Source organism: Diorhabda carinulata, chromosome Y (assembly GCF_026250575.1).
Source record: "Diorhabda carinulata isolate Delta chromosome Y, icDioCari1.1, whole genome shotgun sequence".
Classification (NCBI taxonomy): domain Eukaryota; kingdom Metazoa; phylum Arthropoda; class Insecta; order Coleoptera; family Chrysomelidae; genus Diorhabda; species Diorhabda carinulata.
The window spans coordinates 7,805,431-7,868,807 of NC_079473.1; the positions used below are offsets into that span (position 1 = coordinate 7,805,431).

A 63,377-nucleotide genomic window follows, 5' to 3' on the forward strand; every position below is an offset into this window, starting at 1 on the left:
AGTTCATTGGCAAACAGAAACAACGTCTGTAGAGTTTTAGTTTGAAAATAACAAGATATACAAAAATATAACTTCACTTCATTCACAATCCAAAATTCCAATATAATAATACGGATGCCTTTGTGTACTATATTGAGAAAGCAATTTAAACAGATTTGTTCAAGAGAAATGTTTTAGAGTGTTTAGATATTTTGCAAGTAACATATTAGTCTTAGTTTGTTTTTTCCTTCCATAGGTGAGTATAAGTGGCGTAACGCAAACTTATTTGTTAATAAATCGATTAACTTTTTACAATATAAAATTGTAGATTTCGTACGTAGATGGAGCAAAGACATAGCGAGCTGCATTGAAAATACAGGAAAAAGATTTACCGGAAGAAGTTTATATTTGTTGCTCTCATTTCAAAGGAGACGATTTTCAATGGAAGAAAATCGTGAAAAAATATTTTTGAAAAAGAATGTGTAATCGATAAGAGAATTATCTCAATTAACTTATTTACAGAGAATATTGTTTTCAGGCAAAAAGTTATGTTAAATTTGGAGCAATTAAACCGTATACTTCTTGGCAGTGTTTAGACTCTACATCTGAAAGGTATTTATTGTCTTTTGGAAAAATGTCGTTAATACATACTTATTGCATATTTAACTTCTGAAAGTGAGAATAACTCTTTAAAATAAACAAGAAGAATGATCTTATAATGTCATTGGTATTAAGATTCCAAAAAAAACAGGAATTTGCAGGAAATCTCAGCAGTTCTGATTTCGATATACCGAAGAGGCAAAAAAAATATGAGTATTCTGAAAAATACTCATGTGGCTCTCCAAAGAAAAAATATTAAGCATCTCTACCAACCTGATCAAAGACACTATGATCTAAAGTAAATTCATGAAAATCTCTGGTATCTGTTCTAAAAGATATTTAATTATTGAAAATGCCGAAAAAATTTTGTTGGTTAATAACAATTTTCTCATAAATAATAGATTTTCTATAAACAGGTTATCAAGAAATGTATTTTAATAACTATTTTGCTTCATTTTAATCAAACACACTTATTTAGTGATAACGAAAAAGCTAATCTAAAAAAGTGCGCTGAATTTATGCATGAAAGTGGGGTAAAAGTTTTGTCAATTATATTTGATGATGCGATGGCCAATTGACAAAAGGTTAAGTCTTTAGCGGCAGATTTTTCAAATTTAAATTTTTTAAAAACATTTTTTAACTATCCCATCATCCAAGAAAAGCTTTTTATATTTCCCTATGCTTGTCATATGGTTAAATTAGTTCGTAATTGTTTAGCTACTTACAAAACTCTACACATTAGTGTCAATACGTGAAGATATTTAGAGGAGTTAGTAAGACTTCAAGATAATGAAGGACTTAGGCTAGGGACAAAAATTAAAACAAGACAAATTTTTTATGAAAAGGAAAAAATGAAAGTTAAATTGGCAACCCAAATTTTAAGTAAAACTACACTCTTTATTTATCGAGAACAGATATTAATACATATTTCCATAATGCAGGTGCTACAACTGAATTTGTTGTAATTTTTAATGATTTATTGGATATTTTCAACTCTCGTAATAGATTGGCAAAATACATATTTTAAAAACCACTTAGTCCAACAACAAAATATATTATTGAATCAATTTATTATTTTTAAAACTACCCTAATACACATATTTCGAAATATTTAATTTTCTTTGAAACTAGCTATAATATGTTTCTATCAATTTTTTAAAACACAATTTTTACCTTTTTCATTACAACTTCTATGTTCGAATCATGTTTGTTTTCGACTGTGGGAAAACAATAACAAACTGTCGTTAAGTTTGCTTCATCGTTCAGTTTAATGTGTTTTATGATCCATCTTTTTTTATTCCAAAAATCTTCAAAAACCCTCAAAAATAGACAAGATAAATATGAAATTTCAGATGATAGGAAGTATATCGGCTATGGAATAAAATAGAAATACATAGAGAAGTGCAACTTGATGAAGAATATATAGGTAAAATAATTAACCGGAGTTTGAAAGATTATGAAAAACAAGATTATGAAGAAAGCAGAAGTGAAAAACAAGATGAAAGTAATGTGAAGAAGAGTCACGATGAGGAAAATGATGGTGAAAATATGTGAGAATGCTTATCGTTTGAAACGTAAATGATCATGATTTCTTTCAAAGCGACCAACATGGATTTTTATATAGTTATAGAATAGTTGATGTCATTAAATGAGAATATAAGGATAAGCTTTAAGAAAAATTTGTCAGGTTTTGATTTACAAAAGCTTTTGAAAACAGAACTGCATTATTCATAATAACTTGATATTAATGAAGATTCAAAAGTCGAAAAAGTAAGAAAATTTGTTGATTCAAGTCCAAATTCAGAATCAAATAACAAGACTGAAGAGGAATCACAAAGTGAATGTAGTGGAAAAGCAAGTCCTTCATCAAGTGGATTTCTGGATAACTTTGCGAATGAAGAGGTAAGATGAAAATACCTATTTTAAATATAGTAATTTCTTAATTTGCCTGTAGAAAAATGTTGCATCTGGTGGTATAGGTTTATTTTGTAAGTCCTAATAAATTTAATTGATTACCGCTATATATTTGAGATGTGGGAAATGTAGAAATCCAAATGTAGGTTAGAAAAACTTTCACTGCACTACATTTACCTGGTAAGTACTTAAATTTACTGAAACAATAAATCTAGTGAAAAGTTATGCAGAGGAAAAGAATTGTTATTTTTGTTTGTATGTTACGAAAAAGGTGAAAATGATATTTTTTGGGTACAGGAGCAGCAACCATCTTCATTTTCAACTCCAAATAAGCTGATTGGTAGGTATGAATTGTAATATATTATTTCCAAAAAAATCTGAATATTAAAACTTCTAGTCATGTCACTCAACCATTTAGGGCAGTTATAAGAAGGTAGAAATGAATTGATGTGTTTATAGACTCGGAGGTAGCGTTGCAGTTTTTCTAGGAATTTTATACCGAATAAATTGTGTTTCAAATAGTTGTTTAATGGTCAGAAATCGGTAAAGTGAGTGCGAAGTAGATGTATCACATATTAAAAACACAAGACATAGGGAGGAAGTGAAGAAATTAATAAAAAACTACAAACCACTCAAAGTGAAGACAACAAATATTGAGGTGAAAATTGTACTGAACCGATTTATTAGCGACTAAGAAGACTATCGGCATCCGATAGTCTTCTTCTTGTAGACAGATAGAGGAATGGTTAAAAGATGGAGTAATCAAACCAAGTTGTTCGGATTTCGCTAGTCCTATTGTACTAGTGAGAAAAAAGGATGGCCGAACCAGAATTTGATTATCGCAAATTAAACAAAAATATAATACGCGATAAATTTCTACTTGTTGAAGATGTCCTAGACAGCTCACAGAGAGGATATTCGGCACCCTTGATTTGAAAAATGTAACGCCGAATGGTCAGTACGAATTTATGAAATGTCCATTTGGAATGTATAGTAGTCCAGCAGTTTTCCAACGATTCATCGCTCATATCTTCAGGGAGGTGACTGCTGGAATGTACGTTATATACTACATGGACGATGTTATTATCTTGAGTGCGAACGAAGCAGAGGGGATAGAAAGACTAAAACTTGTATTAAAGAGAGCTGCACAATATGGACTAGAAATAAAGAAAAAAGTGCGAACTGTTGAAAACCAAGGTAAAATTTCTGGGATTCATAGTAAGTAACGGAACAATCCAACCAGAGGAAGCCAAAATTCTAGCAATCAAGAAATTTTCAGAGCCGAAGAACCAGAAACAATGGAGCGTTATGGAGCTTTCCTTTTGCAGCGATCTAGTTACGATTGGAAGCTTCACCCGATATACTACATGAGTAGAAAGACGACCCCTACAGAGATGAAGTATACAAGCTATGAGCTCGAAGTACTCGCTATTATTAAAAGTGTGTAATGCATTCATAAAAACCATGGAGAAAAGGGACCCTACAACAGGAGTTGCACGATGGGCCCTGATGCTAGAAGAATTTCAGTATGAAATTGAGTATAGACGAGGTACACAGATGGCTCACGTCAATGCTCTTAGTAGGAATCTCGTAGTACTGACAATTGCTACAGAATGCGGAATCATAAAAAGGAAGGAAAGAAAGAATGAATGCTTCATCCTATACAAAAGCTAGAAGGTTCGTTAGAGACGTATCACGTCGACCAATTAGGACCAATGAAGTGAACAAAAAAAATATCAGCACATTTTTGTGGTAGTTGATGACTTTTCTAAATTTGTGTGGTTTTACCCAACAAAATAAACCACGACGAAAGAAGTGACATGTTGTCTTGAAAAATAGCGTAAAATATATCACCTCGTCCTGTACGAAAGAAAGGAGGAATGCTTCATCCTAAAATCAACAAAATCAACCACGACGAAAGAAGTGATATGTTGTCTTAGCGTAAAATATTTGGAAACCCCTCAAGGATAATATCTGACAGAGAGGATCAGCGTTCCGTTCTGAAGAATTCGAATCATATTGCCGAGAAGAAAATATTAAACATGCGTTAACAACTTGTGGGGTCCCACGAGGTAATGGACAAGTGGAAAGGGTAAATAGGACCGAAACAAAACTCAGTTTGGTAGAGCCAGGAAAGTGGTACAAATACGTTGACAAAGTACAGACTGCCTCGAATACGGCCTATCAGCGAAGCATAAGTACCACACCCTTTGAAGTATATACATCTAATCCAAAATTGAAGAGAAAATTTTTAGATCCTCACGAAATTGTTGAGGTTAAAGAAAATGATAGATATGACGTTGTTAAAATCGGAGATCACGAGGGACCCAATCCAACGACAACATGAATATATAAATCCATGGGTCAGCTATGAAAGAGACGAATCCGAGGCGGATTCTGAGCAGGATGGCCCAATGTAGGATCGAGATTATTGCTCTACTCCATCCTACGGCGAGGCATAAATTCTGTAATAACAGTATTTTCTTTCTAACTGGCGTTTTAAGCAGAAAAGAACCCTAGACAACCAAGAAATTCCTTTAGTTATTTATTGCGTTATGCAGTTCTGTGGTGATACGAGGATGTATTGAAAAATTCTTAGTCTACTATAGAACCAAACAAAATTTCAATGTCAAAATTATTTCTTACGCAACCAGACCTCCACACCTTTTATTACCTCCTCGTTGGGAAAAAATTTATGACCTATTGAACTTTTTTTCAGTTGAGTGGTCAGTAATGTCGAATAGTAATCTCCAGTTATTGTTCTACCCTTATTAAAAAAATCAATCATGATTACTCCATGGCAATCCCAAAAAACTGGAGCAAGAACTTTTCCAGCACATTTCTGGACACGAAACTTCTTAGGTCTGGGAAAATCAGAGTGTCGCAATTCCATCCATTATTGCTTTGTTTCTGGAACGTAGAAATGTACCCATTTCTCATCCATAGCAACAATGGGTTTTAGCCCAATTCGACGGTCTGAAAAAATCCTGTCATAAACTGCATCGATATTTTCGAGGACTGACCGGGACCGGGAGCTGGCCTTCCCGATCGGTCATTTATATATACATTCAGTATACATTCAGATGTATTAATATATCAAAAGGTCTAATAAACAAGAAATTGAAGAAGAGTATTGTTTAATGGAAGTACCGTTAAGGAATCAAAACAAATAATAGCATATGCTGATGATTTAACTTTGATGATTTTATGAAATAACCATCACTTTTCCCCTTTTGTTTTCTATCATCATCTTCATTAGCCATTCGAAGTATTATCTGATTTGGAATTGTCACTATTGATGTTGTCATTCGTTTTCTTAATGCTTATTCGACACTTTTCAATTTGTCACTATGCAATCCAATCAACCGTTTACTCCATAATTATATCCATTTAGATTTAAGATCATTATTCGAAATTATGTATGATTGTACCTTCAAGATTCAGAGAGAAATCATGCTCAGATACGTTTCAAACGATAAGCATTCTTACTTCTTTTCAGCATCATTCTCCCCATCATGGCTCTTCACATTACTACAAATATTTTGAAATATATGTTTTAAGGTAGTTTTAAAAATAATAAATTGATGCAATTATATATTTTGTTCTTGAGCTAAGTGGTTTTTAAAATATTTATTTTGCCAATCTATTACGAGATTTACAAATATCAAATAAATCATTAAAAATTAGAACAAATTCAGCTGTAGCACCTGCATTATGGTAATATGTATTAATATCTGTTCTCGATAAATAAAGAAGAACATCTGTTGTACATAAAATTTGGGTGCCATTTCAACTTTCATAGCTATTATGGTTGAGCGAGAATGAAAGGAAAAATAACTGCTCAGTAATCATCTCAATAATCCGTTACATTGTTTTCACCTTTGCATTGATAAATTTCGCAAATCATGCATCTTGGAATTTCGTCGAAATGGTCTGAATTTAGTTTCTAGCAATAATTTGCGACCAATATTAATTTTTATTGGTCATGTCCTTCACCGAGATTCTAATAAAGAAAGACCTGGATTTTTTTATTACCTGAATAGATAGAAAATGCCTTTATATATATATATATATATATATATATATATATATATATATATATATATATATATATATATATATATGGATCCAAATGTTTTTGATTTTAGGTTTCTTCTGTTTCAAAATTAGTTTTTTTTTGATAGTTTTTCAAAAAAAGATAGATGTTGACGTTTCGACTTCTCTTTAAGTCTATCAAAATATGTAATTGACACTGACAATCTGCTTATTTATATTGATATAAATTATAATTTTGAAACAGAATAGATCTAAAATCAACAACATTCAGATGTATTAATATATCAAAAGGTCTAAGAAACAAGAAATTGAAGAAGAGTAAGATAAGGTGAAGGACCCTCAGAGTTATTGTTTAATGGAAGTACCGTTAATGAATCAAAACAAATAATAGCATATGCTGATGATTTAACTTTAATAGAAAATCAAGAAAAGTATAGAATAGCTAACACTATATATCACGGAAGAAGTAATTAGAAGAAATCAATAGCGGTATTCCAGCAGAGCTAATACAGTCACATACATGTCTTTCTACAGCAATATTTCACTCACTCCTGATACAAATCCGGAATAATGAGAGTATTACAAAAGACTCACTCACTTCAGAAATAGTGAATTGGGACAACAGATATTTTAGAATCGTAAATTGTGGCTTTGAACACTTTAAAATCAGTACGTTGTGGCAATAGATTTTGGAATTCTGAAATTTGGCAACGAGCGCTTTAGAAATACGGAATTGAGCCAATAAGTGACTAGATATAAGACCAACTCTGTCTAAGGCTTCAGTTCTAATTTGGGTGTTTTATCCCTTCGCCACACCCCTTTCCATACGTTTTTTACATTTACCAAGTCTTCTTCAGTAAGTACCTTTAGAAGTTTTGTTATTTTTTGATTTACCATCGACTCAAATCGGATCCCTTTCAAAGCAGATAGTTTTTCTAAGCTTTCAAGGAAATCTGAGAAGACCCGTTGACGCCAGCGCTTTTGATCAGGAGTCAGATTTTTGTTTCTTTATTCATAACACCATAAGGATGTTCATCCGACGATCTGCAAGTACAATTTGATTGATTGTTTCCGGAGTTGAAACAGTCACAGGACGATCTGGGTGCCGGTCATCTTCAGCACTCTATCTAAAGCGCTTACACTACTCAGAAACAGACGCACGAGATAGAGAATTGTCCATATAAGCCTCTTTTAGCGATTTATAACACTCAGTCAAAGTTTTTCTTTTTTAATTTGACTAAAAATTTGAGATTGATACGTTTAATAACCAGACCTCGTATATCACGAGCTACTAATGAATTCTGGTTTTTTTCAATGGTCGTGCGCGAGAACACACCTTGTCTCTATTACACCATGATTTTTATGATAAACCATTTTAATTTGATAGCAATATGGTGCGTGTTGTAGAATTTAGTTAATTTCGCGTATAGTACAGGAAAATAAATTGACAAAATTCAATTAAAATAATTTTCCTTCGAATCTACATGTACAGGATGTTTCAACAAAAATAATCAATCTTCATATTGAAAACATAAATTTGATAACGTTCATTGCTATAATAGCTAACTGATGGGGTTTATATTTGTAATATTAGGGTATAAAAAGTAGAACGAAATTGTGGCAAAAATTTTATTTAAAAAAATCATGGAAAAGCATTCATAAATTCATTGCAAAATAACAAAACGTACTCACGAAAAAGACATCCTTCCGTATTTTCGTTATATAAATACTATCAACGCGGATTAAAATAATAAATATGACATAATATGAAGGCTGTAAAGCTTTTAGGAGGAAAATCCGTTGAAAGTTTTCCTAATTGAACAGATTTTTATGAAACACGAGAGATATTATTTGGTCCAAGTCTTTTTTCTTACATTCAGATTCAATATATAAGGATCGTTTGGGGTGTGTTTTGACACGATCTAGTGGGAAACAAAACTTTAAACTAGTAAATTATGAAAAAAATTCGATTTTCATCATAATTCCTCATGAAGATTTGACAAAACTCCAAACGTCTCTCCGAATCAATTCTTAAGAGCTCGCGATGAAGTTGAAGCTTGATGGAGGAGTTTGTCCGAGTTGTCCAAGGATAAAAAACCTTTTGAAGAAATCCCAAAAATATGTAACCAGTGAAGGTGAAAAACCGTTTATCTCGATTTCTGGCAGTCTTATAGAAGTCTTATAGAAAAAAGTTAGATGACAAAGTTGTAAAAATTTCTATATCTATATTTATAACTTTTATTTCAAAATTTTTTTCCATAAACTCAAAATTTAATCGAAATTTGTGTTTGCTTTTTACGTAAAAAAAACCACATTCGAATATCTAGTTCTACAACAATAATTGACAGTTTATATATCAAAATTGACAGATCTGTTTTGACATCTGTCATAATTACTGAATTGTTTACCATAATAATGAATATAAATATATTGAGAAGAAGGACCAGCGATAATTCCACGCAAACGGAATGTACATTCTCCATAGTATTTTTGGAGAAATTACCTCGAGTACCACCAAGGCATTCTTAACGTAGAAGAAGTCTTAGTACCAACGATTCGATCGTTGTAACTAAAAGTAAATCTTGCGTAATCCGTAAATTACCTTCACATTATAGTAATTTCACTAAATCTATAAAGAAGGATCAATCAATTCCACGTTGACCGACATCGATAAACCGATAATAACTAAATCGAAGAAAACCGTTATATTCGTGAGTCCAGTTGAAAGAAGCGTTGAAGATTTGAAGGTACCTATTATGTTAAGCGAACCTTCTAGTTCTAAACAAGAAGATCTCAAACTGGGTACTATTATTGAATACGATAACGAAGATACGACAATACCTCAACTAGAAGTAGCTTTCGATGAAGACGCTGTCAATACTTCTAATCGTGAAGAAAAACCAGACAATGATTCCGAAAATTTAGATGATGTTGGAATAGTTACTATTAGAGCTCATACTGTTATTATTAACAATAATTTTTTCAAATAAATAACTTTAATTTGTTAAATTGTATGAATAAATTTATTTAAATATATATATAAGTTGTTTTTTTTTAACATTATACAAAATTATAGTTTTTGAACATCGTCGTTACTTTAACAGCTTCATTCTACCACCGTCTGCAACTTTTATTACGAATTTCCATGTTTTATATAAAAGTACTTCAACTTTTTAATTGTTAATATTACGAAAAAAAATTATTCTTTATAAAATGTTTTGCATGGTTTAAAACCTGAAATGCAATTAACAGATTTAGAAAATTTTCATTCATATACGAGATATGATCAAAATATGAATTTTATTCAACTTAAACTAACAAAACGCTGCAATTTGATAAAAAATCGCTTAAATTTTTATTTGTTTTGACTATTATTTGTTCTTTTTCTATTTCTTGGTGTAGTTTTTAAACGTAGAATTCAGCAATATATGATTCTATTTAATATCGGGGGTCGTAAAAAGCACTTTTACGTCCCGTTGTAAAATGAACGAAATTTCATTTTACGAAGGATATTGACTATAAGACTGTCTGAAATCTCGTGGATCGTTCAGTTTATTCATAGCAAACATACTCGACATGTACATCGTGATTTAACTGAAAATTTTGACATTAGAAAGTTGTGTACAAGATGGATGCCGCGTTTGCGCACATTGAAACAAAACCATCGACGCGAAAATGTTTCCATCTAGCGTTTAACAATGTTTCACAGAAATAAAACCGTTTTATATGTTACAGATGAAACGTTGGTTCATAACAACGTCCTCGAGATTGGGTTTCATCGTTTTGGATTTTTTTTTGTTGATAAAATGTGAACGAGTTTTGTTATTACATTTTTAATTATTCAAAATTACGATGACCAATTTGCAAAAAATGTATATTTATTCCTCTCGCTATAAAAAGATGGATTCATAAACACGAACCAATCAACTCTAATTGAAAAAGTGTCGTGAAAAATAAATGCAAATAAGCGCGCGTGAACCATAAAAAATATTTCACGACAACAAAAACAAACATACAAAGCAAATTGATGTGAATCGGGGCGCGACTATTTAACCGATAAACGTGTTTGGTTTTCTATATTTTTCTAAAAATTTGTTCTATCCATTATGAGCAATTGTTTTTGATTTTTTTATCGTTTTCAACATATACAAGGTGATGAATTTTAGGTTGGAACTCAACAACAACGAAACTACCATTTTTTAAAATAAATATTACACTGTTAAATATTTTTCTTTGACTCCGTTTAATGTAAGACTTACACGTTACTTTTATTTTTGTTTTTGTATATTTTTGTACGTTTTTTGAAGTTCTTTTATCAAATTTTCACTACTAACTACATATTTAGTATCATTTTTGTCTATTTTTCGACATTATTTCATTGAATTTTCTTCTTCTTCTTGATTCTAGGCATATTCCGTTTTTTTTTTCGTAATTTTTGAAATACAAATAAAAATTTGACGTTTTATAAGACGAAAGACTCCAGAAATCAAGAAAATTTAGAAGTATAAACATATTAAAAGGTCTAAAAAATAAGAAATTAAATAAACATACACAACAGTCAGACAAAGCTTTCAAAAAATCAGATATCTATGCGAGAGGTTTCGAGGGCCTAAATGCTCTTAGAATAAACAGTTTATTTTCAGTTTCTGAAGATTATGTAACTTGGTTATCGAAACGCGCGTCAATCTATATCGGCGTGAACAATGTATTCAGTCTGTTTGGTTATATAGCCACTGCTTTTTATAAATAAATCCCAATTCAGTAGGCTTAATCACAAAATAAACTTCTACAATTCGTATAAACAGTATGTAATGATTAAAAAACCGAAATTGCACGAAATGTTGTGATGTCTGCTAGTCAAAAACGGATATTTTAAATTTCAAAAAGTCATAGAAAAAACATCACGTATTCCTAATAAAACAAACAATATCCAATAAAAAGTTTGAGTATTAAATTTTATACCACAAATATTGAAACATAATAATTCATTCAGTTTTACGAATTGAGAAACGTAATTGGGTAAAAATCGATTAGTTACGATTAAATGATAATCGATTATGATCGACTATTCAAGTGGTAATCGTTTTGATTGTCAAAGCGTTTCATTGCGCAATGAAATTCGAATTTCCAGAAAATGTGGCTTAAAATATAAGGACTAGACAGTGCCGGATTGACAGTTGTATTATGGCATTAAAAAAGTTTTTCCTAATCAATTATTCACATCTTTCTTCCGGTTAAGTGTGAAATAAGGACGTGAGGACTCAAAAATCCCAACCGTTCGAAAGTTATACCAATTAAGTCCAAAATTTAATCCCTTCTGGCGTTTAGATTAATGATTAAATTTATAATGTTCGTTAGTCTTACCGGTTTAGTAGAAATTACTCCGCAAAGAAATCTGTCGGCTTTATATTTATCTTTCGGATTTTAACTAAATTAAAAATTAAAGTAAATCAATCTACTAACTAAAATCTACAGTAAAATATCAATACAAGCACGATCGAGTCTTCAATATTGAAACATTTGGTCTTCGAAGGTCGTACGGTCTCGTCTAAACTTTGCTACACAAAGCTGTTTATAACAAATTAGCAATCTCGATCTGCGTAGAATTCAGTTCAGCTTTCATATTATTTAGGCTAATGCCTTTCAAATAAAAGTTTTGTATAGATTGTGTACTTTCTAATATTTTTCAAATAACAACCACCATCTCTAGGTCAGGCTAGGTACTTGTGGGAGCACCCATTACACTGAAAATTTTTCTAAAACGGCCTCGTTGAGAATTTTTTTATTCGGAATATTTTTCGCAACGTATTTTATTTTGGGGGATATTTTATGTCTTTTTTTTCCAGGACGTAAATGAAGTTCTAACGGCGTGTAAAACTTGTATACGTTGTATACGTTTTTATTAATTCGTCCTCCCAAATAAATAAAAGCTTGGAGAGAAAAAGTTGGAAATGGAAAACAAAAGGTTTACCTCGTCGTCGAGTTTATAAACTGTGTTACAGAGAAATTTTGTTGTAACTGTTCATTAAATTAGATCGTTGATAACACAATTATTGTTTGATTGAATAGTCGAAAGTATTCTATTTTGAAAATGGACGTTCACATGTATTGTTTGATATATAAAATAATCTCGGATCTTATTTTCCTTATAGGTTATGTATCTCTCGCTAAGTCTACTTATTTCTGGTTCCTAGAAATTTTTCTTTTTACAAACTTTATTTAATCAATCCGTTGGTTTGTCTGTCTATTTAAATAAAACATCCACCAACATTTTATTATGATAACTGACAATTTATTTTTTGAAAAAACGGTTTCTATAAACATATTTCGTTTGTTTTTTCAAAAATGACAGTTCTGAAAAACGTTGGTTTATTTTTGAAAAATAGAGTTTCTAAATATGGTTTCTAATTGCAAAAGAGAGTCACTCGTGACAATATTTTTTTTTATTTTCGAAAAACAAAGTTTCTAAAGACGAATTTTGTTTTTTATCGAAATGGCAATTCCCAAAGGCAAATTTTGATTTTCTTTTCGAAAAACAAAGTTTCTAAAGACGAATCTCATCTTATTTTTGGAAACATGAAGTTTGTATAAACAAATATTGGTTTCTAATTGAAACAGAAAGTTTCTTGACAAATGTCTATTTTTTCTTAAATAAAGTTTCTAAAGACAAATTTTGGTTTGTTGTTCCATAAACGGAAGTTTCTAAATAAGAATTTTGTTTTTTATCGAAATGGCGATTCCCGAAGGCAAATTTTGGTTTGCTTTTCGAAAAACAAATTTCTTAAGACGAATCTCATCTTATTTTTGGAAAAATGAGGTTTGTTTAAACAAATTTTGGTTTCTAATGAAACAGAAAGTCTCTTAAGACAAATGTCTATGTTTTTTAAAAATTAAGTTTCTAAAGACACATTTTGGTTTGTGTTTCCAAAAACGGAAGTTTCTAAATACGAATTTTGTTTTCTGTTGAAATGGCAATTCCGGAATGCAAATTTTGGTTTGGGTTTTGAAAAACAAAGTTTCTAAAGACGAATCTCATCTTATTTTTTGAAAAATAAAGTTTCTAAAAACAACTAGGGTTTTGTTTTTGAACATAGTTTCTGTTTTTCGTGATTTGTAACATTAACTGATGATAAAGACAGAGAGTAGGTACCGCTAACAAATGATCGCTTGAACTTTAATTCACAATTACTTTATGAACCCACCGTGAACAATATTTATTTTACATAAAATCCATGTGCTGTCGAAATTGATAACTGGGAAAGTAAGGAAGTTTTGTCGAAACAGACATTGATGGATTATGGAATGTGTTTATACAAATTTAGTGAATAATTATTTAACGACGTCCATGTTTATTAGTTATATCTATGGGGGGGGACGTTATCTATGCATAGCAACTACCGGAGCCCACAGGGCTGGAAAGCATTAAAATGAACCGCAGCTTTGCGGCGGACGTGTTCTTCTATCCTTTATTACTATGTATATATTTATTTATTATTATGTATGAATAATCAACGATATGTAATTTGTATTTGGGCATATCTACACGATTCTATTTGTTAATTCAGTTGGTTATTGCCCTACGTAGATATTTATTTGGTTTTCTTTCAATAGATAGTTCAATGTTTTGTTAAAGAAAAAATAGGAAAAAAAGGATAATATCTGACAGAGGATCCGCGTTCCGTTCTGAAGAATTCGAATTATATTGCCGAGAAGAAAATATTAAACATGCGTTAACAACTTGTGGAGTCCCACGAGGTAATGGACAAGTGGAAAGGGTAAATAGGATCCTTATACCAGTCTTAACAAAACTCAGTTTGGTAGAGCCAGGAAAGTGGTACAAATACGTTGACAAAGTACAGACTGCCTCGAATACGACCTATCAGCGAAGCATAAGTACCACACCCTTTGAAGTATATACATCCAATCCAAAATTGAAGAGAAAATTTTTAGATCCTCACGAAATTGTTAAGGTTAAAGAAAATGATAGATATGACGTTGTTAAAATCGGAGATCACGAGGGACCCAATCCAACGACAACATGAATATATAAATCCATGGGTCAGCTATGAAAGAGACGAATCCGAGGCGGATTCTGAGCAGGATGGCCCAATGTAGGATCGAGATTATTGCTCTACTCCATCCTACGGCGAGGCATAAATTCTGTAATAACATTATTTTCTTTCTAACTGGCGTTTTAAGCAGAAAAGAACCCTAGACAACCAAGAAATTCCTTTAGTTATTTATTGCGTTATGCAGTTCTGTGGTGATACGAGGATGTATTGAAAAATTCTTAGTCTACTATAGAACCAAACAAAATTTCAATGTCAAAATTATTTCTTACGCAACCAGACCTCCACACCTTTTATTACCTCCTCGTTGGGAGAAAATTTGTGACCTATTGAACTTTTTTTCAGTTGAGTGGTCAGTAATGTCGAATAGTAATCTCCAGTTATTGTTCTACCCTTATTAAAAAAATCAATCATGATTACTCCATGGCAATCCCAAAAAACTGGAGCAAGAACTTTTCCATCACATTTTTGGACACGAAACTCCTTAGGTCTGGGAAAACCAGAGTGTTGCCATTCCATCCATTGTTGCTTTGTTGTCATAAACTGTATCGATATTTTCGAGGACTGACACAGGGCTGGCCTTCCCGATCGGTCATCATCTTCAATGGAAAATTTACCTCGTAAATCTGCTCAACTCTTAACGCTTCTAAATACAGGTACTTGATAATGGCTCGATACTCCAATTTTTCAATTTTCACAATTTCGGTGGACATATGTTTTCTTTCAATTTATTGCGTAACTCTGGTTTACGTTTTTGACGTAAAACTTAACACTGACACTTTTAATAAGTTATTGTTCGGTATGCTCTGGTAACGCAATATTTTGTTTATGCATGGAACTGGTCTAGACTACCAACTTATCAATACATCGTCGTATAGTTCAAATTGGGGAAGACAATAACCCCCCACTTTGGGATTCTCAAATATTTGAGGTTAATAAACACAATACCAATTTGTTGGGGTTTATATATGAGATACAAAAATTTTAAATTGTTCACAATATTCAATACAAAATGAGTAATTACTGAACTTACCACTGAATTTGAAAATTGTTCTAAGTCAGTCTGAGTAATTATAAATAGTATTTTCTTCAAGAAATAATCCATTGATGATTTGCAGTTATTACAAATACCAAAAACAGTTGAATCACCTCTTCCTGTAGTTTTTTGTATCTTTCGACCAAATGGATCAAATTCCATATTTTTTTCAATGCCTTTAGTGAGTTACTAATTCAATTAACTAACCATCTGAAATCAAATTATACGCGGTAATATCTTTTGTTTTGTACAAAACACATAGAAACTAGAGAACATCGAAAAAGGCGTCATACAGTGTAATAGTGAGTGTTCGTGGTAGTAGTAGTAAATGCAGCACACACTCACTTTTCCCCTTTTGTTTTCTATCATCATCTTTATTAGCCATTCGAAGTATTATCTGATCTGGAATTGTCAGTATTGATATTGTCATTCGTTTTCTTAATGCTAATTTGACACTTATCAATTTGTCACTATGCAATCCAATCAACCGTTTATTCCATAATTATATATATATTCAGATTTGACATCATTATTGAAGGTATCTAAGGCTCCATTTTCCGATTCTTTTTCATACTTATACAATTCGAAATTATGTATGATTGTACCATTCAAGTCTAGAAAGAAATCATGCTCATTTACGTTTCAAACGATAAGCATTTTTACTTCTTTTCAACATCATTTTCCTCATCATGGCTCTTCACATTATAATAATGTGAATTATTCACAATAATAAATTGATGCAATTAAATATTTTGTTTTTGAGCTAAGTGGTTTTTAAAATATTTATTTTGCCAATCTATTACGAGATTTAAGAATATCAAATAAATCATTAAAAATTAGTAGAATTGCACCTGTATTGTACTTAAAATTACAACTTAACTCTCATAGCTATTATGGTTGAGACAGAATGAAAAAAAAAAATCTAGCTGCTCAGTAACCATCACAAAAAGCCGTTACATTGTTTTCACCTTTGCATTGATAAATTTCGCAAATCATGCAACTTGGAATTTCGTCGAAATGGTCCAATTACAACTCTGGTTAGCAAAAAGATATCGAAACAAATTATATATCGTTGAAAAATCTACACTCTAACGATGTTTATAAAAAAACAAAAGCTTCCTATCACCTTTACTTTTTTTTAAACGCATAAATTGTTATAATAATATGAATATTTAAGATACATTACATACTGTGAAAGTTATGAAGTTATAACTTCTTGCATAAGTTAAAATAAGAAGAGACATGAAAATCAGGAAAATGGAAGAAAATAAAGTGAATTATTAATGAAATAAGTCGTTTTAGAGAATATCTTGTTTAACAATTCAAAAATTTTCAAAGTAAAATTGGATTGGATGTCAGTAATTTACAAAAAGTTTTTGTCATAATAGTATAGCAAGTCAGCAATGTAAAAAATGAGATCGGGAGTTTTTATGACAGCTATATATGTTATTAAGGAATCAATCCGATGAGTTTTAAACACGAAAAAAAAAGGATTATGATGCAATGACGTGATAAACTCCACTTTAGTAATGAAAATTATGAATTTTGATCTTCTGCAATAGAAGATAATCTATAAAAAATACATCGAGGGAAAAAGAAGACATGTACTAACAAAATTAAAAGGAGTAACAGAAAGAGGCATACTCAAAATTATACTTATCTACAATTATTCTTTATATCTCATAACAGTAAAGGGTGACACAGAGTTGAAAAGCTAAGAACAAATGTGCGAAAACATTTAGAAATACGGTCCCCTCAAAATTCTTTATACATATAATTAATATCAAATAGATACCTTCCATTTGACAGCTGTAAGCCTACATTTTGGTGTTTAGGACTTTTTTTGAAAAGAATACTGTTCCCTTTTCGTTCTCTCAACGTTTTTTGCTTCAATTAGAATGATTTGATAACAATATACTTTCAACTGGTTGTTGAGGAGCTAAAAAAATAAAACAAAAATTCAAACAAAAATGTTTCTTGAATATTCAACAACTCTAAAATACCATTAAGTTGCATTACAATGTATTCGAACATTTGATTCGATAAATAGAAGCAAAGAGAAAAATTCTAAAAGTGTACGGAGTGTTAGATAAGTACACCAGAATATATATTTTTTATAACAATAACATAGGCAAATGCCAGCTTGCACTTCAACATTTCAGCAAATCAGAATTGAAAATTAAGTGCGACGGGGATATGTGCTGTCGCCAGCTGCCATTACATATGTTTATGTTACATTACATATTGAAAATAAAAACAAAAAAATTTGAAATTTGAATTTAGTATAATAGTTACAATGTATATTCATAATAAATCCATTGAGCTGAAAATAATGAGTCGATTAATCATTGTATTTTTTTTTCTTGGAAATAAAAACCAAAAAATTTTATAATTTCCACGCTTTTATAATTGAGGCGTTTTATTATTATTGAAACGGAAGAATATCGGAGGTACTGTCATAGGAAAAATATATCTGCCCATATACCGATTATACAAGGCGAGTTATGACGCTCTGAATTTGTGTTTTAGAAACGGAAATTGCATTTTCGGAAGAAACCACATGATCCGACTCAAAAACTGATATGTTTTTGAGAATCTCCGACAACGAATACATGGTATACGATTATTTCCTATACATACTTTTGATGCGAAACCATATTTTCTAGATTTTGGGACGAAACCGAGAAATATTCGGAATATTATTGTCGTCCTTGTGTATAAAATTTGAATTCATGGCATCAATCGATTAAGAAAATCTTCATTTCACTCATTGGTCTCATTGCAATTCTTTATTCGCATACATACGCGTATTATACAGGGTGAAAGTCGAGACAAATTTTTTGCTCAAAAAAATCCACATAAAAATTCATATTATCCACAGATTAGCAGCTGAAACGTGGTAATGAAGAAAAATCGAAAGAAGACCATAGGTACTATCATAGGAAAAATATACCTCCTTTCCCTTGATTACGCAAGGCAAGTTATAGAGCTTTGAATTTGAGCTTTTGCAACGGAATTCGACATTTCAAAGGGTACCCCCGTGGAATGAAAATGAAGAAAAAATCTTTTGACTTCGATTTCAACCAAATTTTGTACATGGGGGTTAAATGATATAGGGATTCGACAAGAGTTGTCAGTTTCCGGAGAAAAAAAATTTGACAAGAGAATCAAATTTGAAGAAAAAAATTTAGTCCCAAAAATTTCCCCCCGCTCCCCCTTCTTCCCCCCAAGTGATTTGGATTGCTCAGAGCTGGAGAGAGCTACGATCACGGGATGTTCGGAATGCCTCTATTCGAGTATTTCGGCTAACGAAAAAAATTATGTCCCCCCGATGGTCCCCCCCCCAAAAAGTTCTTGGACGCAGCTGAAACCCACTTTTTTATTATTCGAGCTAGAGAAAAATTGAAAACTGATTCGGATAGAGAAAAATCTGTACAATGTAGCAATACATAAACCGATTTTTTCATTTGAAAAAATCTACGGGGAAAAATTGAAAAGTAAATTCACAAAAAATTTTTCTCCGAATTTCGGAAAAATTTTTGCCTAGCGCCTGATATTTCTCAATCCAAAAATATCCGAATTTTTGAAATTGCCCTCTTCTTTGGGGGGTCTAGATGGAGCCAAAAGTCGGAATTTTCGGAGAACCTCAATTGGGGGTGTGCAACTTTTTTACGATACACGACAGTGAAAAAATGGAAAGTACGTTTTGGGAAACAAAAATATCCATAATCCCACGAACAAAATCTTGGGGGGTCCTGGGGGGAAAATTCGTGGAAAAAATTCCGAAGTGGATTTGAAAATTTGGTTTTTCCGGAATTTTGACATTTGAATATACCAGCGGGAAGCGCCTTGACATACCCTAGTCATTGGTATATATTATTACCGAATTCCCCCCACTTGAGGGTGCCAGGAATCGCTAAATATTGAACCTGGAGATGCGATTTTCGCAGGATCTTCCGGATTTTGAGCGCCCATAATTGAAATAGGCTCGAAATATTTTTAGCAAAACAACTTTTATATATTACACCCCGAACGGCTTCTACATCCGAAACATCTCCATTCAATTTTCACAAATGATCTTTTTCGACAAGTTCCTATATCGAGCGGAATTTAATTTCATAATACTTGTTTTTCATTATTATTTCTATTTTCATACAACTTTTATATTTCTTGATTATTCTGATCTAATTTGTTGTCAATAGCCATTATTTTTTCATTTAAAGCTATAAACATTGCTTTTATTTCCTCCATGTCTTCATTCCTTTTTTCCATTTTTTGTCCGCTAACCACAGTTTAACAAATCAAGCGTACCGGAGGCGCTATTAGTCAAAAGCCTACTCGGTTCAACTTTCAACACGCCAGCGATCTGACCCAGTTTGCCAAACCGTCGTTAAATTCTTAATCCGCCTCTGTATTTTTATTTCTATTGGAATAGTAGATGCGATAGCAGCTGGTTTTCGCTTATCTTTTGGTTCTTTTTTTCTGATGTTAACAATTATTACTTGCTGAATTTTAATGGATTATAAATTTACTTTACTTTTATTATTTTATCGGTCAATCCACTGATAAATAACTACTTAAAACTGACTTACCGTTATGATGTATCAATCCTCAAAGGTTGTACACTATTTTTATAATTTATTTTTCACTTTTCACTAGTTTTTCTTGGGTTTTATGTAGACCGATCTAACACACTTCTGTTCACTAGCGAGCCAGGGCAAAACGTAATGAAATATATCCTTTCAAAAATATATTCTACTGCAAAAAACTTGTGCTATGGTAGACCCATGATAAAACAAATTTCTTTTGCAAAGGAAAATCTCCACCCAAACCAAATACGCAGTTTAGTCATCCGACCCGGGAGACATTTTCAAAAATTTCATCATGGCCGTACTTAAAAGTATTTGCCCACCTTTGCCCTGCTCCATTAGTGGAACGCCCTGTTTCTCGCCCCGCGATCGCAGCCATTACATTGGAGGCGTGCTCTGACCATCTAAATGAGCTGTTGCAATCATTTATTGGTCGTCTGTGGTAGCCTATGAATAAACATTTTAATACAGCCATTTTGTTTATTTGAAATTAAAATTTCAGTAAGTGATCATTGTATTCAAATAGACAACAAATATTTTTAACGAGTAGAATAGATAGATGCTTATCAAGATTTCGTTCGAGTCAATTTTAAAGACAGATTCCAGTTTAACAGAAATTTTGTTAAACCAACGGAAAACTTACCTACAGTATCGTATGTGCTGTAGAACTTCAGAGCTTAAGCGTATAAACATTGGATATAGAAGAGAAAATGTAAACTGATTACACAGACAGCGAATGTCTGTGATGGAAAAGAATTAATGAGAACGAATTGGAAGTCACTGAAGAAATAAAAAAAATAAACTAAAGATACCCAGATAACGATCTGGTATATAAAAGGCAACGATAATAAAGAAGAGAAAGTAACAAAACGAAGGAATCAATTAGTAATTATAACAGAATCCACGAAAAAAGACGAGACGTTATCAAAATAGGTACTTACTAAGTACAATATCTGAAAAGGTATAGATATATAATTTGCTTCAGATGTCAAAAACTAACAGAAGTAACTAAGTATACCTAATGAACAAGAGATGAAATTGTACCAACTACAGAAACTTTGAAAAGGGAAGTTAAAAGAACAAAAGAGGAGAATTGTGTGGATATAAATAATCGAAGTAATATATTTAAAATAAAACAAGAAAAAGAATCGAACATAACGTCGTATTCTAGTTATTTTCTTATTAGGAGAATGCTGTATTTTAGTCAAATCAATCAAAGAATATTGAATGTTTGACCGCAATTTGGAAAAACTTACAAAGCTATTTGCCTCCATGAGATATTCAAATAATTGGATGTGAGGGTCTATCACGTTTTTCTTCAAATACATTTTTTTATATTCGAAGATGCTATACAACAAAATAGGATCTAAAAAGAAAGAGCAGTTTGGGCAGTAAATTTTAGCTAAGAAGGATAGGAGGAGCAAGAATATATGGGCGCTATAGTTTTAGGGTTGAGCACATTCAAAATATCGTGTTAGCAAGGAAATGCTATAACACAAGAGGATTTATGTTCATGTCAACAAAAAAATTAAAGGGTTATGAACTTGCTTGCTTTATAAAAAATGAGCCAAAGCTCTGCCACAAATAGCAAGCATCCAGTTCTTTTTTTCCCCGTTGCACAGTTCTAATATAGATACTAATTAGACTATTCTCCAGAAAGATCGAGGTCAATTCTTGGCCCTGCTTTATAAGAAAACTTGAACCAAATGAACGACTTCTACTCAATTATCTCGAACCACCCTCACACACACATACACACACACACACACACACACACTCAGGCAGAGTCACCTTCTCTGACGGGGAGCATACTCCAATCGAGCGCCTCCCAGGTGGCGGATAGGGAAGGCTCGCCAGCAATGGAGGGTGCTGAGGAAATAAAATACTCAGGGCGGACCAAAGCCAAGAGAAGATATCGTTGTTAAACTAAACCTTTTTTTCCAAGATGAGTGATATTTCAAAACATCAAGTATTACCCCAGGTGAGTCCCAATCTCACCGTTGGTTCCGATCGAGTGAAAGCCTCAGTGGCCAGCGTAAGCTCCCAGGATTCTGGGGGGAGCAAAATATCACAATTGTGGCAAACAACAAAAACCAAGCGGCGAAAGCTGGTAGTTGCGCGTTAACAGCGTCGAAACTCACAGCGTCTGGTAAGGGCTTGACACCAAGCCTTAACACGCAGAAGAGCTGCAGTGAAGGTGACGTGACCAGCGTAGGTCTCCAACCACCGCAGTACGAGAAGATTGGCCATCTGCTTAAAAAACTGATGGAGTTCATTGGGCCGAAACACAATGTGAACAAGGAGATAAAGACCTTGGTGGCCGGGATACAAACCGCCTACGATAGACTAGGCACAGATCTGGAGCTCGCTTCCCATGAAACGCAGACCACTCCAAGTTTAGAGAAGAGGTAGCCACGAGAATCGGCGACGAAGATGACACCAGTGCCGATTCAAGTACAGCCCCAGGGGATGCAGAATGGTCCCAAAACGAAGAAGAGGCCACCTGGCGTCGAACTATCGCCTACACCCCGAAGGAATACTGTCCGTGAAACCGGGCCGTGCGACGGGGAAACCTAGCGATGTAGACACCAGAATGAAGACAGAGGACATAATCCCGTCACCATCTTCGCTTGACACGGAGCGCAACCAGCGCAAACCGCGCTGGAAAGATGGACACCACGAATGGGTGAAGGTTGACAACAAGAAGAGGACCAATAAGAAGGCCATCAAAAGGCAAAATAAGGGTCTACCGCCAAACGCATTGGTACTCCACAAGTTGGAAGATACGTTGAGTTACGCGGAGATAATCCAAACCTCAAACAAGTGGGGGAAAAATCTGAGAAGATTCGGCGCACAGCAGCTGGAAACCTACTGATCTTGTTCGGTAAAACGAAGGAGACGGAGATAGAAGGCTACCGGGCGACCATCATGGAAACGCTGAAGGATGATGCGACAGTAGAGATGAGGATTCCAGAGACGGAAATAGAAGTCATGGGCCTTGACGAATGGGCAAACAAAGATGAGGTAATCAAACTTCTGAAAGACCCCATCCCAGATCTGAAGAATCTCACCACCGACGCAGTGAAATCCCTGAGAAAAAGCTGGTCCTCGTCGCAAATTGCGGTGGTCTGCCTGCCGGCCGTCCACGTGAGGAAAGCGGCGATGCTTGGTAAGATCAGAGTAGGTTGGGGCACAGTCCGCATCCGTGAAAAAGTGTCACCGAGCAGATGCTTCAAGTGCTGGCATTTCGGCCATAAAGCCCTTGACTGCAGAAAGAAAGTGGACCGCAGTAAGATCTGCTTTAAGTGCGGGCAAGACGGGCATAACGCAACAGTGTGCAAAAATCCTCCTAGCTGCATTCTCTGCAGGGAGAAAGATCTACAGAGTGACGGTGGGCATACGGCCGGGGGATGGAGCTGTCCTATCTTCCAAAACGCCAGAAGAGCTGTGTTGAGTATGGAAAATGAGAGTGCTCCAACTTAACCTCAACCACTGCAGGGCAGCCCAGGACTTACTCACACAGCGAGTTAGAGAACTGGGCGTTGATGTAGCAATAATGTGTGAACAACACACTGACCTTGAGACTCAACCTTGGGTCTCAGGCACCACCAAAACGGCAGCAATTTGGGCATGTGGTAGACTGCCGTTCGAACAGCTATCTACTGACCCCATCCGATGGTTCGTCAGGGCCAAGATAAGGGGGTTCACCTATACATCTGCTATGCGCCACCGAGTGCATCATTCGAAGAGTTCGAAAATTCCACGGCATCTTAGCAGAGGACGTGAGAAGACACGAGCCAGCCGCCATCTCCGGAGATTTTAATGCCTGGTCCATCAAATGGGGCAGCCGCGAGATGGACAGGAGAGGGGAAGCCCTACAAGAAGTTTTCTCGACACTGAACCTCATTTTGATGAATGAGGGGACTACGAGTAACTTTGTGAGGGCGCCGCGAGCTCCATCATCGACCTGACGTTCATTATCAGCGCCCTCGCGAGAGGGGGCTGTGAATGGAAGGTGGATGAGGAGTTCACAAATAGCGACCATCAGGCTATAATCTGGGAAATCAACATCAACTCCAGAAACGGGCGGCGCCGAAGAGGTATAAGGAGGCAGACAGTGGGCTGGAATAGCAAACACTTGGACGTAGAGACCTTCAACCTCGTGATGAGGGAATCTGCAACGCCTCAGTCGACAACTGCTGAAGGCATCACAGAGGAGGTAGCAGCGGCCATTGAGGCAGCTAGCGACGCGTCAAGGTGTCGCCCAAGTAACGGCCGAACACCAGTATACTAGTGGAACTCGACCATCGCACAACATCGGCGAGAATGCCTCAAGGCAAGAAGGCAACACCAGAGGGCCCGTAAGAGAGACCGGTAAACGACCGAGGAACTGAGACGAAACTATGAAGAGAAGAGGCGCCTCCTTAAAAACGCCATCAACTCGAGTAAACGAGATTACTGGAAGGAACTCTGCGCGGAAGTTGATCGGAACCCTTGGGGCAGACCGTACAAAACGGTCATGCATATCCCAGGAGTGAACATGGAAGAACTCATGAAGGCCTGCAGCAGATTGCAGAACGGCAAGGCACCAGGTCCAAGCGGCATGCCCAACATCGCATTCAAGAGTTCAATTGCCGCGAGACCAAACATATTCATAGACATGTACAACGCCTGCCTCCGACAAGGTGTATTCCCATCCCGATGGAAGCAGCAATGGTTGGTTCTTCTCCCAAAAGGACGACCCATCATCGTTTCGTCCACTCTGCATGCTGTACTCAGAAGGAAAGAACATGGAGGGATGGTGGCTGACAGATTGCAGCAGTATATCGACCCTCAACTCTCCGAATTCCAATTCGGATTTAGGAAGGGCAAATCCACCATCGACGCACTGGAACTCGTCACGAACACTGCGAAGGAATCCATTTCTTCCAAAAAGTATTGTCTCATCGTCACCCTCGACATCAAGAACACGTTCAATTCGGCCCGCTGGGATCGAGTCTTGGAGGCTCTTGATAAAATGGGCGTACCCTACTATCTACAAAGGATGGTCAAATCGTACTTTAGCGATCGACTACTACACTACGAGACGGAACAGGGACCAGCGGTGCATCGGGTCACGGGAGGGGTACCTCAGGGTCTCAGGGTCGTACTCGTGGAGAAACATCTGGAGGAGCTACAAGCAGCATTCTCCACAACTATCAAGAGGATAAGACAGTGGATGCGTTCAGCTGACCTGTCTTTGGCGGAGCACAAGACGGAGGCACTTCTCGTGAGTAGCCGGAAGAAAATGGAGACCATCACCATTAGAGTAGGCGACCACGACATCCAGTCCCAATATTAGGTACCTTGGAGTAGTCTTGGATGCCTGACTAAAATACAAGGAGCATATAGCTAGCGTCAGCAAGAAGGCATCAGCAGTCCAGGGCGCGCTTTCACGGATGCCCTTCATCGGAGGCCCCAGGCAAACCCAGGCAAACCCGGAGACTGACTGTAGTCAGCTCCGTCCTGCTGTATGGAGCACCAGTGTGGGCAAAATCGCTGGAGATTACATCATACCGCAAGACAAAGTCATCAGTCCGGCTTTTCTCATCGATCAGAGTGGCGTCAGCATACCGAACGGTATCACACGACGCGGTCAATGTCGTAGGAGGAGGATATCATCAAATGGGTCAATCGCCAGCACGGGGAAGTCGGGTACTACATCAGCCAGCTCTTGACAGGACATGGGTGCTTCCAGGCATACCTACACAGATTCAAGAGAAGTGACTCCCCAAACTGTCATCATTGCGGTGATGCGACCGAGGATGCGGAGCACGTGTTCTTCCAGTGCCCCTCTTATGAAGAGACACGGGAGGAACTAGAAAGGAACCTGGACCACACCATCAGTTCAGAAAATATAGTGGAGAACATGCCGAAGAGCCAAGTAGCATGGAACAAGGTAGCGGAGTACGCGGAGACCATCATTAAGGACCTCCGCACCACGTACGAAAAGTATCAGTAACATCATATAAGAACGCCCCGGCGCAGTAGTATTTACAAAGAGTGCCGCCGAGGAACCACCGTTCCAGGAGCAGGGTCAGAGGTGTTAGGGAAGGTTTAGTGCGGTAAGAATCCCACATAATTCGCCTGGCAGGTAGAAGGTTCATCCAAGCGAGTACCTTTTGAAGGTTCTCCCCTGCACCTCATCAATCTAAACACAAAAACACACACACACTGAAAGAATAAACAAAAAAATTGTTAAAAACTATCGATTGCATGCATTTAGTAACAAAATTTCAATTTCAAGAACGAGGAAAAATATGTAATATTAAACAGAAATGCCTATAATATAAAAAAAATCGAAACATGGAACACAAAAACTTAAAGAGAGAGTCGACAAACCAGAAGAATTATTGAAATAAGTAGAAAGAGGCACAAAATAAGTATATTAAATCAAATAATTGACATAAAAAAACTAAACAATAAATGATACACACAGACACGCGCGCAAATCGATATCAGATTTGTAATATTTTCTGGCTCTACTCACTATTGGAGAAGGGAGACCAGAAAATAGTGATATGAGTTTTATGACAAAAAAAGTATTAAAAAAATGAACTAGATCCTATTTGGAGAAGACATCATTCAATTACAATTTGATATGAATTAAGAGCTACACTGGTCAAAATTATACCTATAACACAAACGTTCAATACTCTTTTTATCACAATATTTAGAAATATATAATTGAAAATATTTTTAATTATTGAGATTATCTTTTACACAAGAATATTTTCCAAACTCTACAGGATGAGTACGTATTCTCACTGATATGCTATACTGATCTTTATATTATAAATTTTTCTTATTTTGACCAGTGTTACTTTCAATATTGAAAAATCTTAACTTCAAAATTCGAATGTTTTCATCAATAAAATTTACTCGACAACAAATGGAAAGTTTCCAATTACTCGAAGACATTTGATTACTTGAATTTGTCAATAAATTGGAGTGGTTGTGAGAAAGACCGGAAGAATCTTGATCCGTATTTTGGTTACTGGGCGTTATCGATCTCACCATATACTGCTTATTAGATTCCACTTTAAGAAGAGTAACATGAATTTGTCTTTTAATTACTTTTTCATTCAAAGTTGTTGAAGTTTCAGTTTTTTTGATATCTGATTATTATCCGGACTCCTCTTCCTCTTCAGATAAATTTCCTGAAATTAAAATAGAATTATAACAGAAAAAAGCAATCTCAATTTCTTATATCTTCTTTTTCTTATTCCAATGACTTGTGTTTACTGGGTGATGTTTAATCTTATTTGTGATTCTGATGACCAGCTATCTTGCCATCTTTTTTGTGGTCTTCCTCTTAATCTTTTCCCTTCGGGTTTTCCATCTCTTATGATCTTTGCTAGTCTGTGCTCCTCCATTCTCGTTACTCGTTGATTCCTATTTCTTCTTCTCTCTATCTTACTATATCCTGAATATTACATTGTTGCCGGATATCTTCGTTTCTTATATGGTTTTGTCTAGTCTTTCCTATTATGCATCTTAATGTTTTCATCTCAGTTGTTCTTAGTGTTTGTTTTGTTTTCTTTGTATCAACTCTGGTTTCTATGGCATACCTACGTCATTTTGTCCATAATCAGGTTAAATAGAAATGGACTTAAGCTGTCTCCTTGTCTTATACCTGTGTTCACCTTTATTTCTTCAGATAGCTTTTATTTTAGTGGAGTAGTTGTAATTGAGTTCTTCTAATAATTTTTATTATTTTAGGAGATACATTTTTTTCTTTAAGTAAGTATACTATGTCATTGAGTCTCATTTTATCGAATGCTTTTGTTAGGTCCACGAAACACATGAAGATAGGGTTGTTGTATTCTCTTGACTTTTCCACTAATTGGCAAATTATAAAGATGGCATCTGTCGTTGATCTGTTCTTTCTAAGACCTTGCTGTTCTTCGCATATTGGGATTGTTGCTCTTAGTTCTTTGGCTATGATTTTGGTGAAAATTTTCGATATTGTATCTAGCAGTGATATTCCCCTATAGTTTTATGACTTGTTCTAATCTCCTTTTTTAAATATTAATGTAGTCAAACTTTTATTCCACTCTAGAGGTATCTTTTCTTCTTCAATGATTTTATTGAAAATTTTTGTTATTTCCTTTATTAGCTTTGGTCCTCCATATTTAATTTGTTCGTTTATGATCGTGTTTTCTCCTGGTACTTTTCGATTTTTCAGTTACGTATTGCTTTTTTCACGCGATTTTCTGCTATTACCCAATTTGAGCCTATTGTTTCTGTTTTGTCTTGAGCATTATTTTCTTTGAATTGTATAGTATCTTGTGCATTCTCCCATTTTTATTGAGTTAATCTTTATGTATTCATTTAGTCTTCTTTTAGTTGATCGTAATAGTTTCCACACTCTTTTTTGACTATGATAAAAATCGTGCTCGATGTCTTTCGTGAATCTTTCCCAATATTCCTCTTTGATGGTTTTTATCCTTGCATTCACCCTGTTTCTTGTTGCTATATAATTTGCGTGTTCTTCTGCTATTTTGTTGATTCTATATTTCAAGTATGCGTCTCTTTTTTCTTTGCATATGATTTTTACCTCTTCTGTAAACCAGGGTTTGTTGCCTTTCCTTGTTATTTACATTTATCTTTCTTGTTCCAAGTGCTTCTCTTGAAGCTGTTATTATGTTGTTGGGTATTCTTTCTCGGCATTGCTCTACATCATCGTTGTGTGTTATTTCGTTTTCTTCTATTTTTAATTCTAAATAGTCTATTTTGATACAGGATTTTTGTACTTTCGATTTCTAGTGATTCTATATTAGTTTTCTCTATGCATTCTGGTTGGATTTTCATCAAAGGTGGTCTCTGTAGTCTTATATTGCTTAACACTAATTGATGGTCTGATCCTATCTTGGCTGAGGATAGTACTCGAACATCCAGTATGTTCTAGGGCTGTGTTTTTATTAATTATTATGTAATCTATTACGGATTTCTTTCCTCTTGTATCTGCCCAAGCATATGTGTGTTGAGGTTTGTGTTGGTAGAGCGTGCTGTTAATTCTTAGTTCGTTGTGTGCACATTATTCTATTAGCATTTCACCTCGGTCATTTACTACATCTTCATTAAATTTTCCTTTAACTCTATCTAGTATTTCGTTTCCCACTCTTGCGTTCAGGTCTCCCATGATAATTATTCTGTCTTTAGAAGGTATGTTATTGAGTTCGTCTTGTAATTGGTCGCAGAAGGCTATATATTCTTCCGCTGGTTTCGCGGCATCTGGTGCATAGGTCGATATAATGTGCGTTGATGTTCTTTCGATATTCAATGTTGCTATTATTTACGTACTTAACGTCAGTTATGTGTGTTATAAATTTTTCATCCCTTTGAGAACTGTCGGTAAGTTTTTATTTTAGTAGGAAATTTTTTTTCTGATGATGAATTATTTATAGCATATAAATTTGTCGATGACTTTTGAGGGCATGACTGGGAAAAATCACTTTTTTTTATCCGTTTCTTCAAGTTCCGTTGTAATATTTTTCGAATGTTGCTCATAATTAAGTCCCGAATCGGATAATATGCCGCACACAGTTGTTTTGTCTTCATAAATAGCCTGTTTTGATATAGAGTCTAATTCCACATTTATTGAATCCAGAAAATTACAAAAGAAAATTAAATCTCATGTTAACAGTATAATAGCATAATATAATATCAATTTCGATAAGTAATACTTACACTACGGTTCCAAAAATTTCAACTCAATTTTGAGAAGTACATGCATTTATGAGAATTATATATACCCACATTAAAACTGAATAAAACTTACCAGAATGCTCCACAGCCGCTACGGCAACAAGCGGATTGATATTGATTACTTCCTGTTTATGAGAATCTCCTAAGGTTGATATTTTTTGATATTTTTTCGTCCAATTTCTTGGACAAATCTTTTTATATCGTCTGACTGGAATTTCGTAGTTGTTCTCTTCTTTTGGACTAGTTGGTTTTTCTTTATTTTCTTCTATAATACCACTTTCTCTGTTATCTTTTTTGATTTGATAGTCTTAAATCAATATTTCCATTTTCATAAATGAATTTGTCTACGTTGCCGTGATTAAATCATTTACTCGAAATATACAGTTGAACATGATATTCATAAATTCTTTGTATCTCTCTAGTGGAATCTCCATTTTGTGAAAAATTTGTTTTAGACTTATTGGAGAATTTTAAAAGAGGCCTGAGCATGTCAGTGATGGTATCCGAAGACTCGGTGACCTTGAATGCTTCCCACATGAATCCCTTGTCTTTTCCACTCACTTCATTACCTCTTTCACTACAAGATCTATTTACTTCGACATCTAAATCCATAAGAGAATTTAGAAACTCGTTTTCTTCCGCAGTTAATGTCATTGTTATTGATGATGGATTACCTAGGCAAACGAAATTCGAATTGAAATTTGTCAAATGTGGTTCATTTCGAGTTTTGGAAATAAGATTGATAAGTTAATGAGTCAATTTTGTTGATCTAATATTTTAATGAAGTAAACTCATAGAAAGTGAATAACTATACAGTACGACACAATTATATACGAATACACACTATATAGACAATAAAAATAAATAAAATTATTGATATTTAAAATAATTAAAAATGAAATAGAAAAATCAGAAATAAAGTTAAGATTTAACGCAATATATTGACAAAATAATCACGAATTAAACTGAAATGGAAATCTTGTACAACTCCAAATTAGTACATTGAATAATAAAAATGATATGAAGTTTAATGAAGCGAAATATTAAGAAAGATTTGAAACAGGAGTATTTGGAAAATAAAGGAGTTTAGTTGAGATTAGACTATTCCATAAATCTTGTCATAATTCCGAAAAATTGTCTTTAGATAGACATTAACAATAAATACATAAATTGAATCAAAAATCTAGAAGCGGCGAAATGTTTGTGATTGAATGGAGAAAAATTAGTAATTCCAAACAGTAAAAATATTCATATTGAAATATTGAAGAGAAAAACAAAGATTTCAAAATCTTTACAACTATTCAAACTTGTTTATTGTTGGAAATAAGAATAGACTAAATGGACACTTAATTAGAATTCAATTGAAAAGATGTAAAGCTATGCCCCACAAGATTATCGATAATATTCATTCAAATGTTTGTCTCCTAACGAAATTAATCAGAAGTGTTATTAATTATAGAAAATAAATTTGCTTAATATGGATGTTTTATCAGGATGCCTTTTCCTTTAATGTGAAGCTTTTCACATGCACAAAAAAATTATATATGAATATATTTGTTTCAGCTTTGAAAATAATTTAAATTTAAAAAATTTGTTATTTAAAAAACTAATAAATACTAAAATAACGACTCATACTTTATTAAGTTATTTGAACAACTAAGACATATTTTTATAGTAAGAGTGGGGTAAGAGCAGGTAATTGAAAGCAAAAGGATTATATTGACAATTTATTCTTCACTTTTATAACAAATATCTGCAATCTATACATAGTTGATACCAACCGTCATTAAAAATCAATTATGAAACAGAGAGATCAAGTTTTGTAAATATTTATTATATAAACCGGCTACCTGCTAATTGAATCATACTTACCCCATTTTACCAACGTAGGTAATTTTTCTTTGTTGTTGTCAGGAAAGAAAACTGTTAAAATGATTGGTATTCAAGTTCAATAGTTTCTCTTTTTGATGGTTATTGGCATCATAGGGTTTTGAAAAGGTTTAAAAATTTTAACAGATTCATAGTGTTTTAATATCAATAATAATCAAAATCATTCGTAGTGACTTGAACTAACTTTCTATTGAATTCATTTGAATTTCAAAGAAACAGTGGTGGCTAACGAAATTCTATAATGGCATTATAAGGTTTTGAATGGGTTTTCCATTTCCTATCTCTTATAGTACTTCGACTGTCTAATTATATATTTTGTTGAATTTATTTTTTCAAAACCTGAAATATGTGCATGATTAGGTTATTTAAACCAGTTTTCTTATTAATGCATTGATCATTTTGAGCAATATACGTCTCCATCGTCAAAAATTTTGATGGAAGGCGAGCTAGTGCTTTAATATCGATAATATTCAAAATCATTCGTAGTGACTTGAATTAACTTTCTATTGAATTAACTCGAATTTCAAAAAAAATGTAGTGGCTATCGAAATTCGGAAATATTACTCAAATGAACTATGCTATTACTATGTTAATACGTTTTGGACGAATACGATATGGACGAACTTGTCCACAACTATTCCGACACCCCTATCTCTTACATGTCAAACACAAGCTTTTGCCAAAGGATTATTTACACTATCACGCTCAAATCCATAAAAATAAAAACCATAATTTCCCAAACAGAGGATGTCATCTCTGAACTTCCTCCCAACCAAACCGAAATTATTAGGAAAATATTTGCCAAGGTTCTCCGAACATCAAAAACTCCTCCTTCCAACCTGAACTCCAAGGAGCGACAGGCTCTCAAAGATATTTATAACAATCCTGATATTGTTGTCCTTTCAGTCGACAAGGGCGATTCCACAGTCGTCCTCATTACCTCTCCTTATCTAGATAAGATGAATAATGTTTTTAATACATTATAAACGACCCCACCTCATAAAAGCAAAATACAACGGAAATTCGTATTAACAAATCCAAACTTCTTTACGACATCAAAACCTAACTCATACCTCGAGAAAAATAATCCCGTCTTCCTCGAATATACGGTCTTCCGAAAATTCACAAACCCGATCTTCCACTGCGTCCCAATTTAGTGCATTTAATTGCCTCACCGAACTCACGGCCAGACATCTTGTTGAAATTCTTGACTTGACTTACTCAAAGGTTCCGATATTTCTCCTACTGATATTCTTTTCAGCTTTGATATTATTTCCTTATTTACCAACATCCTCATCGATGACACATTGTCTATCTTGGAAAATAGTCACCACATCGCCCCAGATTACCATTCGCTCATCAAACATTGTTTGTCCAATACCTCCTCCATATTCCAAAGAAATTATTTTGAAAATAAAGCACTATCCTCCTCGCCTCTCCACTCAAGCTGTTGGCTACGGTATGTTGATGACGCTTTTGTCATTTGGCCTCATGGAAGAGTTCCAGCTCCATCTGAATGGCGAACATCCTTGTATACGGTACACGAAGGAGGTGTAGATCCTCAGATGCGAAAAAAAAAATAAATTAATACCTACAGTTCTAAATTTAAAATTATCCTATATAAAATTTACGAATAGTCGTCTGCAGCATGAATATCAAAAACAAGTTTGATCTAAGTTTATTTTCCAAATCATACAACTATCTATTACAGTATCAATAACTCTTATAAGAAAATAAGAAAATGACTTAAAAAACATAATAAATAATTAAAATAAATGAAGTAATTTCTATCAATATTTTCCAGAAATTTCAAGGAAAAATTCGAGAAAGAACTGAATCACTTTTTAATAAATGCAAAGAGAGAAATATTGAGAAAATTGATAACCTAATATCAAAACAACAACCTATTGCTAGGAATAGAAATGAAATAAAATCAAAATGGATCGAAAATTTAACTGATACTATCATACCAGATGAAGTGAAAGAAGTTTTATCTTTACGTCCCAATTTTGCACAAAATATTTCTAGAGATAGTGACAAATATCTTATGTAATATGGAATGCAGCACCAGTCATCTAAAAAACGAAATTCAAAATAAAATAAGGTCTGATACTTGTAATATTATCACTAATCTCAAAAATAAATTGAAAAACAAACAACAACAGACTAATATCAAGCAAGTCCCAAAATATAGCTGAAACCAAAGAATTTATCAATCAAAACAGTCATCTCAAAATTTTGAAAGCAGATAAATCTAATAAAACTGTTATTATGAAATCAGAAGATTATAGTAATAAAATGAAGAAATTATCAAACGATGAGACAACTTACAAGAAAATTAAACAAGATCCGAGAACCTACGAATTCATATCAAAAACAGAATAATGATCTAATTCGTAATTAATAATGGAAAATCTCGAGGAAAGTGTTCTAAGTAAACTTGATATAAATATTCCATTCTTTTTCCGATATGTGGATCATTGTATTACTGCCGAACCAAAGAATCAAATTGAGAACATAAATAAAAAATTCAATTCTTATCGCAATCGAGATCGAGCAAAATAATAAAACAATTTTCTTGATGTCACATTATATAAAATTAACAATAACATAAAAACAGATAGAACAGATTGGTAATCGAAACCAACTTGGTTATCAAGATATTTGAACTTCAATTCGTCTCATCCTATGTCACAAAAAAGTTTAGCGATAATAAGTTTAGCTGATAGATCTATCCAACTATCAGATCCTGAATTTATATGTTTAGCTATTCAAAAAGCAAACACTGCATTGAAAGAAAATCGTTATCAGGAAAAAATGATTAACAACATATTTAAAAAAATGATAAACAGATACTACAATCAATTTAAAAACAAAACAGAAACGAAGCATAAAACATTTTTCCTACCATATTTACAAGGACTTTCCCAGTAACTATCAATTTATTTTGATAAATATGATATTATTATGAATCATAGAGGACGTAATACATTATACATATATTTCATTGAATTAAAATCTAAAACACCAAAAAACAAAAGAAGTAATATTATATATCAAGTGCCTTGTACTAATTGTGACGCTGTCTACATAAGGCAGACATCTCAGTATTTAGACAATAGACTAAAAGATCATCAATACGAAAAAGAATATTTTTAGAAATGGTTTCACATTCATAAGAACGAAAAAGATAAAGACTTAAAAAAAAGCAAAAACGTCAATTTTAATCCATCTTTTGAAAATTATTAAAAAAACTAATTTTGAAACAGAAGAGACCTAAAATCAAGAACATTTAGTAACATATTCATATCGGGCGGCCCATTAGTGTGTGGAAGTGCAATAACTTATCTACTTAACATAAAATATACAAAAAAAATTCAATTAAAAATACAGATACACATTTCTAAAATATTTTGAGGTATACATGGTGTTCAGCGTAAGCGTGAAAACATGAAGTTTTTTTAAATAGGACACCCTGTATATTTGTTTACCATCAAAGACAGCCACGAAAGGAGACATTAGAGAATTTACTTCAACAATTTACCTAAACTGGTGGTGCAGCTTACGAAAAAAGCGAAAGTTTGAAGAATTCCATAGCATAGGACAACGATATGACCATAATGTTGAAAGTTGCGGAAGATCTTCATATCTAGACTAGGGAAATAACAAAACAAATCGACATAAGTCGTATTGTCGTCCAAAAAAGTATATCTAAGAACAAAATGCATCCTTACCGTATACAGCGAATACAGAAACTATTTATTTTATTACAATTTTTAAAGGTGCTGTGAAATTACTGGTTTGATTTTGTCACAAAAACTAGAAATATTTTAAACATCACATTCAGTGTTTACTTGTTAAAAAGGCGAATGAATATTTTTAAATCATAAACTAAAAATGCAATTTTCTTAAAAACGGCCAATTTTAGAGTTTACAGTATTAAACATAATTTGAAGGGATCAAGTAATTTTATAAGATGGTAAAATAATATACTGGATGTTCCATTTAAAAAAATGGAGCTTTTGCTAATTGAAATCTCCTGAATTAATGTTTATCTAAGAAACATCTCGAACCCCAAACGAAACTTCTACTCTATTCAGACATTTCAGCCATCTTTTACCCTTGTACTTACCAAACAAGTTTAATTAATTCTCACTAATAACGTTTACTAGACAGCATTTATAGTGCACCAATTTTCGTCAAATCTTCATATTTTTGGCTCCAACTTGGCAACGTTACAATTTATGGGAAAAGAAAAGACACTGGAGCTTTGTTCGAATATACACATTGTTTTTTTCACGTAAATTCACGTAAATATAGGAAAACTAATTCTTAATTAATTATATTTTGTAAAATTATAATCTTATTTCTATGAACCTTGTCCTCAATCTGAGTTCATTTCAGTTCGTAAGAGTATTTCTGAATTTCGTTAGCCATCACAGTTTCTTTGAAATTCAAATTAGTTCAATAGAAAGTTAGTTCAAGTCGCTACGAATGATTTTGAATATTATCGATATTAAAGCACTATAAGCTCGCCTTCCACGTTCTCTATGAAAGTGTTTCCATTAATTATGAACCTATCAAAATTTTGACGATGGAGACGTATATTTCTCAAAATGATCAATGCATTAATAAGAAAACTGGTTTAAATAACCTAATCATGCACATATTTCAGGTTTTGAAAAAATGAATTCAACAAAATTATACAGCCCAAGTACTATAAGGTACTTATAAGAAAAACCACTTCAAAACCCAATAATGCCATTTGCCACCAAAAAGAGAAACTATTAAATTTGAATACCAATAATGTTATCAATTTACCTATCTGACAACAAGAAGGTAAAATGGGGTAAGTATGATTCATTTAACGGGTAGCCGGTTTATATAATAAATATTTACAAAACTTGATCTCTCTGTTTCATAATTGATTTTTAATGACGGTTGGTATTAACTATGTAGGTATAGATTGCAGATATTTGTAATAAAAGTAAAGAATAAATTGTGAATATATAATCCTTTTGCTTTCAATTACCTGCTCTTACCTCACTAGTATAAAAATATATTTTGAGCAACATTAGTTTTAGTTGTTCAAGTTACTTGATCAAGTATCAGTGGATATTTCAGTGTTTATTGGTTTTTTAAATTAACTTGAAATTTTTAAAGCTAAAACGTATATATTTATATAAATTTTGTTTGCATGTGAAAAGCTTTACGTTCAAGGAAAACGAAACATCCGTATTAAGAAAATATAAGGTAAGCCAATCATCTCCTTGGGCATAGCTTTACATCTTTGGAATTGAATTCTAATTAAGTGAGATTAGTTAAAAATTTTTGCGACTTGTCCATTCACTCCATTGTTATTTCCAACAATAAACAATATTCAATAGCTATGAAGATCTTGAAATATTTTTTCTTCTCATCAATATTTTAATATGAATCCTTCTTTTATTTGGAATTACTCATTCACACAAATTCTCATATTCATAATGTATTGTCGATGAATCTAAAGACACTTTTTCGGAATTTTTCATAATTCAATTATTGCAATATTTATAGAATAGTCTAATCTCAACTCGGAATAGTCTAAACTCAACTCAAACTACTTTTTTTTCTCCAAACACTTCTGTTTCGAACCTTTCTTAATATATTCAATGTTCTAATTTGGAGATGTACAAGGTTTCAATTTAAGTTCAATTCGTGATTATTCTGTCAATATATTACGTCAATTTTTAGCTTTATTTCTAATTTTTCTATTTCATTTTGAATTATTTTAAATATCAATAATTTTATTTTATTTTTATTGTCTATATAGTGTGTATTTGTATATAATTGTGTCATACTGTATAGTTATTCACTTTCTATGAGTTCACTTCATTAAAATATTAGATCAACAAATGAACCACATCTGACAAATTTCAATTCGAATTTCGTTTGCCTAGGTAATCCATCATCAATAACAATGACATTAACTGCGGAAGAAAACGAGTTTCTAAATTCTCTTATGGATTTAGAGCTCGAAGTAAATAGATCTTGCAGTGAAAGAGGTGATGAAGTGAGTGGAAAAGACAAGGGACTCAGGTGGAAAGGATTCACGGTCGCCGAGTCTTCGGATACCATTATTGATATGCTGAGTCCATTTTTAAAATTTTCCAATGAGCCTGTCACGAATTTATTATATAATATAGATTCCACTAGGGAGATACAAAGAATTTGTGAATATCAGGTACAACTGGATATTCCGGGTGCGAGATTCAATCAAGAAGATATTAATTCAAGTGAATTCAATGGTAAATCTAAAAAAATATCGGAGAAGTTGGTTTTATACAAAAGAATTAAAGAAAAACAAACTTGTCCAATAGAAGAGATTAACTACGAAATTCCAGTCAGACGATATAACAAAATTTGTCCAAGAAATTTGACGAAAAAATATCTTCCTTCGCAAAAAAATGTTGTAGAAAAACTCCAAGAAGTTTGTCATAAACAGGAAGTAACCAATATCAATCCGCTTGCTGCCTTAGCTGATATACAGCATTTTGGTAAGTTTTATTCAGTTGTAATGTGGGTATACATAATTCTCATAAATGCATATAATTCTCAAAATTGAGCTGAAATTTTTGCAACTGTTGATGATATTCATACCAAACTCACTACTCACACTACCACTACACCAACACTCACAACACTCACTGTACGACGCGCTTTTCCATAAGTTATCGTCTTCAGAGACTGTAGGTCAACCAGTTTACAGTCAATCATAGTAATTGTGAGTGTTGGTATAAAAGTAGTGTAAACAGTATCTACTTCTCGAAATTTATGCAATTTTTCCAAAATTTAAACTTAAAATTATCAATTCGTTCTACCGTATTGTTAACATTAGTTTTGATTTTCTTTTGTAATTTTCTAGATTCAAGAAATGTGGAATTAGACTCTATATCAAAACAAGCTAGTTACAAAGACAAAACAACTGTGTGCGACATATTATCCAATTCGAGACTTAATTATGAGCAATATTCGAAAAATATTACAACGGAACTTGAAGATACGAATATAAAAAGCGACTTTTCCCAGTCAGGCCCTCAAAAATCATCGTCAAATTTTTATGCTATAAATAATTCATCATCAGAAAAAGAATTTCCTACAAAAATAAAACTTACCGACAGTACTCAAAGAGAAATCAAAAACGATCTTGAATATTCTGAAAAGATAACGATCCCTGTAGTACTACCAAAAATTAGAAAACCATCTAAAGAACTAATAGAATCCGTCATTAATCGAATCGCCTCTAAAACTACAACGCTCGGTTACCAACAGCAAAAATCAACCGGTAAAACAAATTCGTACACCAATAATACTGAAATCTCCTTAATGGATGGAAGTCCCTGTGCATCGTCATCAGTTCAACAATGTAGAACTCAAGAAGTATTTCGAAATTATGAAAGGCTTCCAATAAATGGTTCTGAAACTCCTTCACATAGTTACGATCGTTGCAAGGTCAGAAATAAAAATTGTTTTATTGCGTAAATGATTTATTCTTGAAATAAGTAGTTTTAACTCTATCTTTAAATATTTCATAATATATTTCAATAAGTATAATGTCTTATCTAGAAAAAAAACATGTATATCCTACAGCGTGTTACTATTTAATGACTTTTCATAAAAAACTTGGGTACCTACTTCTTTTATTTTATTGGAAAATTATTATTGATATCCATAATTTCAGATCAACACTAAAAATTTGCTTCAGTGACTTAACACTATATTTTCTTTATTTTCAAAATCCTGTCAAATTGAACTAAGTATTGAAGAAATATGTTGCTCAATTATCCGACAGTTACCTTGATCATAAAATATAAATTTCCACCATTATGTAAAAAATTTAGTTTGTATTTTCTTATTATTTTTCCCTTTTAATTTCAGGGAATTTATCTTAAGAGGAAGAGGAGTCCGGATAATAATCAGATATCAAAAAAGACTAAAATTTCGACGACTTCGAATGAAAAAGTAATTGAAAGACAAATTCCTGTTACTGTTCTCAAAGTGGAACCTAATAAGCAGTATATGATGATATCGATAACGCCCAGTAACCAAAATACGGATCAAGATTCTTCCGGTCTTTCTCACAACCACCCCAATTTATTGACTAATTCAAGTAATCAAATGTCTTCGAGTAAGTGGAAACTTTCCATTTGTTGTCGAGTAAATTTTATTGATGAAAACATTTGAATTTTGAAGTTGAGGGAAATTTTTTAAGATTTTTCAATATTGAAAGTAACACTGGTCAAAATAAGAAAAATTTATAATATAAAGATCAGTATAGCATATCAGTGAGAATACGTCAAGGTATTTGTTTGTAACATAAATTCCTACTGTTTTTTACTCATCCTGTAGAGTTTGAAAATATTCTTGTGTAAAAGTTAATCCCAATCATCAAATATATTTTCAATTATATATTTTTAAATATTGTGAGAAAAAGAGTATTGAACGTGAAAAGTGTTATAGGTATAATTTTGACCAGTGTAGCTCTTAATTCATATCAATTTGTAATAAAATGATGTCTTCTCCAAATAGGATATTCGACACCTACGATTTCTAAGGAGAGACAATTACAGCATTTCCCCAGTAGTCGTTCGAGGTATGTTAATTTTTACGTATCAGTTTTCTTTGGATAATTATGAATATTACATTACATTCCCTTAGATATTATGTCTTCCACTGCTATATTTAACAATACCGAGTCCATCACCGCCTCACTATACTCCAAAGTTTATTCCAAATTTTATTTTTCCTTTTGATTTTTTCATCATTTTAACCATTATTATTTTTTGTCTGGTTGTTTCATGACCTTTCTAATTGGCCTTCCTTTCAAACAGTTTATTTAGTGTTTGAAAATGATATTCATGGCTAATTTACAAATTCAATACTGATATTGAGCTTTTCACTAATACACTTACGAGACTTTTTGAAATCATACTTGATAAAGCTTCAAAAGTGCTCTAAAAAGTGAAAAATAACGTAATGATAGAGGATGACAAGGTTGGTACGTATGCCGTCTAAAGGTGGTAATAATTCAGTTTAATAGAAAAATTTATTATAACAAAGCCAAAAGATTGGATGGTATATGAGAGGATATAAAATGTACTATTCTGGAGCAAGACAAAATTTGAACGTGCATACTTTTGGTTTTGTTATAATAAATTGTTGATATTTTTTTAAAATTCTATTATTACCAAATTCTGACGGCAAACGTACCAACTTCATCCACCGCGACCTATATACTGTCCTAATTTTTCACTATCACACTATCCTGTTGAATTTTACTAAATCTGCATCCCGCACTATTTGTCTTGTTGTTATTATTAATGTTTTCATCATTTATTGTTCAGTTTTTCCCCCTTATGTCAATTATTTGAATTGATATACTCATTTTCTGCCTCCTAAATATTTCAATAATTGGTTGTCGAGTATTTGAGTTCCATGTTTCGATTTTTTCTGTTTTTTACTACATATTTTTCCATGTTCCTGGAATTGAAATTTTGTTACTAACTGCATGTAATCGATAGGTTTCAACACATTTTTTTAATTGTACTTTCCGTAAAACGAATTTGTATCCGTATAGCGACGATGACCAGCATCATCAGAAGTCCGATTCTTCACCGATATGTACAACTGAAAACAATCTACTGCCCGAAGAAAAGAAAAATAAAATAATGGAAGATCTGAGGATTTTCGTCCGAATGCAAGTGAGTAGGGCCAGAAAATATTACAAATCTAATATCGATTGGTTCCAGAAAATGGAACCATACGTTTCTGACGAAAACTTATTTTGAAATAGAAATGACCAGAGATTATAATCGTATAATTATAAAAAATGAATCGAACTTCAATTTACGGCAGATATCACCAAGAAGATTCATTCGAATTTTTAGAACTCTGTTCTTTGGAGGGACAAGGCGGGAGTATAATTGTTTAATTCGTTTTAATGTCATTTATTATTCAATTTGACGCAGTTATTATTTTGTCTTATTTGAATAATTAAAAGATTTTAATGGGTACTTTTTATAAATTTATCAATTATCAATCAACATTATATTTGGTACTTATTTAGTATATATATAAGATCAAAACATAAAAACCGTATTCGATTTATTACATATTTATTTATTTATTATATTATTATTTAAAGTTAATATGATACTTAGGATATTAAGTTTCTTAAAGCTCTGAAATAATGATAAAAGAGTACCTATAATTTAATTAGCATGCAGTAAAATACAGTCGTGAAAATACATGTCGTAGTACTAGAAAAATCGTCATACCTACCACGTAGAAAAGTGATAATTAAAAGAAAATCACCTGATAATGATTATTCTTAGAATAATTTAAATTAAGTATGTCCAATTGTGTTTATTTTATATTATTTTCTTGTTGGCAATAAAATATTTAATATACATCGACTTTATTTTGATCCTTTCCTTTCTTAGTCCTTACATTTTCTCACTGTTCTTTGTACCTATATAGGTAGTATTTGTTTTGATATAAATTTTTTTCAAAATATCTTTCAAATAATTAGATAATGGCGGGAGTGGAGTTTGTTTACTTGGAACAATCGGTCAAAGGGGAATGTTAGGCTTGTGCAGCTTTGATAAACTATAAACCATTTATAATTATTTGAAATTTCTACATTTTAAATTCAATTTCTATTCTCTATATTTTTAAATCAAAATTATACCATATAAAATGGAAAAACAACTTTTTATTTCGCCATCAGGTGCAAAAAAAAATGAAAATTCACAAAGCCTTCCCCCTGAAATATATGGTTTACCAAAGCTGCACAAGCCTGACATTCCCCTTCGACCGATTTTTTCAAGTATTCAAATTCCTCTTACCTCATTATCTAATTATTTTAATAATATATTGAAAAAAATATAAATAGGTATATAAAATACCATATCGAAAGCACATGGGATTCCAAAGAGGAAATTAAAATTATAAAAATTCCTAATGAATATGTATTTATTTCGTTAGATATGGTTTCTTCATAAACAAATATTCCTATTTCTATTTTGAAAGATATATTAATAAAAAAATGGGACAGCATTAAAGAATATACAGAAATAACTCAAAAAGAATTTATAGAAGCTATAGAACTCACACTTACAACCACATATTTCAAATATGAAAATGAAATATACAAACAAATTAATGGTTGTGCTATGGGGGCTTACATTTCAAGTGTTATAGCACAATTGGTAAAAACTGTCCTAAGCAAACTTCATATAGATATTTCATTATTTTTCCGATATATACATGATTGCATTACTGTTGTACCAAAGAATCAAATTGAAAATAAATGAAATTCTTATCATAAAAAATTTCAAATCACAATCGAAATCGAATAAAAAAATAAAATCAATTTTTTTCATGTCACATTATATAAAATTGACAATAACATAAGAACAGAGTGTGGCTGACAGATCTACCTACATCCTAACCATAAGTATGAGGACTCTCCCCACAATTATCTATATTTCAATAAATATGATATTAGTAGGTACAAGTCTTAAAGAACGAATTACTTCATGCAAATACTTATTTCACTTAATCGAAATCTAAAACACCAAAAACCAAAAGAAATAATATTATATATCAAGTGACTTGTACTAATTTGGACGCTGTCTACATAGGACAGACATCACAGTATCAAGAAAATTCTTGAAACGGAATCTAATACACAAAAAAGGAATTTTTAGAAATAGTGCAAATTCATAAGAACGAAAAAGCTATAAATGATAAAAAAGACCTGAATAATTTAAATAAATTATATAGCTAGCTCTATTATGAATGTAGCTGAATATTTATTGGTTAGAATATGAATGACAATAAATTTTATAGATTAGGTTATACTTAGGTGAAGTTGAAATTTATAGGTTAGGTGAGGTTAGTTGCAAGAATTAATACAATTCAAACCCACCGAAAATTTCGTTTGACATGATTCAAAATTATATTGTTTGATTTTCAAAATACAGGTAGAATTAATTGAACTTTTATTTGCAATCAGTTTTATTTTATTTTTCAACTTAAATAAACACCAAACGTGCTTTTTATTATCGGCCTTATTTAGAACCTCTAGCCTTGATAAGGCCAATGTGCAAAAAAAGTAAAAAAAGACTGAAAATCAATTTCACAATATTTTTTCTGTAAAATTGCAGGGCGTATTGATTGTTAATAATTTAACTATCATTTTCAACTACTTTATTTTTTTCAGTCAACAGTCACCTGTTGATGTGGCCATTAGTTTGTGTCGCTTACCTTATATATTTTAATGGGTACAAATTGTGTGCTGGTAGAGCCAAGATAAGCCATTTTATTATTAGGTACTAGGTATTATCTATTATTAACTGTCGAAATTCTTTAAAGTGTTTTATTAAAAAATTTCTTGGGCAAAGCTAAAACTCCAACCAAAACATTTACGTACGTATAGCCTACGCGGTATAGACCTCCGATCCGGAAGACATCTTCAAAAATTTCATCATGGCCGTACTTAGAAGTATTTGCTCCCTCTGCCCTGCACCATTAAAGGCACGCCCTGTTTTACACCCCGCCATCGTCGCCATTACAATGAAGGCGTGCTCTGACGATCTAAACGAGCTGCTGCATTCATTTATTGTTTTTCAGTGGTAGCCTATGAAAAAAAATTTAAAATAAGTTCTTTTCCAGATTTTCACTCTATAACATGGGATGAAAAACCTGTTTCTCAATTGAAATTGGTTGAATTTGAGTTTTCTAAGATTAACTCAGAAGAATGGAAAAAAAGTGTAAGTAATCATTTCATTGAAATAGACAACGAATAGTTTACTGTAAGATTTTGAGGAAACAGAACATAGGAAACATCATGCTGCCATTTAAGCTTTATGTTGAATTTGGGTCAGCTACCCCTACTGGTGAATCCAGTAGTCCCCCAACGCCCGACCCTTTTCGGACCTTCGGTGTACCTGCTTTTAACTACTGTTGCAGTTACAAACAAGGTCCGAAAGGGTCGAAAGTCGGCAGTGCTCAATAGCTGACCCAAATTTAACATAGAGTTTAAATGGCAGCACTGTATTTCCTATGTTCGGTTTCCTCAAAATCTTAGGGTTGATCGACGCTTGTCAAGACATTCAATCAGTTCTTATTAATTCAAAAAACTACTCAAACAACAGTTATTTCCGCATTAATGATCTATTGATTATATTAAACAATTCCACCGCGGACCAAAGTGGAGCAAACTTGCTGTGACTTTAAAATTGGCGATTTCGTTCAAGTCAACTTTGAAGATAGACCTTCGTTTAATTGAAATTTGGTTAGACTAACGAAAAACTTACCGACAGTATCGTATATGCTGTAGAACTTGAGAAATTAAGTGAATAAAAATTGGATATAAAATGAAAATTATAAATTGATTACACAGATAGCAAAAATTGAAGTGATATGGGGAAGATAAAGTTAACGTCGTTGTAACATGCAAAAGACCTGTGTGATGAAAGAGAAAAAATGAGAACAAATTGGGAAGTTACTGAGGAGACAATAAAGTTAAAATACAAGTAGATACCTAGTTTTGAAAATGGCATATAAAAGGCATTGAAAATGAAGAAGAGAAAATAACAGGATTAAATAAACTAGATGAATCTGTACCAACGACAGAAACGTTGAAAAGGGAAGTTAACAAAATAGAATAGAACATTTTGTTAATATTAGATAATAAATTATGTAACATATTTGAAATAAAACAAGGACAAAGATCAAACAAAACGCCTCATTCTAGTTATTTATTTGTTAGGGAGACGCAGTTCTACTAAGAATACTGAAAGTTTGGCCGCAGTTTAGAAAAATTCATAAAGCTTCTTGCTTCCGTGAGATATTCAAAAAATTGGATGAGAGTGTCTATCATGTTTTTCTTCAAATACATTTTTTTATATTCGAAGATGCTATACAACAAAATGGGATCTAAAAACAAAAAAAGATCAGTTTGGGCAGTAACTTCTAACTAGGAAGGATAGGAGGAGAGAAGAACATATGGGCGCTATAGTCTTAGGGTCGAGGACGACGAAAACAACTAATATCAAACTAAGATCATACGCCTGCGCGAGCCTAACGAGATCTGTTAACATTGCTATTCCGAAGAGGAAGAGTGATCTCTATTCGATCCAAAACATCTTCTCCGGGTTGGTGTTTGCAAGGAATAGAAGAGGGTGCCATAAAGCAATGTAGAAGGTTCATTTTCACGTAAAAACAATTTCAGAGAGCTGCTTTATAAAGAATGGGCCGAAACTCTCCCACAAACAGCAAAAGTACATTCCTTGCATGATGTGCAAAGTTACATAACTCTAGATTAATTAGATCATCCTCTAGATCCAGAACAATTCTTCACCCTACTTTAAAAAAAACTGATATACAACAACTTCTACTCAATTATCTACCCGAAACCACCCTATAAGCCGCCACTACTCTCTTAATTTTTATGTTATTTTTCTATGTTTGTATTTTTATATTTGTTTAATTTCAATCAGAATCCACATAGTTTTTTAGAACATTTATTCTTCCATTTCTCAACTCGCTAAGGTTACGAAAAATATTCTTTTGCTCCTTTTTTTTACAATATCATTTTTATTATACTAAAATACTAAATGAGGCCACTGATAAAATAGGTACAAATTAATTTTTTTTATAAAGTATTACCTTTCTCAACATACTCAACATCTCAAAACTACAACCGAACAATTCCGATTCTCTCCCATTGAACCCCGGTTTTTCTACATTCACCATTTCTCTAAGAGATCACTAGTTCTTTTCCCAGATAATTCAGTTGTACAACTGGAATTCGAAAAACCACAGATCAAATTATTTTTGACATGGATTTAGAAGAAATCTTCAAACTGTTCCTCCTCAAATCCCGAAAGATAAATAACTGTCCCCTTCTCACAACGTTCTTTTTGAAAAATATTCCGATGTTCCCATTCCACTTATCAACATGATTGTCCTAGAAAATTTAAAACTTCCAAAATTCCCAACATCCATGTTGTATTTCACGTATCAAGTATATACATAGTGGGAAAATGTAAGGACTAAGGAAGGAAAGGATCAAAATAAAATCGTTGTATATTGAATATTTTATTGCCAACAAGAAAATAATATAAAATAAAAATAATTGGACCTAATACAAATGATTCTAAGTAAAATCATTTTCAGGTGATTTTCGCAAAATGTATCAAAGGAATTTTCGGTTCAATTATCACTTTTCTACGTGGTATGAGGATTTTTCTGATACTTCGACATGAATTTTCACCGACTGTATTTTGCTGCATGCTAATTAAGGTGGTAATGTACGGCCGACGAATATTTTCATCGACTGCACAACGAAAGTTCGGAAAGAGTTACCGCTCTATAGTGTAAATGAGCGTTGTGTAGCTAAAGACATGAGACGACGTAGAGACACTTTTAACTGAAATACAGATGTTCGACTCACTTTTGTTGCGCGCGACTGTCCCTTACACTGTTATTTAGTAATTTAGAAATGCTGAAGATTACTCCTTAAATATACTTGAAATATCAGGGTGGTGTCTGAACAGACTGGACAGAAAACAAAAATTAATATTTACTTAGTTTAAAAATATTATATTTCTAATTATCTAGGTACATATAGTTTCTCAATAATATGTTTAACGTTTAAAATTTTCTGTTATACACCTTTTGGTAAATTTAATACTATTAAACAGTTTTTTATTTCCCATCGGTGTCCGTTATAATCTTTGTATCATTGTTTCGGAGCTTTCAGGAGCTCAATTTATCATATTAACTTTAAATAATAATAAGTATAATAAATAAATATGTGATAAACCAATTACTGCTTTTATGCATTTATCTCAAACATACTAAATATACATCAAGAGTATGGTGTCGTGACTTACATTTATATCGATTATAACTGAGTGACAATATTCTTGTCGATCAAATATAATGACTGATAATTGGTACATTTATAAAAAGTATTACAATTTTTCAAATATTTTCAAATGTTCAAATTGTCAGCATTATGTATCTTTCACAGAGCTTCGTCAAATTAAATAATAAATAACATAAAAACGAATTATAAAATTATACTCCCGCCTTCTCACTGCCAGGTACAGGGTTCTAAAAATTCGAATGAATCTTCTTGGTGATATCTTCCGTAAATTGAAGTTCGATTCATTTTTTATAATTATACGATTATAACCTCTGGTCATTTCTATTTCGTCAGAAACGTATGGTTCCATTTTCTGGAAGCAATCGATATCAGATTTGTAATATTTTCTGGCCCTACTCACTTGCAATCGGACGAAAATCCTCAAATCTTCCATTAATTTATTTTTCTTTTCTTCGGGCAGTAGATTGTTTTCAGTTGTACATGGTTGGATATCTTGATTGAAAATGTTTAAAGTGGACTGTATACAATGTGAGAAGCACAATAAAACGATTTGTTTCGATTTTCACTTTATTGTACAAATGCTTTGTGAGCCTGAACAAAAAACGCTGTTGGCCTCGTGGCTCCTTGATGATTGATGTCTGTCTTCTTCTGCGCAAGCCCGGTTACTCTAGGTAGGCGCATGTGCCAAGTTCAGTAGCGCACTCAACATAATTTAAATATATACATTAAATGGTTAAACATACCGGCCTCCTTGAAAGGCTCGACTTTCAAACGACAAATAATATAAAAAATTATGAAATTTATATGTGTTTTCAAATAACTTAAAAGTAAAATGTCAAAATAAATGTCAATCACTAAGAAACACTTTTTAAACGTCTATGGGTAGGACGCAAATTTCTGACACCGCCCTCTTCAGGATTCCATTCTTCGCACGGAGGGTAACTACTCTAGTGATGCCATCGCTGCCTGGATGCAGCTTAACAATGCGAGCTAAAGCCCAACACAATGGCGGCGAATTCTTATCCTTCAATAAGGCGAGAGCTCCTATATTCAGAAGTTCTTTACTTGCAGTTTTCCACTTTACACGTTGCTGCAAAGTTGAGACGTATTCGGAAGACCAACGTCGCCAATAATGTTGATACATTTGCTGCAGTGCATGATACGTTGATAGCCTGTTAACTGGTATTTGCTGAACGTTTGATTGAGGTATGGCCTTCAACACGTCGCCAATTAAAAAGTGACTGGGAGTTAAAGGACAAAGGTCGTTGGGATCATCGGTTAATGGGATGAGAGGTCTAGAATTAAGAGTGGCCTCCACCTGAATGCATAGGGTGGTAAAATCTTCCAAAGACAAGCAGTTTTGACCCATCACTCTTTTTAGATGATATTTGGCCGATTTCACAGCCGATTCCCACAAACCACCCATATGCGGGCTGTTCGCAGGGTTAAAATGCCACCGAATTCCTTGTGTGTCACAAAATGTAGAAAATGAATTGTCTTGTTCTAATGTTTTTAGGAACAATCGCAAATCATTGTTTGCTCCAACGAAACATCCCCCATTGTCAGAATATATATCACTGCATAGACCGCGCCGTGAAACAAATCTTTTGAGGACGTTTAGAAACGAATTTGCAGTTAAATCAGTTGCTACCTCTACATGCACAGCCTTGGTAGTCATGCAAATAAAAATACACAAATATGCCTTTATAAATTTTCTATTTCTGTGCTTAACTTCCTTGACCGAAAATGGCCCCGCGTAATCGACGCCACTGCTTAAAAACGGTCTAGCTTGTGCGAAGCGTACGCTAGGTAAGTTTCCCATTTTTTCATTGTAAGAGCGAGGCTTTACTTGAAAGCAAGTTATACATTGATGCAAAATCTTTTTGACAATTTGTTTACCCCGCAATAGCCAAAAGTTGTTTCAGAAAGAGGCCAAAGTTGCTTGAGCACCAGCGTGTAATAATAATGTATGCTCTCTTTCGATTAGAAGGCGCGTGACGTGATCATTATGAGGTAGGACGTAAGGGAATTTTTTGTCAAATGAAAAGTTTGAATTGACAATTCTCCCCCCTACCCGCAATAAATGATCGCTATCTAAAAATGGGTTTAAAGATAACAATTTTGAATGAGCGTTTAGCGGTTTATTTTTAATTAAACATTTTATTTCTTCCGTAAAATGCACTGATTGCGTTGCCCTTATAATACTTTGTTTTGCCAGTTTTAATTCGTGCACTGTGAGTTTTGTACCGTATATTCTATCATGTTTTGCACGTAATGTGTTACCTTTAAATCGTAAAATCCACGCTATGATTCTGTTTAATTTGTCGAAATTAGAATATCTCTCGAATATCGTACTATCAGCTATAATTAAATTTTGTGTTAACGCGGAATTTTTTACCTCTGGTAATTCATTGAGTGGTAAAAAATTATTATTCGTGACCGGTTGATTAGGATTGCTTAGAAAGAATGGCCCGTTCCACCACATGTCGCATTCGAGCAGCTGACTGGGTAGTGATCCTCTCGAGATGATGTCAGCCGCGTTATGTTCGGATTTTACATGTTGCCAATTTTCGATTTTGGATTTTCCTTGTATGTCCGCTACGCGGTTTGCTACAAATGTTTTTAAAAGTGCGGGTTCCGTATTTAACCACGATAAAACGATGGTTGAATCAGTATAATAAAAAATGTTAGATATACGACAAGTAAAAGCCTCCATGAGCTTAGCTGTCAGATTCGTTGCTAATAAAGCTGCGTTTAGCTCCAAGCGTGGCAACGTGACAACCTTTAAAGGTGCTACTCTTGATTTAGCACAAATTAAACGTACAGAGCATTGTCCGGAGTTATCTACAGTTCGTAGGTATGAACACGCACCATACGCGATAGTAGATGCATCGCTGAAAGTGTGAATTTCAATAACATTGGCTTTGGGAACTGTTATTTGTCTAGGAATTTTAATTGTAGCCAAAATAGGTAATTCCTTTTGTAAATGAATAAACTCTGAAATTATTGGTGAAGGAGCAATTTGATCCCAATCTACTTTGTGCTGCCAAAGTTTTTGCATGATAACTTTGGTTTTAACAATTACTGGACCGACCAAGCCCAATGGATCGAATAACTGAGCAATTACGGAGAGTATTTCGCGTTTTGTGAAATTGTTATTTTCAATTTGTATTGAATCTGTGCTGAAATGTAGCGTGTCTGATTGAGAGTTCTAGACAAGCCCTAAAGTTTTTGATTGGTCATCGGTTGATAGATAATGATCTGGTAGATCTGAAATGTTGTTAATATCGTTGAAAATGTTTGGTTTGTTAGTTTTCCACTTCCGAAGAGGAAAGGATCCACTTTCTAAAATGTTGGTGATGTTTTGCCTCAAAATTTGTGCATTTTCAATGGTGTCTGTACCAGTGATGAGGTCATCAACATGAAAATCGCGAGTTATTACTTGTGATGCTACTGGGTACTTTTTACTGTTTTCTAAAGCGAGTTGGTGCAAGCATCATATAGCAATGAATGAAGCTGGAGCTGTGCCGTATGTTACGGTGTTTAATCTGTAGACTTCTAGAGGCAGGTTTGGATCCGAACGCCACATAATTCGCTGTAAATCACGTTGCTCTTCTACAATTTCCACCTGTCGGTACATCTTCTCTATGTCCGCTACCATTGCTACATTGTGTTGTCTAAAACGAATGATGATAGCAAAAAGATCTTCCTGTATTGTAGGACCCACCATGAGCGTATTATTCAACGAAATACCGTTTCCTGTTTTGGCGGATGCATCGAACACCACTCGTAGTTTAGTGGTTGCACTATCCTTCACGACACCATGATGTGGTAGGTAAAAAACTCCCTTTCCATCCACTTCCATTGCCCACGTCGGCACCTTGGTCATGTGCCCGAGTTTTTCATATTCCCTCATGAACTCCGAATATTGTTGACGTATGACTGTGTCATTGATCAGTTTACTTTCTAATTTGTGAAACCTTTTAATCGCATTCATCTTCGAATTCCCCAAATCGCCTACACCTTCGCGAACTGGCAACGTCGCACAAAATCTGCCAGTTTCGGTCCGCTGAATTGTTTTTAGGAAATGTTCTTCGCATTGTTTTTCTTCAATCGTCCGTTTGGTTTTGTTATCGTCGTGGTATTCCTCGATTTTCCAAAATTTCTCAATTGCGTTTTCAAGCGTAGTTGTGATTAAATTACATGATATGGTATTACTACCGTTATTTTGAATTGAATAATTTTGATATATGGGTCCCGATATGACCCATCCAAATAATGTTTTCTGAAGTATCGGTTTACCGTCGCCGAGCTTAAATTGCCCATCCGCTAAAATATCCCAAAAGACACCTGCGCCTAAGAGAATATCCAGTTTGGCGGATTTATCGAATTCAGGATCCGCAAGAGTAATGTGTTTCGTTTCGGAATATTTAAATGTTGACAATCGATTTTGAAGTTTGGAATATTACCCGCTATTTGGTTTATAACTAAAAATGTAACATTTTGTTGAAAAGAATTGTTTTCTCTTGAAATTATATCAATATTTAATTGCTCTGTGATATTAGTAGTAACCTGATTAACACCGATCACTGGTAAGTTTATTTTGGTAGTACCGATATTTAATTTTCGCGCAAGGTCAGAGGTTATTAGATTTGATTGAGAGCCCGAGTCTAACAATGCACGTGCTTTGATTAAATTGCCTGATTTGTCTTTGAGGAATACAGCCGCTGTGCTAAGAAGAACATTTTGTTTTTTATTATTTAGATGATGTGTGATTGATGAGAGTTGGATAGTTTCTTGAGGTTCGTCTGTGTTTTGTTTATTTTCAATTGCCAAATGTGTGTTTGTGGCTAATGAAGGATTGCTGTGATTTTGTGTTTGAATGTTGTCATGTTTAGCTAGTTGGTTTTGTGTATCATGATGTTGAATATTGTCTCGATGAATTAGTGTGTTATGTTTCTTTTGACAAACCTTGCAGGTTCCACGAGTGCAAGAATCTGACCTATGATCACCTCTGAGACAATTAAAGCATAATTTTAGTTTAATTACCTCGTTTTGTCGCGTTGAACTTGGTAACTTAAGGAATTTTTTACATGAATAAATGTAATGATCTTGATCTTTGCAATAAGCGCATTGCGCCTGCGTGACGGCACATGTGATTGTTTGACCTTCACCCCGTGAGGGATATTTAGAATTATACTGTTATTTGCATTTTTGTGCGTGTGATTATAATAGTTAGATTTTAACATGGTTTGCTGATTATCAGTTTTCTAAATATTCACAACGATTTACTAAAAAGTCGAGAAATTCTGACAATGGTGGAGGTTCTCTTTTATTTTGTAAATGTAAATGTTCATGCCAACGTTAATTTTTAATAGTTGAATTAATAGGCGATCCCACGAATCAGTTGGTTCACCTAGAGCTTTGAGTGAAGTAATTAGTTGTTTGAACGTGTCAGTTAAATTTCTTAAAAAAGGAGCTGATTCCTTAGTAATTACTGGCATGTTAAATAATTCTTCTACATGTTTGTCTATGATAATTTTTTTGTTTTCAAATCGTTCTCGCAATATATGCGCAAAACAGAAATGCCTATATTATAAAAAAACGGAACATGGAACTCAAATACTCCACAAACAATTATTGAAATAAGTAGAAGGAGGCACAAAATGAGTATATCAATTCAAATAATTGACATAAGGAGGAAAAGACTAAACAATAAATGATGAAAACATTAATAATAACAACAAGACAAATAGTGTTGGAAGCAAATTTCATAAAATTTTTTTTCAAAATCACCCTATATAAAAATAGTATAAGTACACTAAAAAGTGGAAAATAAGGACATTTATGGGTCGTAGTCGATAAATTTGGTACATTTGCCGTCAAAATTTGGTAATAATAGAATTTAAAAAATATCAACAATTTATTATAACAAAACCAAAAGTATGCACGTTCAAATTTTGTCTTTTTCATGAATAGCATATATTATATCCTCTCATAAACATTTTTCTATTCAACTGAACGTATCAACCTTGTCCGCTACCACCCCTATCCTTAAATTCTTTTTCACTTTTTGAGCACTTTTGAAGCTTTATCAAGTATGATTTCAAAAAGTCTCGTAAGTGTATTAGTGAAAAGCTCAATATCAGTATTGAATTTGTAAATTAGCCATGAATATCATTTTCAAACACTAAATAAACTGTTTGAAAGGAAGGCCAATTAGAAAGGTCATGAAACAACCAGACAAAAAATAATAATGGTTAAAATGATGAAAAAATCAAAAGGAAAAATAAAATTTGGAATAAACTTTGGAGTATAGTGAGGCGGTGATGGACTCGGTATTGTTAAATATAGCAGTGGAAGACATAATATCTAAGGGAATGTAATGTAATATTCATAATTATCCAAAGAAAACTGATACGTAAAAATTAACATACCTCGAACGACTACTGGGGAAATGCTGTAATTGTCTCTCCTTAGAAATCGTAGGTGTCGAATATCCTATTTGGAGAAGACATCATTTTATTACAAATTGATATGAATTAAGAGCTACACTGGTCAAAATTATACCTATAACACTTTTCACGTTCAATACTCTTTTTCTCACAATATTTAAAAATATATAATTGAAAATATATTTGATGATTGGGATTAACTTTTACACAAGAATATTTTCAAACTCTACAGGATGAGTAAAAAACAGTAGGAATTTATGTTACAAACAAATACCTTGACGTATTCTCACTGATATGCTATACTGATCTTTATATTATAAATTTTTCTTATTTTGACCAGTGTTACTTTCAATATTGAAAAATCTTAAAAAATTTCCCTCAACTTCAAAATTCAAATGTTTTCATCAATAAAATTTACTCGACAACAAATGGAAAGTTTCCACTTACTCGAAGACATTTGATTACTTGAATTTGTCAATAAATTGGTCTTTGGTTACTGGGCGTTATCGATCTCAATTGTCAGCGCCCCTCACGATTTGGATGTTGTATGGTACGGGCAACAATCGGCGGTACATAAATATTAATAAAATTTATGACACATTGGGAAGCGTCAAATGATCTAGTTTACCAGCGTTCCACGCATTAACGGGATGTGATTACGACCCAGCTTTTCATCAAAAGGGGAAAAGAAAACCGTGGGCGCTGTACTCAGAAAATGAACAATATCAAAAAGCATTTACAGCTTTACAAGATCCACGAAACGGCAATTATGAAAATGCTTTTGACACGCTCGAAGATTTTGTCTGCAAAATGTACGCTACAGTAAAAAATGGGGTGAAAAATTGCTCGAATGTCGATTAAAAATATTCTCCTCGACATATCTACTAACATCGAGCCCACGGACGAGTTCAAACAAAAATTAAAAGACTTTGACGCTTGCACATTACCACCTTGTAAGCGTGAACTCAAGCAACAATTACTTCGAGCTTCATACATTGGACACATGTGGAAAAATACCTTTTCTCCAGTGCCCAATGAAACTCTAAATATTCTGGAATTCGGCTGGAAACTCGAAGATGACATGTATTCCTTCCAGTGGTTCGAGGGCGAGGACGTACCTTCAAATATTCAAGAAATAACTGAAGGTATTTCATTTTTTTATTCATACTTTCATAACAAATAGGGGGAAAATACGTCAACTCTCCTAGCGCGGCGCGCGAGCGCTAAATTCTGTTGTTTTCAACTCGCGCTGATGGTATGAAAATATTCGTAGAAAAATTCCGTGAGTTGAAAATAATAGAATTTAGGACTCGCGAGCCGTGCTAGAGAACTTGAGGTATTTCTCCCATTGATAAAATTGTTCAAATTGATAATTGAAAATCAAATGTTTATTTAATTTTGATAGATCCAGAAGAAACAGATACGGATAATGAATTAGTAAGAACAACTAATTTTGAAGATTTCGAGGATGAAACTGATGACGATGACAGTGATTGTGAATCCGACATTGGAGAAACTACGGAAGATGAATCAGTATTATTACACACTGATTCATCTTCCGTTTTAATACAAGTGTACAGTTTTGCAAATAAAAAGTTTTTGGAAGAAAGCCACGTACCAATGTGTTAGCAGCGGCTTTTTTGTTTATTTAAGTAATTTTTCATCAATAAACATGCATGCCATTTGTTATTGAAGTTCAAAATAATATTTACAGACAATGTACAAAAAGGCATGCAAAAAAAAACAGGGAAATGTTCCTTATTTTTAAATTTGTTGAAAAAATTTTTTTAATTTTATTTTTGCACAAGTTTTTTATGCCAGGCTTGTATAATACGCATGCCATTTTTTTATCAACTTAAAATAATGTTTTTTAATGAAATATTGAATGGCATGCAGAATAAAGTCACGGAAGTTACAACAGCGTTTTTTACAATTTCCTGTTGTGCATGCCAAATTTGCTAACGTCAATAAATTATAAAAATCAAGTATTGTTCAAATGGCATGCAGTTTAAAAATCATGGAAAAGTCGTATTGAATTTTCACAACATTTTCCTAATATTTCCCACCCTTGGTCATACGAGAGGTGCTATTTGAGCCCGTCGGCTGTTGCGAATTGCATGCCATCGATGATTATAGCTTAAATTTGTTCCAACTACGTTTTATTATAAATGCATGCAATATAATGTCACGGAATAATACTAAAATTCGTTACACAAAGAGAAGCCATTTTCTTTACGACGTGCAAGCGCGCAAGGGCTCGTAACCCCTCTATCTTTTATATTTTAGGGTTAGTTATCAATTCATAAAAAGGCATGCAGGAGAAAATGGGAGACCATTTTCTGTCACCATCTCCTGGTCTAAAACTGGTAGAGATAATAATAGAAGAATTGCTGTAATAACTACTAACAACTACTCAAACAAATAAAGGTATACGGTCTAATGTCATATCTTTAGGTCGTATATTAATTACTGTATTAATAAAATTAATTGCTCCTAAAATAATTGAAGATATACCAGCTAAATGTAAACTAAAAATAGTTAAGTCTACTGAAGATCCACCATGTGCGATATTAGATGAAAGAAGGGGATAAACCGTTCATCCTGTACCTGCACCTCAAAAACTTATATAATTTATTCGGGGATATGCTATATATGGAGCACCAATTATTAAGGGAACTAATCAGTTTCCAAATCCACCAATTATAATTGGTATTACTATAAAAAAATTATGATAAATGCATGAGCAGCTACGATAACATTGTAAATTTGATCATTTCCAATTAAAGTTCCGGGATTTCCTAATTCTGTAAGTACTAGTACTCTAAGAGAGGTACCAACTATTCCAGCTCAAATCTCAAAAATAAAATATAATGTTCCAATATCTTAATGATTTGTTGAAAACAACCATTTATTCAGTAAAATGACTGAGTTCGGGCGATAAATTGTAAATTTATTTATTAATATTAATATTCTTTTACCAAGCCTTATATGTATATGTAAGTATGATATTAAATTGCAAATATAAAGGTATATAATTTTTAAGGCTTAGATCAAATATAATATCAACTTTGAAGGTTGATAATTTAACTTAACTAAAATCCTTATAAGATATTTAAGATCCTAGTACAAAGGCATAAGCTAAGTGGAGTAAACACATTTAAAAACAAAAAGACAAAATTATTGAATTTTGTGCTTAATCAAGTTTTCTACTATTAAAATTGTGAGACATGAGAATGTTAATCGTATATAAAAGTATAAAGTAATTAAGATTGTAATAATTAAAATTACCCTCAAAGTATATATTTGGCTTAAAATCAAATTGTCAATTACAATTCATTTCGGTAAAAATCCTAAAACTGAGGGTAAGCCCCCTAAAGATAAGAAATTTAAAATAAAGAATAATTTAATTAATTTGTTCGCATTTAATGAACTAAAAAGTTGGTTTAAGTTGATAAGTTCAATTTTATAAAAAATAACAATATTTAAAGTAAAAAAAAAAAATTTAATAATGAAATATACTAATCAAATTAATTTGGAATTTAATATTCCTGCCAGCATTCAACCGATATGGTTAATTGAAGAATATGCTATAATTTTTCGTAATCTTGTTTGATTTAACCGTTAAATTCCTCTTACGATAGAAGAAGTAATAATTACGAATGTTGAAAATTATTATTCTTAAATTATATATAATTGAAATTATTGGGGCTAGTTTTTGTCATGTTAATAAGATAAGGTTATTTATTCAATTTAAACCTTTTATTACTTCTGGGAACCAAGTATCAGAATTATTGGGGACATAATTGGGAAGAAATTAATGAAATAATTACGCTTCTGCGAGAAAAATATTTTTTTTTGTTATTAAGGGCATGATTCTTAAAAGGTTAATTTCTAGACCAATTCATATATTAAATCAGGAATAAACTGAAATTGAAATTAAAGTTCCAATTATTATTGAAGTAAAAAATATGATTTTATTATTAAAAAGGAAAGAAACCTTTATAAATGGGGTATGAGCCTCGTAGCTTGAGCTTAGCTTACCTTTTTTACACTTTAATATAAGATGTATATTAACTTTTGATGTTAAAATAAATAGTTTTATCTATTAAGTGTAATTTTTTGGGGGACAGGGGTGGGGGTTAATGAAGGTGGATTATATATAATTAATTCTATCAAAATTACCCTTTTTTCAGGCACATCATTTTTTTAATAAAAGAGTTTCTAATTAAACATGGAATTTAAAATTACCTAAGATATTAATAAGAGAAAGAAAAATTTTTTATTAAAAAAATGTTCATTTTTGTGCAATTTTGCCGCATTTTCTGCACACTTTTTGCAACAGAATTTTGTGCAATTTTTCGTAAATTTTTTTACACTAACAGTAAATGCTAATCAATCATGGAAATTTTAAACATATGGGTTTTTCCGATATAAACATTTAATAGATTAAAATAATAGAAATGTGTATATCACCCAAGAATATTATCTTTAATATGAAATTTTCAATAATGTTAATAGTTTCTAGTAACTATATATATATATATATATATATATATATATATATATATATATATATATATATATATATATATATATATATATATATATATTGTTATGGTATTATAGTGTGTAATGTTTATTTTTATAAATTTTATTTTAAATAAAATCAGATTTTAATTTGGGCGCCATTAATAATTATTTGAATTTCTTTATTTTATTATGTTATTATTATTTTTTTTATTCTCAGGGTATTATATTGTGAGGTCAAATTAAAAAATTTTATTGCGATAAATTGTTATGGTTATAAGGTCAGATTATAATAGTTTTAAGACCGGGTCTGTTTTTTATAATAAATAAAATATTCAAAATATACAATTTCTTAACTAGCTATTACAATTATCTTATTTTACAAACATTCATTCATTCATTCATACTCATAATTACACTCATAAAACTAAATTATATGGAAATGTGAACTCAAATATTATATACTAAAAGAAATACTTAAACTTAATAGAACAGTACCTTAAGTGTTTTTTTTTAAATTGGAAATTGTTACGGCCTTGCAAAATAAACAGATACTCCGCTGTAGTTCCACTCCTGTTCTTTTCCTTTTCACAACTTCTTTATCTTGGAAATTGTCCCTTTGTGAGTATTCTCACTTATTTCACTTTATTCAATTGTTTTCACTAATTTCTTATTACTACACTTATACAATTATTAATTATCAATCCTTTGAATCTTTTATGCCTTTTTTATCAAGATTTTAATTTTTTTTTAAATTTCAATTAAAATTATTTTACTCTTTTTTCTCTTGCAAAAAAAAAATTTTTTTCGTTGTTGATTTTCTTCTTCCTTCTTTTTTTTTTTTAACCAATGATATTTATTTTAAAAGTTAGTTACTAAATTGTCATTTCTAAATTTTTAAATTATTGTGACTTTATTCAAATGATATTATTCTATAATTTCTTTGTTGTATTTATTTCATTCCTATGTTATTAATTTTATCATTGCAGTTGTCAAAATTTTTATATTTTATCATTTATAACCTTAAAATTTATGTTGGTATGTCACACAAATTTTTGAAGTTGGTGCTCCTGTTTTTATCTGTCAATTTATGGATTAAATTCTTTGATTATACAGGATTTGTCAAAATTAAATAATAATTTAGAATATAGTGTTGGCCAAAACTTAATATAAAGAATGTTATTTATTTTTTTGTGATAAACTGCTTTAAGTAACCGAATAACAGAACTGAACTTATTGCTTTATTTATATCTTATTATTATTTAATAATTTATTTTGGATATATTTATACCATAACAACATTCCCAAAATTTGTTTTCTTGATTTATTTTATTTATAAAAGAAATAAGAAAACCAAATTTTAATTCTTCTTTATAAGTTGTTCTCAGTTATTGTCTTTTATTCCAATAATTATTTTGTGATAAATTCCCAGTTATAATTTTTTATTTAGTGCCCTTACTAATGAACTACATGCACTTTGTACACCAAATGGCACAACACAAAATCTATAGATTTCTCCGTCTATGGAAAAAGCTGTAAAATCCCGACTATCCTCATGTAAAGGAATCAACCAAAAACTATGTTTTAAGTCTAGTCTTGAAAATATAGATGTTCTTGTTATACGTCCCAAAATAGATTCAACTGACATAGGTGCTTCATATTGAGGTTTTGAAAATTTATTTATATTTCTTGCATCTAAACAAAGTCTCAATTCTCCATTCTTTTTTAATACCACAACAATAGGATTAATGTATTGTGAGTTGCTTCTTTCTATTATTTTATTTTCCAATAGTTCTTTTATGCATTTTCTCACTTGATCTTTATACTTGTATGGAATAGGATAAGTTTTAGCTTTGAAATTCTTAATATCTTCATTGACTTCTATTTTATATACATAATCTTTCGCAATTCTATTTTCCTTTGAAAATAAATTATTATATTTATTCATTAACATTTTTATTTCTTCTTTTCTGTCCTCTGGACAATCCATTATAACTTCATCTTCCCCTTCTTCTTCATCATCATAATTTTTATTCAATTCTTCCTTGTACATATTATTAACTACTTTACCTTCTTCCTTCAAAGCTATTATTTCAAAGTTAATCCATGTTCCATCCAATTTTAATCTTCTTTCTTCAATATCTATTATGGCTTTATGTTTTTCTAGCTCATCATATCCTATTATTATTTCTGTCTCAATATCTGGAGCAATTAATACTTGTAAATTAAATTCTTTTCCCTTAATATTAGCGTTTATATTTATTAATCTATTAATTTCACATATTTTCTTTGAATTAGCACCTATTAAATTTATTTTTGGGATTTTAATAATTTTATTTATAGGAATATTTAATTTATCAACAAAATTTTTATTAATCATTGATGCTTCTGATCCAGTATCAATAAGTAATTTAGCTTCTAAATTGTTAATTAGTCCATTTATAATAATTAAACTATTATTTCCATCTGTGTCTATATTTTCATTTATTTTTATAAATTCATTTGGATTTTCATACTTACAAATATATAGATTTTGTTTATTTGATGTGTGCGTATTTAAAAATTTTCATTGTCATTTATTTGTTCAGTTGTCTGTCTTGTATTTTCCCTATATATTTGTGCTGTATGTAATCTTGTCTCATTTATATTTGTTACATCATCATCTCTGCTTTCTGATCTATTTCTTCTATCTTGATTGATTCTTTGAAAATTTACTCTTCTTGTCTCTTGATCTCCATTTCCTCTTTGCATATTTCCTTCAGAAATACTAATCTCCAGTCCTCTATATTGTCTATTGTTCCTGTCATTATAATTATTTTGTCTGTATGAATCATTGTTGTTTCTATTGTTAGTATTAGTATTGTAGTTTCTGTTATTGTAATTATTGTTATTATAATTATTGTTATTATTAATTTGTGCATTATTATTATAATTTCTATTATTATTAAATCTATTATTTGTCCAATTGTTATTTTGATTGTTGTTTCTCTGATTATTTTCATTGTTTCTATAATTTGTTCTTATATTTTGTTGTGAATTTTCATGTCTGATCAAATTTCTCTCTACTCTTTGTAGATACATAGATAATTGATCCAATTTTCTTATATTTTGTATTGCAATGGTCTCAGCCAATTCTGCCTTGAAATGCCTTGCTATGAACATAACGATTTCCTCCTCAGGGATTGGTGGTTCCAGATATTGTGTCATCGCATGTAGTTGGATTGCATAATTGTTTAAACTATGGCTTCTATTTTCATCAAACTTTCCGAAATATAATTGTTCCCTGATGGTTGATTGAGTATTTTCCCCCCAGAAATATTGTAAAAATGCCGTTTCAAAATCTTGAAATTCCGACATATCTTTTTCCCTGGCAAAAAACCATATTAACGCATGATTTTCTAAATGATCTCTTATTATTTCCTTTATGTCTTCAATATTATTTATTCCTCTTATTCGATTTTTCAAAATTCTTATGAATATTTTTGGATGCAGTTTTTTAATATTTCCGTCAAATTTTTGACTAGTTGCTCCATAAATTGTTTTTACTCCTCCAACATATTCCATACTCATTCCTTTTTTCTCAATTTGTTCTATTTTTCCTTGTATGTTCTTTATTTCATTGTTCATCTCTTCCTCCATATCTTGTATATTTTTATTCGTTTTCATTATTTCTCTATCTAATTTCTTTATCTTCTCAGTATTTATTTCTATTTTCTTACTATTCCCACCTATTTCCGTTTTAAATTCATTTTCATTTTTCTTAATATTTTCCATTTCTCTAGATTGTATTTCTTCCACTTCCATTAATCTTCCTAACATTTCATCTCGAATTTCTTGTTTTGTCTCTTGTATTTTGTTTTCGGCATAGCTTCTTACTTCTTCCAATTGTTTTCTAATATCTTCTATTTTCTCTTCCATTCTTTGACTATTTGTATTCATTTCTCGTTTTATTTCTTCTTTAGATTCATCCATTTTTTTTTATCATAATCTGGAACATACTCATTATATCCATCCTCTCTTTCTTTTTCTGTGAATTTTCTGCTGTTTGATTTTCTATCATTTCTTCTGTTTCAGTTCTCTCTGTTTCTCCATTATGGTCTTGTTCCATATAATGTACTTGGAAATCACCCATTCCATGTCTCCTTTCTTCTTCATCTGATTCTCCTTCTGCTCTTATTTGTTTCCCATCTCTGAGTGTCATTCCTTTTTCCATTTTTCTTGTTTAAATTTGTTATTACTGTAAACTCTTCAATGCCAAATTTTGTTATGACCAATTTTTTTTTATGCCCAATTTTTATATATGCCCCACGTTGGGCGCCAAATTGTTATGGTATTATAGTTATTTTTATAAATTTTATTTTAAATAAAATCAGATTTTAATTTGGGCGCCATTAATAATTATTTGAATTTCTTTATTTTATTATGTTATTATTATTTTTTTTATTCTCAGGGTATTATATTGTGAGGTCAAATTAAAAAATTTTATTGCGATAAATTGTTATGGTTATAAGGTCAGATTATAATAGTTTTAAGACCGGGTCTGTTTTTTATAATGAATAAAATATTCAAAAT

The 63,377-nt window shown here is 32.3% G+C and overlaps 1 protein-coding gene and 1 long non-coding RNA gene across 2 annotated transcripts; both read right to left on the minus strand.

Annotated features, from left to right (window-relative positions):
• Window positions 1-27,152: 27,152 nt before the first annotated feature.
• Window positions 27,153-32,130, minus strand: LOC130903006 (uncharacterized). Its single transcript, XR_009060500.1, has 3 exons — window positions 31,866-32,130; window positions 30,067-30,667; window positions 27,153-27,442 (listed from the first exon to the last, which is right to left on the minus strand). It is a non-coding gene; the product is annotated as an uncharacterized LOC130903006 (long non-coding RNA).
• Window positions 32,131-51,319: 19,189 nt separating this feature from the next.
• On the minus strand, window positions 51,320-51,820 carry LOC130902888 (uncharacterized). The gene has a single exon (XM_057815169.1). It carries the CDS (start codon window positions 51,818-51,820, stop codon window positions 51,320-51,322), a length of 501 nt encoding a protein of 166 aa, XP_057671152.1.
• Between the last annotated feature and the right edge of the window lie 11,557 nt (window positions 51,821-63,377).

What these genes read in the sequence shown, in the direction of transcription:
- LOC130902888 (XM_057815169.1), bottom strand. Translation starts at nt 51,820, where the DNA reads ATGAATGCGATTAAAAGGTTTCACAAATTAGAAAGTAAACTGATCAAT.